The sequence below is a fragment of the Arachis stenosperma genome, chromosome 6 (genome assembly GCF_014773155.1).
Source record: "Arachis stenosperma cultivar V10309 chromosome 6, arast.V10309.gnm1.PFL2, whole genome shotgun sequence".
NCBI lineage: Eukaryota > Viridiplantae > Streptophyta > Magnoliopsida > Fabales > Fabaceae > Arachis > Arachis stenosperma.
In genome coordinates this window covers 58,413,146-58,485,234 of record NC_080382.1, presented here as the reverse complement: position 1 = coordinate 58,485,234, position 72,089 = coordinate 58,413,146, and the positions used below count along the sequence as shown (strand labels likewise).

The following is a 72,089-nucleotide window of genomic DNA, read 5'->3' as shown; positions in this document are numbered from 1 at the left end:
GCTCACCTTCTTATGTTTGCAATCACAATGTCTCTGTCTCTTGTGCCTTGATTGTTATCTTTTATTTTGCTTGCTTAAAACACATGTGCTACTAACATTTCATTGTGTAAGACATTTATGATCCATCTTAGCCCCATAGCCATTATTCTAATTATTGCTTGAGGATGAGCAAGCATTCTGGGTTGGTATGGGAAGGAGAAGAATGGGAGGAAAATGACAACAATAGAGAAGATGAATTGCAAGGTTGTAAAGTTCCTTTTCCTCTCATTTATTTCCAGCACTTTAAATTGCATGATTGTCTTTATATTTTCTGTATGCATGTGTGGTATGACTAAGCATAGCTTGAATTTGATTTACAACATGGTGCTGTACCATTATGACTACTAACTTGAGTTTTGTGAGTTCAAAAGCAGTAAAGCATCATGATCATACACAAACAAGGAATTAAAGAAGAATTTTGCATGTGCATACAACTATTGGAGAGCTAGTATGTTTGATTGTTGCTCAATTGCATTGGATTTTATTTAATTGAAGTTTTTCATCTAGTACTTTTGTGAAATCTTTTGAAATCATGAAAACCTTGAAGAAGAAAATACAATTAAAGCAAGAAAAGAAAAAGGGAAAGAATGAGAAAGCTGAAGGCTCTGAGTACCAATGGCAATTTATTTGTTAAGTGCTTGTGGTGTTTATGTATCAAGCCAAATGCTTGAAAACAAAACACTTAGAAGTCAAGGCTAGGCTCAAGTGCAAAAGCACTCCCTCAAAGCTCAAGGCTCTGAGCATCAATGATTAGAGAGTCAAGAAAAGAAAATGAGCTTAATGAAGTCCTCTAATTAAATGCTTGTGGTGCTTATGTATCAAGTGGTAATACTTGAAAACAAAGCATTTAAAAGTCGTAGCTTTGTTATCAACTCATAGGGCAAAGCACCCAAAAGGAGAAGCTAAATAAAAAAAAATCAATCAAAAGCTTGTTTCAAGGAAGAATTATAAGAAAAAGATTTCATGAAATGAGCTAGATAGAAGCATCAACCATTTACATTTCTTTTGTGATTGAAGCATGCATAGAAAACTAGCTAACCATGAACATTGAGTTGCTATTCTTCTTACCTTGGATTGTCAATCTTTATTGCATGATTCTTTTCTTGCTTGGGGACAAGCAAGGTTTAAGTTTGGTGTTGTGATGACATGTCATCATATACCTATTTTTCTATGCTTTTTCATACAAGAAATTGATGATTTGTGCTTAAATATTGAATGCTTTTGTACTTAAATGATATATTTTCTTGATATTTTAATTTTATAAATGTTGTAGGAAATAAGAAGAAAAAGAAGCAAAGAAGCACAAAAAAAGAGAAAAAAAGAGCTTTGGGACACACTTTGAAGTTGGAGCACACTTTGGAGCCTTAGGCCACGCTTTTAAAAGCGTGGCCCATGACCAAATCAAAGAAGAAAGCAACCAGCACGCACACTGCCCTGCGCTTGCCAAGAGCAGGGCAATATCGTGATGCAAAGTGAGGTTGGAAGCAAATTTTCACTAAGTTAAAATCTGGGCGTTCACAGCATGACCATGCCTACTTCAAAGGGCTATAACTTAAGCTACAAACGTCCGATTGATGTGCTTCCAGTTGCGTTGGAAAGCTGACATTCAGAGCTTTCCAACGATATATAGCAATCTGTATTTGGCATACAATTGAGGCATGAGTGAAAGGCATCTTTAAGGGCCAAAAATAAGCGAAAATAAACCAAAGTGCTTCCACCAAGGTTCGAAGTTGGAGCCTCACTCAAAAGCAAAGTAGCGCTCATTTTTCTGCTCTGCCCTCTTGGAGAGCAGGGCAATGTCGTGCTCTCTTCATGGAAAATCAAGGAAAAATTGCTCCTCAAGTGCTTTCACCAAGGTTCGAACACAAGACCTTCAAGGAAGTAAAGGCAAGGAGCTTAGGCGCGCACACAACCTGGCACGGCCAGCACCAAGCACGCACGGGCAGCACTTGGTGCACCATGGCAACTCTGCCCTGCCCTCCACAAGGGCAGGGCAGCATCCTGACGCATCACACACACCAAGCACGCACGCAATGAAGCCGCATGCACCATTTCCTGCTCTGCCCTCCACAAGGGCAGGGCAGCCTCCTGGGAGCAAATAATCATGGGCCAAAAGTTCAATTTCATATAAATTCAATTCCTCACCAAATTGAATCAAGGCCATCCAAGACCCATTCTCCCTCAAATCCAAAGCAAGCAAAAGCCCACTCAACATGACTCAAAGGCACACAGAGAAGCTAGATTAGGATTTTCATTTTTGTGAATTTGTTTTTAATTTCAATTTCATTTTATTTTCATTTTGTAAAAGAAGCCTATATAAAGGGCATCATTCTCATTTCAGAGGGGAGGTTGGCTCTAATAGGAGCTCGATTAAAAAAAGGGCAAGCTCCACTAGGGAGTATTAGGATTAGAGAGCTCTCTCCTTTAATTTTCATTTCTGTCTTGAATCTTGGATTGAGATTTGAAGGAATTCTGTTTCATTCTTGATCTAAGATTGCTCTTTGTTGATTTTCTGCATAATTCAGTGAATTGAGTTTTGGATCCAAGTTTTTCTCTACGGCTTTCATCTTTCTTTCTTCTTCAATCTGCTTTCTACTTTGATAAAGGAAGGAATTGAGATCTAGACTTGTTTTCTAGTCTCTTTGATTCCCTGAGATCTTCAATTTTATTTTGCAATTGAGTTGAGTTCTTGGCTGCTCTTCTGTTGTTACTGTTCCATTGGCTTTCAATTTACTTTCAAGCAATTTAATTCTTCTGCACTTGTTCTTCATTTTACATTTCTGTTCATGATCCCAATTTACTTTCCTGCAAGTTAAGCTTTCTGCAAGAGTTTCTGAGTTTTGATCTATTGCTCTCTTTAATTTCTAGCACCCAACCCCCCTTTACTTTTCATGCAATTTACTTTTCTTGCAATTTAAGTTTCAGCTATTTTACTTTCTTGTTATTTAAGTTTTATGCAATTTTACTTTCTGCAACTTTAAATTTCCTGTCATTTATAATTCTGTTGGCTACATTTCATCCAATATCCCTTCAATGTTAGCTTAACTAAACTAATCACCCACTAAAGTTGCTTGATCCATCAATTCCTGTGGGATCGACCTCACTCTTGTGAGTTATTACTACTTGATGCGACCCGGTATACTTGCCGGTTAGATTTGTGTGTTGGAAATTTGTTTTTCCACAAAAACACCATCAAGTTTTTGCATCCTCTAGCCACAGGCTTGAGGTCCAGTCTTCTTAGTTGAACTGGCTTGCCTTTGGAGTCTCTTTTCCATTGAGCTCCTTCCACGCATATGTCCATAAGGACTTGGTCCAACCTTTGATTAAAGTTGACCCTTATAGTGTAGGGGCGTACATCTTCTTGCATCATGGGCAAGTGGAACGCCAACCTCACATTCTCCGGACTAAAATCTAAGTATTTCCCCCGAACCATTGTGAGATAATTCTTTGGACTCGGGTTCATACTTTGATCATGGTTCTTAGTGATCCATGCATTGGCATAGAATTCTTGAACCATTAAGATTCCGACTTGTTGCATGGGGTTGGTTAGGACTTCCCAACCTCTTCTTCGGATCTCATGTCGGATCTCCGGATACTCATTTTTCTTGAGCTTGAAAGGGACCTTCGGGATCACCTTCTTCTTTGCTACAACATCATAGAAGTGGTCTTGATGGCTTTTGGAGATGAATCTTTCCATCTCCCATGACTTGGAGGTTGAAGCTTTTATCTTCCCTTTTCCTTTTCTAGAGGATTCTCCGGCCTTAGGTGCCATTGATGGTAATGAAAAACAAAAAAGATTATGCTTTGACCACACCAAACTTAAAATATTGCTCGCCCTTGAGCAAGAGAAGAAAGAAAAGGAGAGGAAGAAGAAGAAATATGGAGGAGAGGGAGAGATGGTGTTTCGGCCAAGGTGTAGAAGAGGGGGTTTGTGTTGTGTGAAAATGAAGTAGAAGGGAAGGGTATATATACGGAGGGGAGAGGGTGTAGTTTCGGTCATTTAGGGTGGGATTGGGTGGAAAAGTGTTTTTGAATTTTGAAGGTAGGTGGGGTTTATGGGGAAGAGTGGATGGATGTGAGTGGTGAAGGGGGTAATTGGGAAGAGAGATTGAAGTTGTTGGGAAGTGTGATATGGGGAAGAGTGTTATAGGATTAAGAGGTAAGGTGGGAATATGTTAGGTGGGGATCCTGTGGGGTCCATGGTGGACGAAATTGTGATCAAAGAGTTCCAGGCACTATTAGAGAAGCTCACAACTCCGTTCAACTAACCAGCAAGTGTACTAGGTCGTCCAAGTAATACCTTACGTGAGTAAGGGTCGATCCCACAGAGATTGTTGGTATGAAGCAAGCTATGGTTACCTTGTAAATCTCAGTTAGGCAGATTAAATTGGTTTATGGATTTCGAAAATTAATAATAAAAAGAAAATAAAAGGGATAGAAATACTTATGTAAATCAAGAGTGGGAATTTCAGATAGGCGTATGGAGATGCTGTGCTCCTCTTGAAACTCTACTTCACTATTCGCTCTTCCAATCCTTCTTACTCCTTTCCATGGCAAGCTGTATGTAGGGCATCACTATCATCAATGGCTACTTTTAATCCTCTCGGGAAAATGGTCCAAATGCTCTGTCACAGTACGGCTAATCATCTGTCGGTTCTCAATCAGGTTGGAATAGAATCCATTGATTCTTTTGCGTCTGTCACTAACGCCCAGCCTTCAGGAGTTTGAAGCTCGTCACAGTCATTCAATACCGGAATCCTACTCGGAATACCACAGACAAGGTTAGACTTTCCGGATTCCCAGGATCCTACTCGGAATACCACAGACAAGGTTAGACTTTCCGGATCCCCATGAATGCCGCCATCTATCTAGCTTATACCACGAAGATTCTGTTGGGGAATCTAAGAGATATGCGCCCGGCCTAAGGTAGAATGGAAGTGGTTGTCAATCACGCGCGTTCATAGGTGAAAATGATGATGAGTGTCACGGATCATCACATTCATCAAAGTGTTGTGCAACATATATCTTGGAACAAGAATAAAAGAGAATTGAATAGAAAGTAATAGTAATTGTATTGAAACTTGAGGTACAGCAGAGCTCCACACCCTTAATCTATGGTGTGCATAAACTCCACTGTTGAAAATACATAAGTGAAAGGTTCAGGCATGGCCGAATGGCCAGCCCCCCTGAATGTGATCAATAGCCTCTTAAGATGGAGAATAAAACAAAACTGAGACCAAAGATGTCTAATACAATAGTAACTTATCCTATTTATACTAGACTAGCTACTAGGGTTTACATGAGTAAGTAATTGATGAATAAATCCACTTCCGGGGCCCACTTGGTGTATGTTTGGGCTGAGCTTGATCTATCCACGAGCTGAGGCTTTTCTTGGAGTTGAACTCCAAGTTATGACGTGTTTTGGGCGTTCAACTCCGGATCATGACGTTTTTCTAGCCTTTAACTCCAGACAGCAGCATGTACTTGGCGTTCAATGCCAAGTTACGTCGTCAATTTCCGAATAAAGTATGAACTATTATATATTGCTGGAAAGCTCTGGATGTCTACTTTCCAACGCCGTTGATAGCGTGCCATTTGGAGTTCTGTAGCTCCTGAAAATTCATTTCGAGTGCAGGGAGGTCAGATTCCAACAGCATCAGCAGTCCTTTTGTCAGCCTTTTTCAGAGTTTTGCTCAAGTCCCTCAATTTCAGCCAGAAATTACCTGAAATCACAGAAAAACACAAAAACTCATAGTAAAGTCCAGAAATGTGAATTTAACATAAAAACTAATGAAAACATCCCTAGAAGTAGCTTGAACTTACTAAAAACTACCTAAAAACAATGCCAAAAAGCGTATAAATTATCCGCTCATCACAACACCAAACATAAATTGTTGCTTGTCCCCAAGCAACTGAAAATCAATTAGGATGAAAAGAAGAGAATATACTATAAATTCCAAAATATCAATGAATATTAATTATAATTAGATGAGCGGGACTTGTAGCTTTTTGCTTCTGAACAGTTTTGGCATCTCACTTTTTCCTTTGAAGTTCAGAATGATTGGCTTCTCTAGGAACTTAGAATTTTGGATAGTGTTATTGATTCTCCTAGTTAAGCATGTTGATTCTTGAACACAGCTACTTTTATGAGTCTTGGCCGTGGCCCTAAGCATTTTGTTTTCTAGTATTACCACCGGATACATAAATGCCACAGACACATAACTGGGTGAACCTTTTCAGATTGTGACTCAGCTTTGCTAGAGTCCCCAGTTAGTGGTGTCCAGAGCTCTTAAGCACACTCTTTTTGTTTTGGATCATGACTTTAACCACTCAGTCTCAAGCTTTTCACTTGGACCTGCATGACACAAGCACATGGTTAGGGACAGCTTGATTTAGCCGCTTAGGCCTGGATTTTATTTCCTTGGGCCCTCCTATCCATTGATGCTCAAAGCCTTGGATCCTTTTTACCCTTGCCTTTTGGTTTTAAGGGCTACTGGCTTTTCTGCTTGCTTTTTCTTTTTCTTTCTATATTTTTTTTTCGCCACTTTTTTTTTTCGCAAGCTTCTTCTTGTTCACTGCTTTTTCTTGCTTCAAGAATCAATTTCATGATTTTTCAGATTGTCAATAACATTTCTCCTTGTTCATCATTCTTTCAAGAGCCAACAATTTTAACATTCATAACAACAAGATCAAAAGACATATGCACTGTTCAAGCATTCATTCAGAAAACAAAAAGTATTGTCACCACATCAATATAATTAAACTAAATTCAAGGATAAATTCGAAATTCATGTACTTCTTGTTCTTTTGAATTAAAACATTTTTCATTTAAGAGAGGTGAAGAATTAATGGAATTTATTCATAGCTTTAAGGCATAGTTACTACATACTAGTGATCATGAAATAAAGACACAAAACATAGATAAACACAACATTAAAAACCGAAAACAGAAAGAAATAAAGAACAAGGAATGAATCCACCTTTAGTGGCGTCTTCTTCTTGAAGGACCAATGATGTTCTTAAGCTCTTCTATGTCCCTTCCTTGCCTTTGTTGCTCCTCCCTCATTGCTCTTTGATCTTCTCTTATTTCTTGGAGAATGATGGAGTGCTCATGATGTTCCACCCTTAATTGTTCAACATTGTGGCTCAAATCTTCTAAGGAAGTGTTGAGTTGCTCCCAATAGTTGTTGGGAGGAAAGTGCATCCCTTGAGGCATCTCAGGGATTTCTTGATGATGAGCTTCCTCACGCACCTCTTGAGAACCGTGAAGGGCTTCTCTTGCTTGCTCCATCCTCTTCTTGGTGATGGGCTTATCCTCTTCAATGAGGATGTCTCCTTCTATGATGACTCCAGCTGAGTAACATAGATGGCAAATAAGGTGAGGAAAAGCTAGCCGTGGCATATTGGAGGGCTTGTCGGCTATTTTGTAGATTTCATTGGAGATGACCTCATAAACTTCTACTTCCTCTCCAATCATGATGCCATGAATAATGATGGCCCGATCCACAGTAACTTCAGATCGGTTGCTAGTAGGAATGATGGAGCGTTGAATGAACTCCAACCATCCTCTTGCCACAGGCTTGAGGTCCAGTCTTCTTAGTTAGACTGGCTTACCTTTGGAGTCTCTCTTCCATTGAGCTCCTTCCACACATATGTCCATAAGGACTTGGTCCAACCTTTGATTAAAGTTGACCCTTCTAGTGTAGGGGCGTTCATCTTCTTGCATCATGGGCAAGTGAAACGCCAACCTCACATTTTCCGGACTAAAATCTAAGTATTTCCCCCGAACCATTGTGAGATAATTCTTTGGACTCGGGTTCATACTTTGATCATGGTTCCTAGTGATCCATGCATTGGCATAGAACTCTTGAACCATTAAGATTTCGACTTGTTGCATGGGGTTGGTTAGGACTTCCCAACCTCTTCTTCGGATTTCATGTCAGATTTCCGGATACTCATTCTTTTTGAGCTTGAAAGGGACCTCGGGGATCACCTTCTTCTTTGCCACAACATCATAGAAGTGGTCTTGATGGCTCTTAGAGATGAATCTTTCCATCTCCCATGACTCGGAGGTGGAAGCTTTTGTCTTCCCTTTTCCTTTTCTAGAGGATACTCCGGCCTTAGGTGCCATTGATGGTAATGGAAAAACAAAAAAAAGCTTATGCTTTTACCACACCAAACTTAAAATATTGCTCGTCCTCGAGCAATATAAGAAAGAAGAGAAGAAGAAGAAGAAGAGAATATGGTAGAGGGGGAGAGATAAAGGTTCGGCCAAGTGAAGAAGAAGGGGTTGTGTTGTGTGAAAATGAAGTAGAATGAAAGGGTATTTATAGGGAGAGTGGGTAGTGTGGATTCAACCATTTAGGGTGGGAATGGGTGGGAAAATGTTTTTGAATTTTTGAAGGTAGGTGGGGTTTATGGGGAAGAGTGGATGGATGTGAGTGGTGAATGGGTTGATTGGGAAGAGGAATTGAGGTGATTGGTGAAAGTTGTTGGGAAGTGTGACATGGGGAAGAGTAATCACAAAAACTAGGATTAGGAGGTAAGGTGGGAATATGGTAGGTGGGGATCCTGTGGGGTCCACAGATTCTGAGGTGATCCTGTGGGGTCCACAGGTCCTGTGGTGTCAAGGAATTCCATCCTTGCACCAAATAGGCATATAAAATGCCTTGGCACACCATTCTGGCGTTTAAACGCCCATTGGTGCACATTCTGGGCGTTCAACGCCCATGTAAAGCATGTTTCTGGCGTACAGCGCCAGCTTTTCTTCTCTGGGCACATTCCTGGCGTTCAGCGCCAGAATGTTGCTTCTTTCTGGCGTTCAGCGCCAGAATGGTGCTCTGTTCTGGCATTGTACGCCGGCCAGATGCATCTTACTGGCGTTGAACGCCAGCCTGTGCATCCTCCAGGGTGTGATTTTTTTCTTCTGTTGTTTTTAAAATTTTTATGATTTTTTCGTGACTCCTCATGATCATGTACCTAATAAAACATAAAATAACAATAAAATATAATAAAATAAAAATTAGATAAAATTGGGTTGCCTCCCAACAAGCGCTTCTTTAATGTCAATAGCTTGACAGTGGCTCTCATGGAGCCACAAGGTGATCAGGTCAATGTTGTATAGTTGCCAACACCAAACTTAGAGTTTGGATATGGGATCTTAACACCAAACTTAGAGTTTGACTGTGGGGGCTCTTCTTGACTCTGAACTGAGAGAAGCTCTTCATGCTTACTCTCTTTTGTCACAGAGGGATGGCCATGTGCCTTAAACACAAGGTAGTCCCCATTCAATTGAAGGACTAATTCACCCTTGTTGACATCTATCACAGCTCCTGCTGTGGCTAGGAAAGGTCTTCCAAGGATGATGCAATCATCCTCTTCCTTCCTAGTGTCTAAGATTATGAAATCAGCAGGGATGTAAAGGCCTTCAACCTTTACTAACACGTCCTCTACTATTCCATAAGCTTGTCTCAATGACTTGTCTGCCAATTGTAATGAGAACAAGGCAGGTTGTACCTCAATGATCCCCAGCTTCTCCATTACAGAGAGTGGCATAAGATTTATCCCTGACCCCAGATCACATAGAGCCTTTTCAAAGGTCATGGTGCCTATGGTACAAGGTATTAGGAACTTGCCAGGATCTTGTTTCTTTTGAGGTAGAGTTTTCTGAATCCAAGTATCTAGTTCACTAATGAGCAAGGGAGGTTCACTTTCCCAAGTCTCATTACCAAACAACTTGGCATTCAGCTTCATGATAGCTCCTAAGTATTGAGCAATTTGCTCTCCAGTCACATCTTCATCCTCTTCAGAGGAAGAATAGTCTTCAGAGCTCATGAATGGCAGAAGGAGATTTAATGGAATCTCTATGGTCTCTATATGAGCCTCAGATTCCTTTGGATCCTAAATAGGAAACTCCTTCTTGCTTGAGGGACGTCCCAGGAGGTCTTCCTCACTAGGATTTTCGTCCTCTTCCTCCCTTGTGCATTCGGCCACATTGATCACATCAATGGCCTTGCACTCTCCTTTTGGATTCTCTTCTGTATTACTTGGGAGAATACTGGGAGGAGTTTCAATGACTTTCTTACTCAACTGGCCCACTTGTGCCTCCAAATTTCTAATGGAGGATCTTGTTTCATTCATGAAACTGAAAGTGGCCTTTGACAGATCAGAGACTATATTGGCTAAATTAGAAGTGTTTTGTTCAGAATTCTCTGTCTGTTGCTGAGAAGATGATGGATATGGCTTACTATTACTCAGCCTATTGCGTCCACCATTGTTAAAGCCTTGTTGAGGCTTTTGTTGATCCTTCCATGAGAAATTTGGATGATTTCTCCATGATGAGTTATAGGTGTTACCATAAGGTTCACCCATGTAATTAACCTCTGCCATGGCAGGGTTCTCAGGATCATAAGCTTCTTCAGAAGCTGCCTCTTTAGTACTGTTGGATGCATGTTGCCATCCACTCAGATTTTGAGAGATCATGTTGACCTGTTGAGTCAACACTTTATTCTGAGCCAATATGGCATTCAGAGCATCAATTTCAAGAACACCTTTCTTCTGAGGTATCCCATTATTCACAGAATTCCTCTTAGAAGTGTACATGAATTGGTTGTTTGCAACCATGTCAATGAGTTCTTGAGCCTCTTCAGGCATTTTCTTCAGGTGAATAGATCCACCTGCAGAATGGTCCAATGACATTTTCGAAAATTCAGAGAGACCATAATAGAATATATCTAATATGGTCCATTCTGAAAACATGTCAGATGGACATCTTTTGGTCAGCTGCTTGTATCTTTCCCAAGCTTCATAGAGGGATTCACCATCTTTTTTGTTTGAAGGTTTGAACATCCACTCTCAGCTTGCTCAGCTTTTGAGGAGGAAATAATTTATCCAGGAAGGCAGTGACCAGCTTATCCCAGGAGTCCAGGCTATCCTTGGGTTGTGAATCCAACCATATTCTAGCTCTGTCTCTTACAGCAAAAGGGAAAAGCATGAGTCTGTAGACTTCAGGATCAACTCCATTCGTCTTTACAGTCTCACAGATCTGCAAGAACTCAGTTAAAAACTGATAAGGATCTTCAGATGGAAGTCCATAAAACTTGCAGTTTTGTTGCATTAAAGCAACTAGCTGAGGTTTCAGCTCAAAGTTGTTGGCTCCAATGGTAGGAATGGAGATGCTTCTTCCATCAAACTTGGACGTTGGCTTTGTGAAGTCACCAAGCATTCTCCTTGCATTATTATCATTTTCGGCTGCCATCTCCTTCTCTTGTTCGAAAATTTCTGAAAGGTTGTTTCTGGATTGTTGTAATTTAGTTTCTCTTAATTTTCTCTTCAGAGTCCTTTCAGGTTCTGGATCAATTTCAACAAGAGTGCCTTTTTCCCTGTTCCTGCTCATATGAAAGAGAAGAAAAAAAGAAAAGAAAGAGGAATCCTCTATGTCACAGTATAGAGATTCCTTTATGTTAGTAGAAGAAGAAAGGGGAGAAGAATGTAGAAGAGGGGATTCGGATAATTAGATGGAGAGAGGTGAAGAGAAGTGTTAGTAATTAAATAATTAAATAGAAGAAGAAAAGAGAAGGGAAATTTCGAAAATAATTTTGAAAAAGAGGTTAGTAATTTTCGAAAAATTCAAGATAAAATATAATTGAAATTAAAATTTAAAACAATTAATTAATTAAAAAGAATTTCTGAAAAAGAGAGAGGTATTTTCGAAAATTGAAGAGGAAAAAGTAGTTAGGTGGTTTTGAAAAAGATAAGAAACAAACAAAAAGTTAGTTAGTTGATTGAAAAAGATTTTAAAATCAAATTTGAAAAAGAAAAGAAGATAAGAAGTTAGATAAGATATTTTGAAATCAAATTTTGAAAAAGATAAAATTTTGAGAAGGATAAGATAAAAAGATAAGATAAAAATTTTAATAAAAGATATTTGAAAAAGATTTAATTTTTAAAATGACTTGACTAACAAGAAACTACAAGATAAGATTTTAGAACTTAAAGATTGAACCTTTCTTAACAAGAAAGTAACAAACTTCAAATTTTTGAACCAATCACATTAATTGTTAGCTAATTTTCGAAAATTAGATGTAAAGATAAGAAAAAGATTTTGAAAATATTTTGAAAAAGATTTTTGAAATTTTCGAAAAATAGAAAAAATGAAAAAGATATGATTTTTGAAAAAGATTTTAAAAAGATAAGATTTTTAAAATTTGAAATTTTGACTTGACTTGTAAGAAATAACTAATTTTAAAAATTTTTGACCAAGTCAACCCAAAATTTCGAAAATTTGGAGGGAAATAAGGAAAAGATATTTTTTTGATTTTTGAATTTTTAATTATGAGAGAGAAAAACAACAAAAATACTCAATGCATGAAATTTTTTAGATCAAAACAATGAATGCATGCAAGAATGCTATGGATGTCAAGATGAACACCAAGAACACTTTGAAGATCATGATGAACATCAAGAACATATTTTTGAAAAATTTTTAATGCAAAGAAAACATGCAAGACACCAAACTTAGAAATCTTTAATGCATGGAAAATATGAATACAAAGATGCACATGAAAAACAAGAAAAGACACAAAACAAGAAAATATCAAGATCAAACAAAAAGACTTACCAAGAACAACTTGAAGATCATGAAGAACACTATGAATGCATGAAATTTTTGAAAAAAAAAAGCAAGAAAAATTTTTAAAGCATGCAATTGACACCAAACTTAAAAATTGACTCAAGACTCAAACAAGAACACAAAATATTTTTGGTCTTTATGATTTTATGATTTTTTTTTGTATTTTTATTAAATTTTTTTTTTCGAAAATATTTTTGGAAAAATGAAAAAGAAAAGAAAAATTTTGAAAAAGATTTTTGAAAAGAAAATTACCTAATCTGAGCAACAAGATGAACCGTCAGTTGTCCATACTCGAACAATCCCCGGCAACGGCGCCAAAAACTTGGTGGACGAAATTGTGATCAAAGAGTTCCAGGCACTATTAGAGAAGCTCACAACTCCGTTCAACTAACCAGCAAGTGTACTGGGTCGTCCAAATAATACCTTACGTGAGTAAGGGTCGATCCCACAGAGATTGTTGGTATGAAGCAAGCTATGGTTACCTTCTAAATCTCAGTTAGGCAGATTAAATTGGTTTATGGATTTCGAAAATTAATAATAAAAAGAAAATAAAAGGGATAGAAATACTTATGTAAATCAAGAGTGGGAATTTCAGATAGGCGTATGGAGATGCTGTGCTCCTCTTGAAACTCTACTTCACTATTCGCTCTTCCAATCCTTCTTACTCCTTTCCATGGCAAGCTGTATGTAGGGCATCACTATCATCAGTGGCTACTTTTAATCCTCTCGGGAAAATGGTCCTATGCGCTGTCACTGCACGGCTAATCGTCTGGAGGCATCACCCTTGGTTGATAGTTACATCCCATCCTCTCAGTGAAAATGGTCCAAATGCTCTGTCACAGCACGGCTAATCATCTGTCGGTTCTCAATCAGGTTGGAATAGAATCCATTGATTCTTTTGCGTCTGTCACTAACGCCCAGCCTTCAGGAGTTTGAAGCTCGTCACAGTCATTCAATACCGGAATCCTACTCGGAATACCACAGACAAGGTTAGACTTTCCGGATTCTGGAGGTAGGTTGTCGAACCATTTAATGGCTGTCTTGGTGAGAGTTGTTGGAAAGGCTTTGCAGCGAACTGCATCTGAGGCATCAGTGAGGTACATTATACTTCTGAAGTTGTTGAGATGATGGTTGGGGTCCGAGGTGCCGTCATATAGAGTCATATCCGAAAGCTTGAAATCTTTTGGAATTTTGGTCTTCATAATTTCTCTAGTGAATGGATCTTGATCTTTCTGAGAGCTATCCTCTGTGGATGGTCGAGTAGCTTTAGTTTTGAGATCAGCTTCGAGTTTTATAAGCTTATCTTCTAATTCTCGGCGCCGCCTTATCTCCCGGCGTAGATCTTCTTCTTTTTCACGTCGATGTTGGGCTTCTTTCTCAAGTTGCTCCAATCGATTTTGAAGTGCCTCTATGACTCCTGGATTTGATGAATTTTTGTCTCCGTTGGTTTCTGGAGTATCTTTGAGTATCGTGTCCGCATTTTTATGCGGCGTTCTGTCTTCCAAACCTGAATCGTGGTCGTTGTCATGGTCATCCGCCATGTTAATGGGATGACTTCCAGGTTCCCTGGCAACGGCGCCAATGTTCCGAGGGTTATCTGAAACTGTAGGTCGATCTCGGACGAGATCTTCTGTGCTGGCTAATTTTGAAAGGGCGTCCGCTCGGGCATTTTGCTCATGAGGTATGTGGTAGATCCTATATTCCCCGAGTTGTCCGAGCTGTTCTTTGGTTTTATCCAAATATTTTTTCATGGTCGGATCTTTGGCTTGGTAGCTTCCTGTTATTTGTGAGGTGATGACTTGTGAGTCACTATAGATGTTGAGTTTCCGAGCTCCAACCTCCCTAGCCAGCTTCAAACCTGCTAATAGTGCTTCGTATTCTGCCTGGTTGTTTGAGGCCGGGAATCCGAATTTAAGGGAGAGCTCAAGTTGAGTTCCTAGGTTACTTTCAATTATCACACCCGCACCGCTTCCTGTTTTATTCGAGGATCCGTCCACGTATATGTTCCATTCTATGGGGATTTCCGGGGTGTCTGTGAATTCTGCGATGAAGTCGGCCAGGTGTTGTGATTTGATGGCTGTCCGCGCCTCGTATTGGAGGTCGAACTCAGACAACTCGATTGCCCATTGTAGGATTCTTCCTACTAGATCTGTTTTCTGCAATATCCCTTTTATGGGTTGGTTGGTCCAAACTTTAATGGTATGCACTTGGAAATATGGGCGAAGCCGCCGGGATGTGAGGATCAGAGCGTAGGCAAACTTTTTTATTTTCTGGTAGTTCAGCTCAGATCCCTGTAGCACTTTGCTAATGAAGTAGACGGGTTTTTGCCCATGTTCGTCTTCTCTGACTAGTGCTGAGGCTATTGCCCGGCTCTCTACTGCGAGATATAGTATGAGCGGTTCTCCTTCTCGTGGCCGAGATAGGATAGGTGGCCGTCCTAAGAACTCTTTGAAGTCTCGGAAGGCTTGCTCACATTCTGTCGTCCATTCGAACTGTTTTCCCTTTCTTAAAGTAGCATAGAAGGGAAGAGATCTTATCGCAGCTCCTGCTAAGAATCGGGATAGAGCGGCTAGCCTCCCGTTGAGTTGTTGTACTTCTTTGACACAAGTTGGGCTCTTCATGTTGAGTATGGCTTGACACTTGTCTAGATTTTCTTCAATCCCCCTTTGTGTCAGCATGAAGCCCAAGAATTTGCCCGCTTCTACTGCGAAGGTGCATTTTGCGGGATTGAGCCGCATGTCGTGTTCCCTGATAGTGTAAAACACTTGAGCCAGGTCGGATAATAATGTATTTTCGCTTTGTGTCTTTATCAACATGTCGTCTACATAAACTTCCATGGTTTTCTCGATGTGATCTGAGAAAACTTTATTCATTAGCCTTTGATAAGTAGCTCCTGCGTTCTTGAGACCGAAAGGCATCACGATGTAACAGTAGTTTGCTATCGGCGTTAGGAACGAGGTTTTTCTTGATCTGGCAGATACATGGGGATTTGGTTGTACCCTGAATACGCGTCCATGAACGAGAGATACTTATATCCTGATGAAGCATCTACTAGAGCGTCGATGCTTGGGAGTGGGTAAGGGTCTTTTGGGCAGGCTTTGTTGAGGTCGGTGTAGTCGGTGCACATTCGCCACTTCTCACCAAGACGACGTTTGCTAGCCATAGTGGGTATTTGACTTCCCTTATGAACCCGGCCTCTAGTAGCGCCTGTACATGTTCTTCTACAGCTTGAGCTCGTTCTGGTTCAAGTTTTCTTCGTCTTTGTTGTACCGGCCGGGATCCCGGGTAGACTGCCAATTTGTGGCTCATTAGTTCGGGATCAATGCCTGGCATGTCGGCAGCTTTCCATGTGAAGAGATCAACATTATTTCGTAGGAACCGTATTAGTGATTCCTTTGTGTCTCCTTTCAGGATCGTGCCAATATTAGTTGTTTTATCCGAGGTGTCTCCGATCTGGACTCTTTCTACTTCTCCTTCGGGTCGTGGTCGGAATTCTTCTCGCCTCTGAACTCCACTGAGCTCGATTGTGTGGAACTCTCCTCCTTCACCTCGGATGTTTAGGCTTTCGTTATAACAACGACGTGCTATCTTTTGATCTGCCTTTATTGTAGCTATCCCTTCCGCAGTTGGGAATTTCATACATAGATGTGGAGTTGAAACTATTGCGCCGAGTTGATTTAACGTTGTCCGACCTATTAAGGCATTGTAGGCTGAGCTTACGTTGACCACGATGTAGTCTATCTTGAGTGTTCTGGATTGGTTCTCCTTTTCGAAGGTTGTATACAGCGATACGTATCCCAGCGGTTGAACTGGGGCATCTCCTAGTCCGAACAGGCTGTTTGGGTACGCTCTTAGCTCTTTTTCTTCTAGACCGAGTTTGTCGAAGGCGGTTTTGAATAAGATGTCGGCAGAGCTTCCCTGGTCAATTAGTGTACGGTGAAGGTTGGCGTTTGCCAGTATGATCGTAATGACCATGGGGTCGTCATGTCCCGAGATGATTCCGGATGCGTCTTCCTTGGTAAACGTGATTGCTGGGATGTCTGGGGCTTCCTTTTTTCCTTCGACGTGGTACACCTCTTTGAGGTGTCGCTTGCGAGATGATTTGGAGATTCCTCCTCCAGCAAATCGCCGTGTATTATGTGAACGTGTCTTTTCGGTGTGCGAGGTGATCGTTCAGATCGTCCAACATCCTCATCCCTTCTTCTTTAACTTGGTTCGTCATCCCGATTAGCCAAAAACCGATCTAGTTTTCCTTCTCTTACTAGTTTTTCTATGACATTTTTCAAGTCGAAGCATTCATTGGTGGAATGCCCTCGAAGTCGGTGATATTCACAGTATTCATTCCGATTTCCTCCTCCTCTTTTGCCTTTAAGTGGCCGAGCTGGAGGGATTTTCTCTGTATGACAGACTTCTTTGTAAACATCTACCAAGGATACCCTAAGAGCAATCCTCCTTTTTCTTGGATTCTTTATCTCGGTAGGCAAAACCGAACATTGAGGCTTCACCAAGTCGAGAATTTTCCTCCATGTTGATGTATTTCTGTGCCCGTTCTTGTACTTCATCTAAGGATGTCGGCTATCTCTTTGATATAGATTGGCTAAATGGTCCTTCTCGTAGGCCATTTATGAGGCCCATAATGGCAGCTTCTGTTGGAAGACTTTGTATGTCCATGCATGTTTTGTTGAATCTTTCCATGTAATTGCGAAGGCTCTCCCGATCTCCTTGCTTGATCCTTAGTAGGCTAGGTGCGTGTTTGGCTTTGTCCTTTTGTATGGAGAATCGGGCCAGGAACTTCTTGGCCAAGTCGTCGAAACTCGAGATGGATTTTGGAGGTAGGTTGTCGAACCATTTAATGGCTGTCTTGGTGAGAATTTTTGGAAAGGCTTTGCAGTAAACTGCATCTGAGGCATCAGTGAGGTACATTCTACTTCTGAAGTTGCTAAGATGATGGTTGGGGTCCGAGGTACCGTCATATAGAGTCATATCCGGAAGCTTGAAATCTTTTGGAATTTTGGTTTTCATAATTTCTCTGGTGAATGGATCTTGATCTTTCTGAGAGCTATCCTCTGTGGATGGTCGAGTAGCTTTAGTTTTGAGATCAGCTTCGAGTTTTATAAGCTTATCTTCTAATTCTCGGCGCCGCCTTATCTCCCGGCGTAGATCTTCTTCTTTTTCACGTCGATGTTGGGCTTCTTTCTCAAGTTGCTCCAATCGATTTTGAAGTGCCTCTATGACTCCTGGATTTGATGAATTTTTGTCTCCGTTGATTTCTGGAGTATCTTTGAGTATCGTGTCCGCGTTTTTATGCGGCGTTCTGTCTTCCAAACCTGAATCGTGGTCGTTGTCATGGTCATCCGCCATGTTAATGGGATGACTTCCAGGTTCCCCGGCAACGGCGCCAATGTTCCGAGGGTTATCTGAAACTGTAGGTCGATCTCGGACGAGATCTTCTGTGTTGGTCAGAGCCGACGTGTCTGGCACGTGTATAGCGGCCGGAGCTGGTGTGTCCGACTTGCTGGACTTGGTGGTGGTGATGATCCTTCGTCCCCGGAGGGTGGGGGGTACCTGCAAGAGACTCCGATGCTTAAGTTAGCAAGGGTATTAAGCAGGTATTGAGTAGAATCAGAGTATGAGTTATACCTGGGTGCTCCAGTGTATTTATAATGGTGAGATGTGGCCTCCTGTGGATAAGATAAGTTAGTTATCTTTATCTTATCTTTATCTTATCTCTTAATGAGGTCATCTTTAAGGGAACTGCCTTTATCTCTACGGGCTTGGGCTGCCCTTGGATTTGGGACGTGTTCCTCTATTTGGGCCCTTTGTTTGGGCTTTCCTGTGACTTGTCCGAGCTCTTTGAGAAGAGGTCGGGTTGTCCTGACCTGAAGAGGTCGGTCGCTTTGTCTGTAGAACATCCCGGATCGGACAGCTCGATCCAGGGTATGAATAGATAAGATTTTTAAAAATTTAAAATTTGACTTGACTTGTAAGAAACAACTAATTTTTAAAATTTTTGACTAAGTCAACTCAAATTTTCGAAAATTAGGAGATAAAAATGGAAAAGATATTTTTTTGATTTTTGAATTTTTTTATGATGAGAGAGAAAAACACCAAAGTGACCCAAAACATGAAAATTTTGGATCAAAACACAAGATGCATGCAAGAACACTATGAATGTCAAGATGAACGCCAAGAACACTTTGAAGATCATGATGAACATCAAGAACATATTTTTGAAAAATTTTTGATGCAAAGAAAACATCCAAGACACCAAACTTAGAAATCTTTAATGCATGGACTCTAACAAACGAAAAATGCATATTGAAAACAACAAACAACACAAAACAAGAAAATATTAAGATCAAACAAGAAGTCTTACCAAGAAAAACTTGAAGATCATGAAGAACACTATGAATGCATGAAATTTTCGAAAAATTAATGCATAGATTTTAGAAACATGCAATTGACACCAAACTTAAAAATTGACTCAAAACTCAAACAAGAAACACAAAATATTTTTTTGGTTTTTATGATTTTATGATTTTTTTGTATTTTTAATATTATTTTCGAAAATATTTTTGGAAAAAAAATGAAAAAGAAAAGAAAATTTTGAAAAAGATTTTTGAAAAATTTTTGAAAAGAAAATTACCTAATCTAAGCAACAAGATGAACCGTCAGTTGTCCATACTCGAACAATCCCCGGCAACGGCGCCAAAAACTTGGTGGACGAAATTGTGATCCTCAAAGTTGGTCTCTTTGTATTTGTATGAAATTTAAATATTGGCTCTATCAAAAATACCCCAAAGAGATCATGGTATGATGAATTGGGATCTTAATAATCCCTGGTAATGGCACGTGTGATCACAACTCCGTTCAACTTAACCAGCAAGTGTACTGGGTCATCCAAGTAATACCTTACGTGAGTAAGGGTCGATCCCACAGAGATTGTTGGTATGAAGCAAGCTATGGTCACCTTGTAAATCTCAGTTAGGCAGATTAAATAGTTTATGATAAGTTCGAAAATAAATAATAAACAGAAAATAAAATAGTAAATAGTTACTCATATAATTCCATGGTGGGAATTTCAGATAGGCATATGGAGATGTTGTGCTCCTCTCGAATCTCTACTTTCTTATTATATTCATCCAATCCTTCTTACTCCTTTCCATGGCAAGCTGTATGTAGGGCATCACCGTTGTCAATGGCTACATCCCATCCTCTCAGTGAAAATGGTCCTATGCTCTGTCACAGCACGGCTAATCATCTGTCGGTTCTCAATCAGGTTGGAATAGAATCCCTTGATTCTTTTGCGTCTGTCACTAACGCCCAGCCTTAAGGAGTTTGAAGCTTGTCACAGTCATTCAATCCCAGAATCCTACTCAGAATACCACAGACAAGGTTAGACTTTCCGGATTCCCATGAATGCCGCCATCTATCTAGCTTATACCACGAAGATTCTGTTGGGGAATCTAAGAGATATGTGCCCGGCCTAAAGTAGAACGGAAGTGGTTGTCAGTCACGCGCCTTTATAGGTGAGAATGATGATGAGTGTCACGGATCATCACATTCATCAAGTTGAAGTGCAACGTATATCTTGGAATAAGAATAAAAGAGAATTGAATAGAAAATAATAGTAATTGTATTGAAACTTGAGGTACAGCAGAGCTCCACACGCTTAATCTATGGTGTGTAGAAACTCTACCGTTGAAAATACATAAGTGAAAGGTTCAGGCATGGCCGAATGGCCAGCCCCCAAAACGTGATCAATAGCCTCCTAAGATGAAGAATAAAACAAAACTGAGACCAAAGATGAAATGTGGTCCAAAGACGACTAATACACTAATAGAAAGTCTTATTTATACTAAACTAGCTACTAGGGTTTACAGAGGTAAGTAATTGATGCATAAATTCACTTCCGGGGCCCACTTGGTGTGTGTTTGGGCTGAGCTTGATCTATCCACGAGCTGAGGCTTCCTTTGGAGTTGAATGCCGAGTTATAGTGTGTTTCTGGCGTTCAACTCCGGGTCGTGACGTGTTTCTGGCGTTTGACTCCAGACAGCAGCATGTACTTGGCGTTGAGCGCCACTTTACATCTTCAATTCCCGAATAAAGTATGGACTATTATATATTGCTGGAAAGCTCTGGATGTCTACTCCAACGACGTTGAGAGCGCGCCATTTGGAGTTCTATAGCTCCAGAAAATCCATTTTGAGTGCAAGGAGATCAGATTCCAACAGCATCAGCAGTCCTTTTGTCAGCCTTTTTCAGAGTTTTGCTCAAGTCCCTCAATTTTGGCCAGAAATTACTTGAAATTACAGAAAAACACACAAACTCATAGTAAATTCCAGAAATGTGAATTTATCATAAAAACTAATGAAAACATCCCTAAAAGTAGCTTGAGCTTACTAAACACTACCTAAAAACAATGCCAAAAAGCGTATAAATTATCCGCTCATCACCCCAGCACTATTTACTGACTATGCAACAAAGCTGGGGTGGTGTTTGAAGATGAGGACCCTGTGTGGATAAAATAAGGCATTCCAATAACTGTTCGACGGATGCATGCTGCCACATCTCCCTTGCCTCAACGGAAGCAAAGGAAGAGGCCAGCCCCTCCAGTAGTAGAAGGACAAGTCTTAGAGGGGAAAGCACCAGCCACTTTGGATATGCACCAACTATAGGAAGCCATTGATGGCCTATCCAGACAATATTTGGAAAGCCAAGGAGCACAGAAAGAGCTTCAACTGCAGATGATGGGGCAACAAGAGGAATCACTCTCAAGATGGATGACTCAACAAGGGGAGTGACAAAAGCAAATGATGGAGCAGCAAATGAGTCAAGGACAATAATGGAGTGAAACCTTCCACAGGATAGAACAAAGGCAAAATGAACAACAAGAATCCATCCAGAAGCTAATCAACATCCAAGCACATCAAGGTGCACACATACATGAGATGCATCGAAAACAAATAGAACAAGCAGAACTATTGGACGAGCAAAGGGAATTCGCAGAAGGAGTTTACATGAGCGAGACTGGGCATCATATAAATACTCAAGCCAGGCTCGGATACTTAGTAGGACAGCTGCCTATATTGCATCTGGGAATCGCAAGGTATGAAGAAGTGAAGGATGAATTAGCATGAGAAGAAAGACAAAGGGTGGAGGAGAGTTATGAATCAGTGAGGAAGGCACTTGAGGATTGGAAGCAAGCAAGACTGGCACGGATACGAGGAAATGCAAGAGGACAAAAAGAAGACAAACAAGGAGGGGAGCATGGGCATCCACATGAGTAAAAGGTGGTGGAGTTCCTTCTTTGGTCCATCTTTTTCTATGCTTTAAATAAGGAAGATCTTGTATGAAATAGAACATGCTTCCATGATAGTTTGAACTTTTTTTTTAAATCTGTCTTTTAAACTTTTCGTTGATTAGGTCTATGTTTGCTAGTCTGAATGTCACTGCATCTTTTCCTTACTTAATTGTATGCTAGTCCTTTTTAATCAAATGAAAAGAGAATGAGTGTTTTATAAAGGACCAGAGTGGAGTTCATATTATGGAGTAAGTTCCTAAGTTTGTGGTGTAATCATAAGTTAGCTAAGTTGGTTCACCAACAAGGTGGGAAGACAACTATTTGTCCTGAATCCTATGCTTTGAACACACCCCATGAGACTAACTAAATAACAAGATCGTAATAAAAAAAGGGAAAGAAAAAGGAAAGTGAAGAATAAAAGAAAAATAGCAAGAAAAGAGGCTAGGCACCAAGGGGTTGAGTCTTGAGGGATGTGTCTGTGGTGTTTTTGTACCAAGGATCTGCTTGGATTACTAAGCTCTCAGGGGTGCTTTATCACCTGGTAACCTGGGTTAACTAACCCGGGATTATCAGCTGAAAGTCCACTATCAAGAGCAATCTTTGCTACAGAACATTTAGTAGCCCAAATAGGTGCTGGACACCAAGACCTCAAGGAAAGAAAATAAACAAACCATGTACCTATGGTGTGTATGTATGGGGGAGAGACTTGAGAAAGTAAGCTTGAACCTTGAACCAACTAGTTCGGGAGTGTTGGCTGAAAGCTTATTCTAAAGAGTTGCCCCCTTACAGAGCACTTAGCCTAAGAACACAAATAAGCCCTGAAATGACAATAAAAGGATCAATGAATAAAAGTCTCATGGGATGCAATCAAGTGAGTATTCTAGGACATGATAAAGGTCTGGAAGCCAGTGCAGGAATGAACCTAAGTTGCTATGCATGAAACCACCATAAAACCAGGGACATGACTTCCACAAGAATGACTCATTTCTCTTGGCATTCCATTCATCATTCTCTTGTTCCAGTACTTGCTTAGGGACAAGCAAGCTTTAAGTTTGGTGTTGTGATGCCTGGGCATCTTGGCCAGTTACACTGACCTTTTCTTTACTGTTTTTAGGGTAGTTTCGTGCAGTTTCTTAGAAAATAAGCTAGTTTTCGGTAGATATTCACTTACATCTTGTTTCAAGCATACATTGTGCACTTTACATGATTTCATGAGAATTTTGCATGAATTATATGACAAATTAGATGATGCATGTCTCATGACTTGGATTAGAACTTTGATGCACTTTGCTGCTTGATTTCAGGACAAAGGAAGCAAAGAAGAACCACGTTAGCATTTACGTTAGTTCAACTAACGTGACCTCTAACGTGGAATGGGAGCTAGCTTGCAAAGTTAGTGAGAAAGGTAATCGCCAATAATGCCCTCGAAGCCATCATAGCCCACGTTAAGAGTCACGTTAACTAAGTTAACGTGAACTCTAACGTGGAAGAAGACAATAAGGCCAACGTTAGTGACACTCTCCTTTGTCACTAACGTTGGACCAAGCTCATAATTGGCCACGTTAGTTGCCACGTTAACTTAGTTAACGTGGACCCTAACGTTAAAGGAGCAAAAGAGAAGGCAACATTAGTGACATTCACCTTTGTCACTAACGTTGGCCAAGCCTCCATGAGCCACGTTAACTCCCACGTTAACTTAGTTAACGTGGAAGCTAACATGGAGAGAGCAATTGATCGCCAACGTTAGTGACACTTACCTTTGTCACTAACGTTGGGGTGAACCACCAAGAGCCACCATGAGCAACGTTAACTCCCACGTTAACTTTGTTAACGTGGAAGCTAACGTGGATAAAGAGATAATGAGCCAACGTTGGTGACACTCACCTTTGTCACTAACGTTGGAGATGGCTAGCATTACTACGTTAGAAGCCACGTTAACCTAGTTAACGTGGATTCTAACGTGGGAAGTAGGGGCACATTGGAACGTTAGTAACAAAGGTAAGTGTCACTAACGTTCTTGAAGGATTGGCATTGCTACGTTAGAAGCCACGTTAACCTAGTTAACGTGGACTCTAACGTAAGGAGAAGGGGTGACTCACCACGTTATTGGGAAAGGTAAGTCCCAATAACGTATGCGAAGGACTAAGAGGCAACGTTAGTGGTCACGTTAGTGCCACTAACGTTGAAGTCAACGTGATCATATTTGGGTTAGGAATGTTAGTGAAAAAGGTGATTGTCACTAACGTTCTCAAACCCACACTTTCACTTAACGTTGACACCACTAACGTCCTGAGCCAAAGTCCCTCCCTACTTCACATTTTCTCTCTGCAAGCAAAGCTAAGCCCAATAAAGAGGATAACTGCTTCAAACTCAAGATCCAGAGGCCCACACCCAAGATTTGAAGAGCCAATTAGAAGATCAAAAGAGTAGTATATATAGGAGTAGCTTTGAATTAGATAGGGGTTGGAAAACTTTAGAGAGCCTTGGGCATAGAACTACTCTCTATATTTTACTTTCTCTGCAACTTCTAGTTTTACTTTCATGATGTATTCTCCATCTTTGTTTTCATTCTCCAGAGCTATGAACAACTAAACCCCTTTCATTGGGTTAGGGAGCTCTGCTGCAATTTGATGGATCAATATTAGTTTTCATTATTCTTCTTCTATCTTTTCTCTTGATTTTACTAGAAAGCTTTCAATCTTCATCCAATTGGATAGTTATCTTGAAAAAGAAGCTATTCATACTTGGATCTCTTCGGAACCTTGCAAGAGGAATGAAGAGATCATGCTAGAAATGCTTTCTCATGCTGGACCAAATTGGGTTTGGATGGATATGTGACTATAATCCTACCAATACTTGATTTGGGAATGCATGTGGTATAATCAGTGACCATACTTCATCTCTTCTCATGAGCAATTGACCAAGAAATTGGCTATTGATCAAGATTTGAGAGATTGGATTACCAAGGAATTAGAATTCAATCACTTAAGATTGCCAAGGAGATCAATGAATGCATTGATTGAGGAAGAGATGAAAATGAATTTGATCCGGAGAATGCAACATCTCCTAAGCCCAATGAACTCCCCATTTCTAATCTTACCCATTCTCTTTAATTTCTGCCATTTACTTTTATGAGCATTTCCCCCATTCCCATTTAAGATTCTGCAATTTACTTTCTGCCATTTACATTCAGCTCTTTATTTCTAGCATTTATCTTTTTTGCTATTTAATTTTTTGCAATTTAATGTTCTGTAAATCTCAAATCAAATTCTGGTTCACTCAACTAGAACATTCCTCTAATTAAAGTTGCTTGATCAATCAATCTCTATGGGATTCGACCTCACTTTATAGTGAGTTTTTACTTGACGACAATTCGGTACACTTGCCGAAGGAAATTTGTCACGAGACGAATTTTCCGTGCATCAAGAGGTCGGGCGAATTGAACATCCACCTCACACCGAAGAGGTCGGGCGAGTTGAACGTCCACCTCACACAGAAGAGGTCGGACGAGTTGAATGTCCACCTCACACTGAAGAGGTCGGACGAGTTGAACGTCCACCTCACACCGAAGTGGTCGGACGAGTTGAACGTCCACCTCACACCCCTAAGAGACATGTTCATATGATAAATGGAGGATTTGCAGGAGGAGGGATCTCTAAATCATCTCGCAAAAGACACCTCAAAGGAGTATATTAAGGAAGGGAGAGAGGTTTGAAAAGGACAATGGAGTGTGAACAAGCCTTCCAAGATTTCAAAAATTCTTTGGGCAACCACCCATTCATACCAGACCACAGGAAAGTGAAGAATTCATATTATTCCTCGCAGTGGGAAGTCGGGCAATAGCCTCAGCACTAGTCAGAGAAGACGAAAATGGGCAACAACCTGTCTACTTCATCAGTAAAACTCTGCAAGGGGCCGAACTAAACTATCAAAAGATAGAAAAATTTCGCCTACGCCCTCATACTCACCTCTCGATGACTCCACCCATACCTTCAAGCTCACACATCAGGGTTCAGACCAACCAGCCCATAAAAGGCATCCTACAAAAACAGACTTAGCTGGAAGAATCCTACAGTGGACAGTCGAGTTATCCGAATTCGATCTTCGATATGAAGCTCGGACAACCATCAAATCATAGTATCTGACTGACTTCATTACAGAGTACACTGACACCCTGAGAACTCCCACAAAATGGAATCTCTACATGGACAACTCTTCAAACAAAACCGAGAGTGGTGCAGGTGTAATTATAGAAAACGATCAGGGAACCCAAATCAAGCTAAATAATCATGCTAAATACGAGGCACTACTGGCTGGTCTAAGGCTGGCTAAGAAGGTAGGAGCTTACCGTGTCCAGTGATTCACAAGTAATCACCTCACAAATAGAAGGGAGCAACCAAGCTAAGGATCCCACCATGAAAAAATACCTCGGGTAATTCGGGGGACCCTGGATAAAACTAGAGAACAGCTCGGGTAATTTGGGGGACCCTGGACAAAACCAGAAAACAGCTCAGGTAATTCGGGGGACCCTGGACAAAACCATAGAAAAGCTCAGACAATTCGGGGGACCCTGGACAAAACCAGAAAACAGCTCGGACAATTCAGGGGATATGAGGTCCGACATATACCTCCGGAACAGAGTTCCCGAGCTGATGCACTTTCAAAACTAGCTAGCACCAAACCAGTGGGCAATAATAGAAGCCTCATCCAAGAAACACTGCAAAATCCATCAACCTTGGAGGAAGAAAAGGTCCTAACCATATCAGGTCAGGGTTGTTCCCCCGGAGTCAAAGAAGGAAAACAAACCCTCTCCTCAGGGTCCGGAGACACCAACTCATAATTCTTCTCCTCATCTCTATCTCTATAAATTCTATGGAACCTCCTAAGTCGCACACAGTACTCAAGGTCAGCCACAGTAACACACATTAAAACTATGGAATCCAGCCAGTCAGACATGCCGTCTGAGATCTTAGTAGACATCTCAGCAATGTTTTTACGGGATGACATAGGTCAAATAGTCCTACAGTAAGAAAAAGAAAAATGGGGTTACTACCAAACAACTCGGGCAAATAAGGAAACAACTCGGATAATAACAGTAAAATATCAAGTGTCGGATACTGCATTAAAAGGGAAACCCCAAGACTCACACGAAAGTCCAGGGGCACCCTTTGGAGGCAACAACAGAGCAAAAACCCAAATACAAATTCAAAGCTTTACATCAAAAGCATGCTAACTTCAACATTGCCCCACCATAGGAGCTCATCAATGTAACATCACCTTGGCCATTCGCAAAGTGGGGACTCGACCTCCTCGGACCCTTTTCCCAAGGATCGGGACTAGTCAAGTTCCTCATTGTAGGGGTGGATTACTTCACAAAATGGATTAAGGCAGAGCCCCTAGCTAATGCCACCGCTCAAAGAAGTCAGAAATTCTTGTACAGAAACATTGTTACAAGGTTTGGGGTTCCTTACTCCATCACCACAAATAATGGCACTCAATTCACGGACATAGGTTTTAGGAAGTTGGTGGCTGACTTGAAAATAAAGCACCAATCCATATCCGTAGAACACCCACAAGCCAATGGACAAGCAAAAGCTGCCAACAAAGTCATACTAGATGGGTTAAAATGGAGACTATAGGACGCAGGAGCTTGTGCTGAAGAGCTCACAAGTCATACGGGCATATCGGACAACTCCACACTTCACCACGGGGGAATCACCCTTTCGATTAGCTTATGGAATGGAGGCAATGATCCCAGTAGAGATCGAAGAAGAATCCCCCAGAATGATCCTTGATGAGCAGATAATTTATATGCTTTTTGGCATTGTTTTTAGGAAGTTTTTAGTATGTATTAGTTACTTTTTTGTATATTTTTATTAGTTTTTATGCAAAAATCACATTTCTGGAATTTACTATGAGTTTGTGTGTTTTTCTGTGATTTCAGGTATTTTCTAGCTGAAATTGAAGGACCTGAGCAAAAGTCTGATTCAGAGGCTGAGAAAGGACTGCAGATGCTATTGGATTCTGACCCTTCTGCAATCGAAGTTGATTTTCTGGAGCTACAAAAGCCTAATTGGTGCGCTCTCAATTGCGTTGAAAAGTAGACATCTTGGGATTTCCATGCTTTGCCCGAGATTTGATGGCCCAGACTGGCGTCCAAACGCCCACCAGAGACCCTTTTCTGGCGTAAAATGATGGAACTGGCACTAGAACCGGAGTTAAACGGCCAAACTGGCACCCAAGCTGGCGTTTAACTCCAAGACTGGCCTATGCACGTGAAAGCTTCAAAGCTCAGCGCAAGCACACACCAAGTGGGCCCCAGAAGTAGATTTCTGCACTATCTGCACTTAATTACTTATTTTCTGTAAACTCTAGTAACTAGTTTAGTATATATAGCACTTTTTACTATTGTATTCGAGGCTGGCAACTTTTGAGAATTATCTTATGCCACTTGGGAGGCTGGCCATTCGGCCATGCCTAGACCTTCTTCTCTTATGTATTTTCTACGGTGGAGTTTCTACACCTCATAGATTAAGGTGAGGAGCTCTGCTGTTCTTCATGAACTAATGCAAGTATTATTGTTTCTCTTTCAATTCACGCCTTCTTCTTCTCCAAGATATACTTGGTGCACGAAAATTACACCCGCACTATGTAATTCCGTACAACTAACCAGCAAGTGCACTGGGTCATCCAAGTAATACCTTACGTGAGTAAGGGTCGATCCCACGGAGATTGTTGGCTTGAAGCAAGCTATGGTTATCTTATTATTCTTAGTCAGGATACCAATAGGGTTCTTTAGTTTCAATTGAAAAAAGTGAAAGAGCATGAAATGAGTAATTGTTACGCAATAATGGAAAAGGTATTGGAGTTTTGGAGATGCTTTATCTTCTGAATCTCTACTTTCCTACTGTCATCTTCTTCACGCACGCAAGGTTCCTTCTATGGCAAGCTGTGTGTTGGTGGATCACCGTTGTCAATGGCTACCATCTGTCCTCTCAGTAAAAATGGTCCAAATGTGCTGTCACCGCACGGCTAATCATCTGTCGATTCTCGATCATGTCGAAATAGGATCCATTGATCCTTTTGTGTCTGTCACTACGGCCAACACTCGCGAGTTTGAAGCTTGTCACAGTCATCCAATCCATGAATCCTACTCGAAATACCACAGACAAGGTTTAGACTTTTCCGAATTCTCAAGGATGCTGCCAATGGGTTCTAGCTTATACCACGAAGACTCTGATTAAGGAATCCAAGAGATACTCATTCAATCTAATGTAGAACGGAGATGATTGTCAGGCACGCGTTCATAGGTTGAGAATGGTGATGAGTGTCACGGGTCATCACTTTCTTCATATTGAAGTGCGAATGAACATCTTAGATAGAAACAAGCGTGTTTGAATAGAAAACAGAAATAATTGCATTAATTCATCGAGACGCTGCAGAGCTCCTGATGAGCGGATAATTTATACGCTTTTTGGCATTGTTTTTAGGTAGTTTTTAGTAAGTTCAAGCTACTTTTAGGGATGTTTTCATTAGTTTTTATGTTAAATTCACATTTCTGGACTTTACTATGAGTTTGTGTGTTTTTCTGTGATTTCAGGTAATTTCTGGCTGAAATTGAGGGACTTGAGCAAAACTCTGAAAAAAGGCTGACAAAAGGACTGCTGATGCTGTTGGAATCTGACCTCCCTGCACTCGAAATGGATTTTCTGGAGCTACAAAACTCCAAATGGCGTGCTCTCAACGGCGTTGGAAAGTAGACATCTAGAGCTTTCCAGCAATATATAATAGTTCATACTTTATTCGGAAATTGACGACGTAACTTGGCGTTGAACGCCAAGTACATGCTGCTGTCTGGAGTTAAACGCCAGAAAAACGTCATGATCCGGAGTTGAACGCCCAAAACACATCATAACTTGGAGTTCAACTCCAAGAGAAGCCTCAGCTTGTGGATAGATCAAGCTCAGCCCAAACATACACCAAGTGGGCCCCGGAAGTGGATTTATGCATCAATTTACTTACTCATGTAAACCCTAGTAGCTAGTCTAGTATAAATAGGATAAGTTACTATTGTATTAGACATCTTTGGTCTCAGTTTTGTTTTATTCTTCATCTTAGGAGACTATTGATCACGTTTTGGGGGGCTGGCCATTCGGCCATGCCTGAACCTTTTACTTATGTATTTTCAACAGTGGAGTTTCTGCACACCATAGATTAAGGGTGTGGAGCTCTGCTGTACCTCAAGTTTCAATACAATCACTATTACTTTCTATTCAATTTTCTTTTATTCTTATTCCAAGATATACGTTGCACAACACCTTGATGAATGAGATGATCTGTGACACTCATCATCATTCTCACCTATGAACGCGCGTGATTGACAACCACTTCCGTTCTACTCTAGGCCGGGTGCATATCTTTTAGATTCCCCAACAGAATCTTCGTGGTATAAGCTAGATAGATGGTGGCATTCATGGGGATCCGGAAAGTCTAACATTGTCTGTGGTATTCCGAGTAGGATCCTGGGAATCCGGAAAGTCTAACCTTGTCTGTGGTATTCCGAGTAGGATTCCGATATTGAATGACTGTGACGAGCTTCAAACTCCTAAAGGCTGGGCGTTAGTGACAGACGCAAAAGAATCAATGGATTCTACTCCAACCTGATTGAGAACCGACAAATGATTAGCCGTGCTGTGACAGAGCATTTGGACCATTTTCACTGAGAGGATGGGATGTAGCTATCAACCAAGGGTGATGCCTCCAGACGATTAGCCGTGCAGTGACAGCGCATAGGACCATTTTCCCGAGAGGATTAAAAGTAGCCATTGATGATAGTGATGCCCTACATACAGCTTGCCATGGAAAGGAGTAAGAAGGATTGGAAGAGCGAATAGTGAAGTAGAGTTTCAAGAGGAGCACAGCATCTCCATACACCTATCTGAAATTCCCACTCTTGATTTACATAAGTATTTCTATCCCTTTTACTTTCTTTTTATTATTGATTTTCGAAAACCAAAACTATTTAATCTGCCTAACTGAGATTTACAAGGTGACCATAGCTTGCTTCATACCAACAATCTCTGTGGGATCGACCCTTACTCGCGTAAGGTTTATTACTTGGACGACCCAGTACACTTGCTGGTTAGTTGAACGGAGTTGTGAATTCAAATAAAGCCAATTATTAAATTTTATACAAGTACAAAGAACATGTGATCACAATTTCGTCCACCAGCTCCTCACCCCCAACAATGGAGTTTAGAGACTCATGCCGTCAACAAGTACAAAGTTCAGATCTAAAACATCATGAGATACATAATAAGTCTCTAAAAGTTGTTTAAATACTAAACTAGTAACCTAGGTTTACAGAAAATGAGTAAACTAAGATAGATAGTGCAGAAATCCACTTCTGGGGCCCACTTGGTGTGTGCTGGGGGTGAGACTTGAGCTTCTCATGTGCCTGGGCTGTTTTCGGAGTTAAACGTCTGGTTGTAACCTGTTCTGGCCTTTAACTCCAATGTGCAACCTGTTTCTGGCGTTCAACGCCAGAATGCAACATGGAACTGGTGTTAAACGCCATTTTACATCGTTTACCTTCGAGCAAAGCATGGACTATTATATATTGTTAGAAAGCCCTGAATGTCTACTTTCCAACTTAATTGAGAGCGTGCCAATTGGACTCTTGTAGCTCCAACAAATCCATTCCGAGTGCACAGAGGTCAGAATCTAACAGCAACAGCAGTCCTTTTTCAGCCTGAATCATATTTTTGCTCAGCTCCCTCAATTTCAGCCAAAAAATACCTGAAATCACAGAAAAACACACAAACTCATAGTAAAGTCTAGAAATATGAATTTTGCCTAAAAACTAATAAAAATATACTAAAAACTAACTAAAACATACTAAAATCTACATGAAATTACGCGTATAAAATATTCGCTCATCAATACTCTCGTACTTAATTCAGTTAAGTTAGAATGAATGGGGTGACCCGTGACAATCACCTACTATATTCATTACTCGCTTAGCCAAGATCCGTGTGCCTAACAACCACAAGCGGTCTACATGATGTTCAATATAGTCATTGGACGACAGCTGGAGTATAATCTCTTGGGTCTCTGATCCGCGGACAGAGTCCGTGAGGTTAGAACCTTCGTGGTATAGGCTAGAAACAATTGGAAGCATTCCTGAGACCCGGAAAGTCTAAACCTTGTCTGTGGTATTTCGTCTAGGATATGGGACGGGATGACTGTGACGAGCTTCAAACTCACGACTGTTGGGCGCAGTGACAGTGTGCAAAAGGATAGAGAGATCCTATTCCGACACAAGTGGGAACCGACAGATGATTAGCCATGCGGTAGTTATGCCTGGTATTTTTCATCTGAGACAAGAAATCCGACAGTTGATTAGCCGTACAAAAACCATAGCCGGACCATTTTCACTGAGAGGATCATACAGCTTGCCATGGAAGGGAGGACACATGATTGGATGAAGACAATGAAAGCAGATGTTCAGAAGCAACAAAGCATCTCCAAACACTTATCTGAAATTTCCACCAATGAATTACATAAGTATCTCTATGTTATTTTTGATTTTATTTACCTTTTAATTATCAATACCTCATAACCATTTGAATCCGCCTGACTAAGATTTACAAGATGACCATAGCTTGCTTCAAGCCGGCAATCTCCGTGGGATCGACCCTTACTCGCGTAAGGTATTACTTGTACGACCCAGTGCACTTGCTGGTTAGTTGTGCGGAGTTGTGAAAAGCGTGATCACAATTTCGTGCACCAAGTTTTTGGCGCCGTTGCCGGGGATTGTTCAAGTTTGGACAACTGACGGTTCATCTTATTGCTTAGATTGGGTAATTTTATTTTATGTTTAAGTTTTTAATTTTTATTTTCGAAAAATAAAAAAAAAATTAATAAAATCATAAAAACCAAAAAAAAATTTTTGTTTCTTGTTTGAGTCTTATGTCAAATTTTAAGTTTGGTGTCTTGCATCTCTTTCTTTGCTCAAAAATTTTCAAAAATATGTTCTTGATGTTCATCATGATCTTCAAAGTGTTCTTAATGTTCATCTTGACATTCAAAGTGTTCTTGCATGCATTATTGGTTTGATCTTAAATTCTTATGCTTTGAGTCATTTTGTATTTTTCTCTCTCCTCATCAAAAATTCAAAAAAGTCAAAAATATATATCTTTTCAAGTAAATAATATAGAGAAATGAAGGATCAGAACATAAAGCAGAGGAATCACAGAGGAAAAGAGCTCACTGGCGTTAAAACGCTAGTAAAGAGGCCATTTGGGCGTTAAACGCCAGAAAGGCTATCATTCTAGGCGTTTAACGCCAGTAAAGCTATCATTCTGGGCGTTAAACGCTAGAAAGGGCAGCATTTTGGGTGTTTAGAAAAACGGCCAGCAAAGAAAAATTCCTGGCGTTTAACGGCAACCAGGGTATATAACTGGGTATGAAACGCCCAAATAGGGAGCCAAGCGAGCGTTAAACGCCAGAATGGATAGCATTCTGGGCGTTTAACGCCAGGATGACACAAGAGAGGTAATTTCTTTTCCAATTCAAATTCTTTCAAATTTTCATGTTTTAATTCACAACTTTTTGCATCAAACATATTTTAAACGTTCATCTTTTTCATCTTTTAATGTTTTCAAAAAATTTTAAAACTAATTTTTCAAAATTTTTTTTCTTAATTTTATGTTATATTTTAAAAAATCCTTGTTAACAATTAATGTTTTGATTAAAAAAATTGCAAGTTTGTTACTTTCTTGTTAAGAATGGATTAATCTTTAAATTCTAGAATCACATCTTTTAGTTTCTTGTTAGTCAAGTCATCAATTTTAAAAATCAAATCTTTCTAATTTCTTTTTCAATCATATCTTTTCAAATCATATCCTTTTCAATCAAATCTTTTTCAATCATATCCTGTTTTAAAATTTTAATTTCAAAATCTCTTTCTAACTTCTTACCCCTTCTTTTCAAATTTATTTTCAAATCTTTTCCAACTAACTACTTGATTTGTTTGTTTTAATTTTAAAAAAGTTTTCTTTTTCAAAACCACCTAACCACTTTTTCACTTTTCATTTTCGAATACTCTCTCTCATCTCTTTCTATTTTTTTTTTGCTAACACTTCTCTTCTACTTATAATTCGAACCCTCTCTCTCCCTCTGTGTTCAAATTTTTCTTATTCTCTTTCTACCTCATTCCTCTATTCTTCTTTTCTTCTGACACATCAAGGAATCTCTATACTGTAACATAGAAGATTCCACTACTCCCTTTATTCTCTTCTTTTTTATATGAGCAGAAACAGGGATAAAAACATTCTTGTTGAAGCTGATCCTGAACCTGAAAGGACTCTGAAGAAGAAGTTAAGAGAAGCTAAAGCACAACACTCTAGAGAGGACCTTACAGAGAATTTCAAAAAAGAAGCAGACACGGCAGCCGAACCCAACAACAATGCTAGAGATGCAAGGAAGATGCTTGGTGACTATGCTGCACCAACTTCCAACTTCTGTGGAAGAAGCATCTCAATCCCTGCCATTAGAGCAAACAACTTTGAGCTTAAGCCTCAAATAGTTTCTCTAATGTAGCAGAATTGCAAGTTTCATGCACTTTCATTGGAAGATCTTCATCAGTTCTTAGCTGAATTCTTACAGATCTGTGATACTATTAACACCAATGGGGTTGATCCCGAGGTCTACAGACTTATGCTTTTCCCTTTTGCTGTAAAAGACAGATCTAGGACATGGTTGGACTCACAACCTAGAGAAAGCTTGAACTCTTGGGACAAGTTGGTCAATGCTTTCTTGACCAAATTCTTTCCACCTCAAAAGCTGAGCAAGCTTAGAGTGGACGTCCAAACCTTCAGACAGAAGAAAGGTGAATCTCTCTATGAAGCCTGGGAAAGATACAAACAATTAACCAAAAGGTGTCCTTCTGACATGCTTTCAGAATGGAGCATCATATGTATATTCTATAATGATCTGTCTGAATTGTCCAAGATGTCATTGGACCATTCTGCTGGTGGATTCCTTCATCTGAAAACCCCTGCAGAAGCCCAGGAACTCATTGAGATGGTTGCAAATAACCAGTTCATGTACACTTCTGAAAGAAATCATGTGAATAATGGGATGACTCAAAAGAAAGGAGTTCATGAGATTGATACTCTGAATGCCATATTGGCTTAGAATAAAATATTGACTCAGCAAGTCAATATGATTTCTCAGAATCTGACTGGATTGCAAGCTGCATCCGGCAGTACTAAAGAAGCCTCTGATAAACCACTATTTTATGGTTTATCTTATGCTCAATTGAGTGGTTTTTATCAACTCTTTACTTACTTATTCATACAATTCGCATGTTTTACATTTTCCTTCCTGATTTTGTGCTATGATTGAAAACATGCTTCTTTGATCTTATATTTGCTTATTATTAATCCTCTCTTATGACCATTAGATGCCTTGATATGTGTGTTAAGTGTTTTCAGATATTATAGGGCAGGAATGGCTTGGAGGATGGAAAGGAAGCATGCAAAAGTGGAAGGAATACAAGAAGTTGAAAAAGTTGTTAAGCGGTCCAGCCTGACCTCTTCGCACTCAAACGGCTATAACTTTAGCTACAGAGGTCCAAATGACACGGTTCTAATTGCGTTGGAAAGCTAACGTCCGGGGATTCGATTTGATATATAATTTGTCATAGCAGCCCCGAAGTTAGGCAATGCGAACGCGTGAATGATGCGCCCGCATCGCATCTGCGAACTGCAATCCACGCGGACGCGTGGATGACGCCTCCGCGTCACTTGGCCGCGACCTGTACAGACCAGAAAGTGCTGGAAGTGACTTCTGGGCTGTTTATGACCTAGTTTTCGGCCCAGAGAACACATATTAGAGGCTATAAAGTGGGGGAATGCATCCATTCATAATCATGCTCTCATAATTCATAATTTTAGTTGTAGATGTAGTTTTTAGAGAGAGGTTTTCTCCTCTCTCTTAGGATTAGGATTAGAATTAGGATTTTATCTTCTTCAATCACAGGTTCAATATTCCTTTTATATATTTTCCCAATTTAGTTTATGAACTCTTTATGTTTGGATTGATTTTCTTAATTAATGTTATTTGAGGTATTTCAGTTTATGATTGTTTTTATATGAATGCTATTGATTTAATTTAGATATTTTCCCTTTTGGCTTTGGTTAAATAATTGGTGACTCTTGAGTTATCAAACTCATTGTTGATTGAAAATTGGAATTCTTCAAGAATTAATTTGAGATCCAATAACTCCAACTTTTCCCAAGGATAGATTGGGACTTTAGGATTCGAATTAATTCATCCACTTAACTTACCTTCATAGTTAGAGGTTAACAAAGTGGGAGAAAAATCCAATTCTCATCACAATTGATAAGGATAACTAAGATAGGACTTCCAGTTCTTATACCTTGCCAAGAGATTTTATTATTGTTAATTTATTTTACTTGTCATTTAAATATACCTGTGCCCATTGCCCAAACTTCAAAACCCCCAATTTACAAACTCATAACCAATAATAAGAACATACCTCCCTGCAATTCCTTGAGAAGACGACCCGAGGTTTAAATACTTCAATTATCAATTTATTTAGGGGTTTGTTATTTGTGACAACCGAAACGTTTGTAAGAAAGGTTGATTGGTTGGTTTAGTAACTATACTTACAACGAGAGTTTACTATAACCTCTAAACCATCAATCTTCAGTTCTCTCATCAAAATGGCGCCGTTGCCGGGGAATTGCAAACGTGTGCCTTATTATTAGTTATTGTAAATATTTTTCAAAAAAAAATCATATCTTTTTCAAAATCCTATCTTATCTTTTTCAAAATCTTATCTTTTCCAAAATATTTTCTTTTTGTTAGTTTTTGTTTCTATTTTTTTTCTACTACTATGAATTCTCACCCCTCTGGCTTCAAGTTTGATTCCAATGTTATTGTTAGGAATAGACACTATAATAAGAACAGGAATATGCATCAAGGTCAAAGCAATCAAAGATGGACGAAGCCAAGAGGATCTGATCAACCCTTTAGGCAACAACACCTTCCAAGATATCCTAGACGAAGACCATTCTATAATGCATACAAAAATGATAGATATCCTCAACATGACTTTTGACCACCATACTCACAAGTCCCTTCCCACCATTCACCTCCATATGACCCTAACCCATATCCACCATATCAACCACCTTATGAGCCAAATGAACCATACACAGAACCATCACCTCAATATACACCATCTCCTTATCAGTATTAAGATGAACCACCTTCCTACCATGAACCCTTTCTCCCAACGAATGAACCCTCCTATCCACCCCAAACCTCCATGGAGAAAGCATTTGCTGATTTAAACTCTACTATACAAGCTCTCGTCAACCAAATCGGACCACCAAATACCTTCAATATTCAACCCTCAAGCTCCAATGCACTTCCATCTCAACCACATAATGATCCACCCATCCCATCACCACCATCCATGGAAGAGCACCCACATCCATCAATCCAAGGGCAACATGGTCCCAATGATGCTATTGACATGGAACAAGAGAGAATGGATCATCATCGCGAATCCATACATCATAAGGAGCTAGAGGAGGCACTAAAGGTGAAGGTAGAAGAGACCCTTGAAGATGAAGGAGCAATTGAAGGGAGTTGTCATGAAAAGGTAATCATCAAGGAGGAACAAGAGTCAAGGGGTCATTTCAAGGAAACAGTAGATCAATTTCATGCAACGCTTCATCAATTGGAGCAAGCAATAAATCAATTACCTTCCAGACGTTCGGACACTCAAGGAACCCCCATGGCTTCATGTGGACAATCTAATGAAGAACGTAGCATGAAGGAGATACTAGAAACTCCAGTGGACAGTGAGGAGCATGAATTTGTACTGGAACAAACGGACGAAGCCGGAATTATTGAAGAGGAAGAAATGGTTGAAGACTTAGGAGATGCAGAACCTCCATGGGAAATTCAAGTCATAAAGCCTCCTTCCAAGGTATTTGAAATTGATGCTGATGAGGGTGTACAACCTCCAAGGCATATCATAGTTAAAGACTTGGAAGAGGTTGATCAAGATATGGAAATTAAAGAAGAAGAAGCACAACCTCCCATGCCCTTGGTAATTAACGAAGAAGAGTTTGAATTAGAAGAAAGCTACCAAGAGGAAGAGGTTGAAATCAAAGAAGTTTGCAAAGAGGTGGAAGTTGTCAAAGAGCACAAAGGAGTGGAGCTTGAAATCACCTTGCCAAAGTTATAAGAGACCCCTCACCCTAAGTTGCCATCATCCTTCACAACATTCAAGTAGGTAAAATTCATATCCCTTAGCTTTCTAATCCCACTTGAATATGGGCTACTGGAGACGCATGGTCAACTTAGAGCTCTCTGTGGCATTAAGAGTAAGAAGAAGATGGTCAGTGATAAGATTTATCTTGCAAGGTTTAACATGGTTGTGTGCTCAACATTTAAACGCAAAGGTTGGTGTAGAGCTCAACTGAATGGGTCTAGGAAGTTGTTTGGCTGCTTCAGTGAGAATAAAGACTGTTTGCCACCTGGATGGAACAATATTGCTCAACAAGAAGACGGGTGCAAAAGCAAGATTTGGGACCCCGGAATTCAATCTATAAATGAACACTCTTGGGGCCTTGTCACTTGCTTTAACTTGCTTGAAGGCTCTCTACGCCTTGTTTGGGACCCCGGAGGTTACTGGAAGTACAAACATTGGTGGGGATTCCTGGCTCAATACAAGCATAAACCACCATAACAGGGAGCTCACCAAAGGTCCAACTTAAGGACTTTAACTAAAAGTGCTAGGTGGGCGACAACCCACCATGGTATGATCGTTCTTTTTCAATTTTATTTCGTGTTGTTTATTTTTTTATTTTATTTTATTTTCATTGAACCTGGAAGTTTTCATAGCATCTACATTAACACTGCATATTGCATACTGCATAATTGCATAATAAAAAAAGGGAAAACACGCACGCGACGCGGCAGCGTCGCTGACGCGTCCACGTCACTATTGCGTTGGGAAGAAAAGAATTGAACAGAGAGTCACACGAGAGCGTGGATGGAGGCGCGCCATTAGCATAATTTGACCCCACGCAACCGCGTCATGTGGAACTTTGGCCTCCCACACGACCGCGTCACCCACGCGACCGTGTGCCACGAGAATCGACGTCAAAAAGGTGCATGGCCGAAAGTTGTGCTGGAATTGGACTGGACTCGTGCTAGAAGCCCAAGCCCTCCCACACAAACGCATGCCCCACGCGGCCGCGTCGTCTTTCAAAAATGGCCATCCACGCGATCGCGTCATCCACGTGACCGCGTCACCCAGATTTTTGGCAAAATGCAATTCAAACAGAGAGTTGAGCGAATGCGAGGCTGCACTCGCGCCACTAGCACAAATCAAGTGACGCGATTGCGTAACCCACGCGTCCGCGTCGCCTGACCTTATTGCGCATTACGCGGCCGCGTCACCCACGCGACCGCGTCACCAGCGTCGCACACCTTAACCTAATATGCCAAAATATTTTATCTTTTCTTCCCCAATCCTAATTTTTCCTCCCTCCTTTCTTACTTACTTCTTCTTCCCTTTTTTCCCTTCTCATTCTTCTTATCTTTCATTTTCTTTTACTTAATTGCATACTTTCATTCATTGCATTATTTTCATTGGTGTTGGAATTTTATTTGGGTCATTGTCTTTTTCTATATTTTTGTGGATTATTTGACAATTATATATTACTTTTTAAAGGGTTGCTTGCATGTTCAATTTTATACTTTCAAACAGCTTATTTATCATGCATGCTATGTGTTTGTAAAAACGCCCGTATGGCATTGTGCACTATTTTTAAGATTTCTTTTAATCTACTACTATAAATGCTTGCTTTTCACAAAACCCTTTTTATATTTTATTAATTAAATATAATTGTTATTACAAATATGTTGTTAGTTTGAGAGACTTGGTATCTAACTTGGACATTGAATGCTTGATCTATGCTACTCATGCCTTTGCCAGCACGCCAATAAACACCTTGCATTCACTTGTTATCATATGCACTAGCTATTTTCCATTGATGACTTTTCACATGTACTCATGAGCGTGTGTTAACGTCATTCTTCTTTATTATGCATTGATTACCACCTTTCCCGCTCTCTTCCTTGCTCTATCCCTTAGCTCTAAAAGTTACTTTCTTTTTCCCTTTTCAGAATGGCCACCAAGAAGGTTAAAGAGAAAGCTACTCCCAAATCACCGGCAAGGAAAGGAACAAAAAGAGCCCCAGTTGAAGCAACCTGTCCACTTGTATATCTTAGCATGCACCGAGGACGATGCAATCTTTAAGTGTGGGGAGGTCGATACCGATCTCCATGGGTTAGCTATTTTCTTCTTTTCAACACCATTGTTTTATTTTCTTTGTTTGTTCATTATTGCATTTGCATGTTTAATTGCATGTTTGTTTGATTTTATGCATTTAGCTACTGCTTGGTTAAAATAATAAGTTTCTTTTTAAGATCCTATTTTTGAAAAATTTCACTAATTTAAATTGAAAATTTTTGTGTTAAATTTGTTTGAAGTTGTATTTGGAACATGGTTTTTGAGCCAAAAAACACACAACCTGTGAGATTTTGAGCTTATTTACATGGTTACATTATTTAACCATAAATTTTTATTCTTGTATATTTTTTTCTCTATAACTATAATCTTTGCTTTGTTCCATTCTATATGTCCAATATTTAATATATTTACATGCTTGCATATGATTGAGGCCATTGTTTGATTCTAGCTCACTTATCCCAAAATTAGCCTACCTTTTACATCACCTTTGTTAGCCCCCTTGAGTCTTTAATTCCCTTTTATTTTATAAACCATAACACTAGCCTTAAGCAGAAAAACAAATTTAAAATCCCAAGTTGAATCCTTGGTTAGCTTAAGATAAAAATTGTGTAATTGTTTAAGTGTGGGAAACCTATTGGGAACATGGATGATAAAAACAAAGGGTGGGTAAAAGTAGGACTATCAAGATGTTTATTGATGAACATGGATAAAAACCTATTGGGAACATGCAAGATGTTTATTGGCATGCCGGCAAGGGCATGAGTAGCATAGATCAAGCATCACTTCGTAACAAACTATCACGTTTGTATTGGCAATTAAATGCAATTAATAAAATAGTAAAGCGAATTTGTAAAAAGCATGCATTGAATAGTAGAATAGGATAATGTAGAAATGTGCATAATGCCACATGGGCTCTTTCACAAACACATAGCATGCATGGTAAATAATCCAATGAAAATAATAAATTGAACATGCAAGCAACCCCTTTAAAAATATAATTGCCAAACAATTATGAAACAATCCACAATGACCAAATAAGTTTCCAACACCAATATAAAGGAAAAAGAAAGAAAAAGAAAACATATGCAAAGAAAGTAAAAAGAAAGAGAAAGGAAGAAGAAAACATAAATAAAGAAGAAGAATAGATAAGTAAAGAAGGAAGAAGAAAACAAAAACCTTGATAATGGTGGTGAGAGAGAAAAATAGTAGAAGGTGAGAATTAGGGAAGAAGGAAGAAGGGGGAAGAAAGAAATAAGAAGGGAAAAGAAAAAGTAGGATTGGGGGAAGAGAAAGATAAGATATTTGGCAAATTAGGATAAATTGTGCGGCACAAGTGACGCGGACGCGTGGGTGATGCGTTCGCGCGAAGGCGCATTAAGTTAATTGACGCGGAAGCGTCGGTCACGCGGACGCGTGACACATGTTATGCTACTGGCGCGAGGGCAGACTCGCGCTTGCACAACTTTCTGTTCGAATTTTTATTTTTGCCAAATTTTGGCCGACGCGAACGCGTGGGTCAGGCGCTCGCGTGAGTGGTCAGTAAAGGGATATGACGCGGACGCGCAAGCCATGCGTCTGCGTGGAAAGAATTTGTGCGTTCATCACTGATCCAGCACCACTCTAGCACAACTTTCGGTCGTGCACCCACGTTACGTTGAATTTCAGGGCACGCGGCCGTGTCAGTGACGCGGACGCGTGGGAGGCCAGTTTTCGCACTTGACGCGGACGCGTCAATGACGCGGTCGCATGGGATGATTTGTGCCAAAGGCATGCCTCCAGCCACGCTCTCGCGTGACTCTCTGTTCAATTCCCCTTTTTTCAAAACGCATTAGGGACGCGGACGCGTCAGTGACACTGTCGCGTCGCGTGCGTACTTTTTCTTTTTTTCTTTTTTTTTTTTTATTTTTTTTAGCATGTAAATGCAGATGCATGAAATGTACTAAGAAAGAGAAAAGTTATTGAATGTGAAAATAAAAACAAAGAAAGGAACGATCATACCATGGTGGGTTGTCTCCCACCTAGCACTTTGCTTTAACGTCCGTAAGTTGGACGCTCCACTAGCTCAGTCTTTGGCTATGTGGTGATCTTCCAAGAGGAAGATCTCAAGCTCTTTGTTTTTCTGCATCTTCTTGCCATGGTACAGCTTTAAGCGATGTCCATTAACCTTGATAAGTTCGGAGCTGGAAGGGTGACTAAGGTGATAAACTCCGTACGGTTCGGCTTTCTCTACTCTGTATGGACCTTCCCATCTTGATCTCAACTTGCCTGGCATGAGTCTCAGTCGAGATTTGTAAAGGAGGACTAAATCGCCAGGTTGGAATTCTTTCCTCTTGATGTGCTGATCATGTATAGCCTTCATCTTCTCCTTGTATAGTCTTGAGTTCTCATAAGCTTCTAGGCGAAGGCTTTCCAGTTCTAGTAGTTGTAACTTCCGTTCAGCTCCGGCTCTCTCGGTACCCATGTTGCACTCCTTTACTGCCCAAAAAGCTTTGTGCTCTATTTCAACCGGAAGATGACAAGCTTTTCCATAAACCAAGCGGAAAGGGCTCATCCCAATGGGTGTCTTATACGCTGTTCTCTATGTCCAGAGTGCATCCTGTAGCCTGGTGCTCCAGTCTTTTCTATGAGGTTTGACTATCTTCTGCAAGATACGCTTTATCTCTATGTTTGACACCTTGGCTTGCCCATTAGTCTGAGGATGGTAGGCAGTCGCAACTTTATGAATGATCCCATGCTTCTTTAGCAATCTTGTTAGTCTCCTGTTACAAAAATGGGTACCTTGATCGCTCACGATTGCTCGTGGTGATCCAAAGCGACAAATAATGTGGTTTCTCACAAGGGCAGCCTTTAGAAGCAACAAGTTGGGAAACCAATGGAACGCTTCGCGTTTTCTTATCTTCTTACTGCCCTAGGAGTAGCACAAAAAGAGGGATTAGCATTATTGACCCAATGATAAACCACTAAAACTTTCCTCGTTGGGGCTCCGCGCACTGGGAAAACGCTCTAGCGACGGGAAAGCGGCCTCTAGTTACAAAGCTCCAATAAGGTATCGAGAGGGCTATCCTTGTGAGGGTTCGGGGCAGGTGCGAAGCAATTAACCCCTATTAGTAAAGTAAACTTCTTCCTATTTAGGGGGTTGAGGCGAGAAATGGCTTGATGAACTGTTCTGTTCGCCACGCCATGTACTTGATTGGATGCCCGGCCCCATTCACTTGCTTATCGTAGAGGCTGTAAGTACACAGTGCCCCACAACTATGAATAGTATAGTGATAGTGGGGTTGAAACACAAGAGTGCTCACCCTTTCTTTCATTTCTAGTAGGCCACTTTTTCCGGAACGCAGTCCGGGATAACCGAGGAAACAATGGTGTTAGCATCATCAGTACAGGTAGGAATTGCTTCCACCCATTTAGAAACATAATCTACAGCTAACAGTATATAGAGGTGGCCATTAGAATTTGGAAATGGACCCATGAAGTCAATGCCCCAAACATCAAAAATTTCACAGAAAAGCATAATTTGTTGAGGCATTTCATCCCTCTGGGATATATTACCAAACTTTTGGCATGGGAGACAAGATTTACAAAATTCAGCAGCGTCTTTAAAAAGGGTGGGCCACCAGAATCCACAGTCTATGATTTTTCTAGCTGTTCTTTGAGGGCCAAAATGTCCTCCACTCTCAGATGAGTGATAGGCCTCTAAAATGGACTAGAATTCTGAATGAGGCACACACCTTCTAATTACCTGGTCAGTGCCACATCTCCACAAATATGGGTCATCACATATATAATATTTAGACTCGCTTTTCAGCTTGTCTCTTTGGTGCTTAATAAAGTGTGGAGGAAAAGTACGGCTAACTAGATAATTAGCTACAGGTGCATACCAAGGGATTACCTCAGATACTGCTTGTAGGTTATCAAAAGGAAAATTATCAGCTATAGGAGTGGAGTCATCCTTAATGTGTTCAAGGCAACTTAAGTGGTCTGCCACTAGATTCTGAGTACCACTCCTATCCTTTATTTCTAAATCAAATTCTTGTAGCAACAGTATCCAACGTATAAGCCTTGGTTTGGATTCATTTTTAGCTAATAAATACTTTAGAGCTGCGTGGTCTGAATACACTACTACCTTAGTACCATGTAAATAGGCTCGGAATTTATCCAGAGCAAAAATAATAGCAAGAAGCTCTTTTTCAGTAGTAGCGTAGTTAGACTGAGCGGCGTCTAAAGTTTTAGACGCATAAGCAATAACAAAAGGGGTCCTTACCTTCACGCTGAGCCAGTGCTGCTCCAACTGCATGGTTGGAAGCATCGCACATGATTTCGAATGGCTGGCTCTAGTCTGGTCATCTCACAATTAGAGCTTGAGTCAGGGCGGTTTTCAGCTTATCAAACGCTTGTTTGCAATCCTCACTGAACTCGAACTCAATATCCTTCTGCAGTAACTTGGATAGGGGAAGTGCTACCTTACTAAAGTCCTTAATGAATCTTTGGTAAAAACCTGCATGTCCAAGGAATGAACGGACTTCCCTCACAGAAGAGGGGTAAGGTAAACTAGAAATAACATCCACCTTTGCTGGATCTACAGAAATACCAGTATTAGATACAACATGTCCTAGTACGATTCCTTATTTAACCATAAAATGACATTTTTCAAAATTCAATACAAGGTTTGTACTGACACATCTATCTAATACTCTAGATAAACTATCCAAGTAAAGGTTAAAAGAATCACCATAAATGCTAAAATCATCCATAAAAACTTCCATACAGTCCTCAATAAGATCAGAGAGAAGACTCATCATGCACCTTTGGAAAGTAGCTGGTGCATTGCACAAGCCAAAGGGCATTCTCTTGTAAGCATAGGTCCCAAAAGGACAGGTAAAAGTAGTCTTTTCTTGATCCTCAGGAGCTATATGAATCTGGAAATATCCAGTATAACCATCTAAAAAGCAATAATGTGATTTACCTGACAGGCAATCCAACATTTGATCAATGAATGGAAGAGGATAGTGATCCTTACGAGTAGCTTGGTTGAGACGCCTGTAATCAATGCAGACCCTCTAGGCGTTCTGAACTCTAGTAGCTATGAGCTCTCCATGCTCATTCTTTACTGTAGTGACTCCCGACTTCTTGGCACCACTTGTACTGGGCTCACCTATTCACTGTCTGAAATGGGGTAGATAATATCTGCCTCTAGTAGTCTGGTCACTTCCTTCTTGACAACCTCTAAGATAGTGGGGTTTAGTCTTCTCTGGGGTTGACGAACGGGTCTTGCTCCTTCTTCTAAAAAGATTCTGTGCTCACAGACTTGAGGATTGATGCCTACTATGTCTGTTAAACTCCACCCAATTGCTTTCTTGTGCTTCCTCAGCACATTAAGTAATTGCTCTTCCTGTTCAGGAGTGAGGTCCTGTGTAATGATAACTGGAAACTTCTATTTGTCCTCGAGGTAAGCATATTTGAGGTGTGGAGGGAGAGGTTTCAATGCTGACTTCTGTTCATGGTCAGACTCTGAATTATCTGGAGCTGGTGGTAGTGGTAGAGTACTTTCATTGTCCTCTTGGAATGTCCCCACACTTGGACCTTGTCCTATGTACTTCTCTTCAAACTCCTCTAGGTGAACTTCAGCTACGGTTTCATTTATGATGTCATACCGGAGGATAGAGTGATCTTTTGGAGGGTACTTCATAACTCCATTCAGATTGAAGCTTACTACTCGGCCGTCTATTTCAAAAGAGTATGTTCCTGAAAAAGCATCTAATTTGAACTTCGAGGTCTTCAAGAAAGGTCTTCCGACTAGGATTGATGATGGCTTCTCTGAGTCATGTTGGGGCATCTCCAAGATGTAAAAATCAATGGGGAAAGTGAGACCTTTAATTCCCAGTAATACATCTTTAGCAACTCCAGCCACTGTAATAATACTTTTATCTGCTAACACAAAACGAGCTGCCGACCTTTTTAAGGGAGGGAGCCTTAAAACATCATATACAGATAAAGGCATTATACTAACACATGCTCCTAAATCACACATGCAGTCAAAAAATATCACACCTCCAATTGTACAGTTAACCATGCATGGACCTGGATCACTACATTTTTCAGGTATATTTCCCATTAAAGCAGATATAGAACTTCCTAAAGGAATGGTTTCTAATTCATTAATTTTGTCTTTACATATGCACAAATCTTTTAGAAACTTTGCATATTTAGGTACCTGTTAAATGACATCAAAAAGGGGAACAGTTACCTCAACCTTTTTGAAAATTTCTACCATTTTGGGATCAGGTTCCAACTACTTCCTAGGCTTCCTTGCAAGTTGTAGAAATGGGATAGGAATGGCGTCCTCTATGGGGTCTGCGCCGTTTGGTGCTTCTTTCTGTGATTTGGCGTCTTCATCTTCAGCCATGTCCTGGAAGCTCTTTTCTTCTTCAACATCTTCTATTTCCACTACCTCTTCAGCTGAGGCGTGTTCAGGTGGATTTGGCTCTTCCTGATTCCTCTCTTGCAGTGTGGTTCCGGACCTTAGGGTGATGGCATTAATACCACCCTTTGGGTTGGGTAATGGTTGAGAGGGGAGTCCACCAGAGCTTGAGGAGTGGTTGTTAGAGTTGTTCATTGATCCAATCTGTAAGACAAGGGCTTGCAGAGTAGAATTCAAACCATTCAAAGTAGAAGTAAGGTTGTTTTCCATGGCCTGTTGTCTCCGATCAGTAGATTGTATAACTCATCATTAGGAGATGAAAAGGGATAAGTGATCTGAGAGGTCTGCTGAGATGCTTGAGGCTGTCTTAAATAAGGTGCTCTATAGGCCTGATTCTGATTCTGCTGCCTGAAGTTGTTATTGTTATTCTACCTCTGATTTTCATTGTTATCTCTGCCTCCTCTGTTATAATTGTCCCTCCAACCCTAGTTAGAATTGTCTCTCCAGCCTTGGTTAGAGTTATCCTGCCATCCTTGGTTATAGTTGCCACCTTGATTGTACCCTTGATTGGGGCGGTCATGAAAGTTATGAGTGGCTGCTACAGTGTTGTCTTCTGGTTGGAGTTGCGAACACTCATCGGTATAGTGATTGTAATCTGCACAGATTCTGCATACTCTTTGTGGAACCAACTGCTGGCTGTGTTGTGGTGGAGAAGGCTGAACTTGCTGAGGCTGTTGTTGATTCAGTTGCATCTGCTTCAGCAAGTTAGTCATTTCACATAAGCTCTGAGCTATAGTAGCAGTCTCTTTACTAGTGGATACCTCTGCAACAGCTCTTGACCGACTTTGTCTCTGCCTGTGATTCCTAGTAGAGTCAGCTAAGTCCCTGATCAATTGCCATGCTTCTTCCGTAGTCTTGTACGTTTTCATAGAACCATTGCTAACACCTTCCAGTGTGGTCCTATCTTGAGATTTCAAACCTTGTGTAAAGTAACCGAACAACACTATCTTGTCAATCATATGATGAGGGCATGCGTCTCAAAGATTATTGAAGCGTTCCAAGTATTCATAGAGTGTCTCAAATTCATCCTGAACGATGATAGACATGTCCTTCCTCAGCTTATTGGCAACTTTAGCTGGAAAGAATTTATCCAGAAACTCTCTCCTAAGTGTATCCCAGTTGGAAACAATTGCTCCAGGTTGAGTGTAGTACCACTCTCTTGCTTTTCCCCCCCAGAGAAAACGGGAAGGCTTTCAACAGAATGGAGATTTCATCAGTGCCATTACGCTTAACAGTAGAACAAGCAGTCTGGAAATCCCTAAGATGCTTGATAGGCTCTTGAGCAGGTAAGCCATGAAACTTGGGCATCAAGTTGAGTAGTGAAGACTTTATTTCAAAATTTACAGCTACTGCTGGGTGGTGTGCCTGGAATGGTTGGAGCGTAAAATCAGGGGCTCCTTCCTCCTGGATAGTGACTCTTCTGGGTGTTGCCATGTCATCTGCACGTAAATGAACTGGATCAGTAGAGAGGGAGCTTGTTTCTTCCTTAGATGACGGTTCAGGTTCGTCCTCAAAGAGGATTCGCCGACGCCGAGCTTGCCTTATACGTGAAAGAGTTCTTTCAATCTCAGGGTCAAATACTGGCAAGCTTGGATCAGGAAGTGAACGCGTCATTTAACAAAAGAAACGTACAGCTCATAGTGACAGAATGAAAAGAAAAAATTACAATAAAAATAAATACCAATCAATAAATTAGCACACTGTTGCAACTCCCTGGCAATGGCGCCAAAAATTGACGTGGCAGAAATTGGCGGGTTAAGAAATTATTAATAGAGATGCGTTGCAAGTACAGTCTTTAACCAACCGAAAATCCGCTTATCAATTTAGAAGGGTTGTCACAAAATTTAAATTAAAATACTGGGAGTATGAGTCCCAGGTCGTCTCCCAACGAGTTACAGAGAGATGTGCTATTTTATCAATCAGATGTTTTCAAAAATGGTTGAGTTGAATAACAGGAAACTAAAATAGAAAATTTAATTAATTCTAAATAAAAGCCTTGACTGGGAGTAGATTAGTTGGAAGCCCTATTCTTGTTGAAGTACTCTCAAGATTAAATTGATAATTGAAGATTGCTCTGTTTAGTTACCCCTTACTAGGTAAGGGAGAGTCAAACAAGTTGGATTGCTATTTCTATTCACAAGTCCCAATCCGCTCATTGTAAAGGATTTGTGTCAGTGATTAGAGGGCATTCCAACAATGAGCTCAATTACAATTTCTCCTTTAAGTACCCTAACTCAAGGGTTCCTTTCAATCAACTCCCCATCAAGTAAGGGACTACTCACTCATTGTGAACGTAGAACTCATAACATAAGAAAGGGAATTAAAAAGAGGCATGATAAATAATAATGAAAAGGATTAATTGAAAATAAAAATAATCTATATTAATAACTTGCAAAAATAAGCCAAAGTCAACTCTAGAGGGATTAAAAATATGGAAGAATAAACATAAAAAGTAAATAGCAAAATAAGATGACTAGTACCGGAGGTAGACTCTTCTCAAAAGTTAAAGCCAAAATCTTCCCAAAAATCCTAATTATGAATGTTAAGTGATTGAAAAACCTCGGAGAGGAGTAAATCCAGATCTAAAACTAAAATTATGCAGAATGAATTGATGTTTTTGTTTCTGCATGTTTCCTGACTCTAATCTGTAATTTCGGGCCAAAAACTGGGTTGAAATCCGTCCCAGAAACTCTGTCAACGACTTCTGATATTCTGCAGATCGCGCACGTCACGCGGACACGTCATTCACGCGGATGCGTCATTCGGCGTTTTGCTTTCCATGTGGGCGCGTCGTCCATGCCTCCGCGTCGCTTTTGCTTTTCCAATCCGTGCGTCCGCATCACTCATGCGGGCGCGTCACTACGAATTCCTCTCTTCCGCGCAGTCGCGTCGCTGACGCGTACGCGTCACTTCTCGCTGGTCATCTCCTCAATTTCTTGTATTCCTTCCATTTTTGCAAGCTTCCTTCCCAATCTCTCACTCATTCATGCCCTATAAAGCCTAAAACACTTGACACACAGATCACGGCATCGAATGGAATAAAGGGAGATTAAAATACATACTTAAAGGTCTCCAGGAAGTAAGCTTTCAATCATGTAATAATTTTAGGAAGGAAATATAAATGCATGCTAATTATATGAATAAGTGGGTAAAGACCATGATAAAACCACACAATTAAACACATTGTAAACCATAAAATAGTGGTTTATCACTAACATCCGAAGATTTGCAACGATATATATTTTGCCATAACTGCTTGGCTGTTGGGTGACGCGCACGCGTGGATCACACGTACGTGTGACCTGGCGAAAGCTCAATCCACGCGTACGCGTGGACGACACGTATGCGTGACATGCGCACATGCTGGATGAATTAGAAATTGTTGGGGGCAATTTTTGGGCTGTTTTTGACCCAGTTTTCGGCCCAGAAAACACAGATTAGAGGCTACAAAGTGGGAAAATCCATTGATTCATTCATATACAACATTTTAATTCACAATTTTGGGTTTTAGATGTAGATTCTAGAGAGAGAGATTCTCTCCTCTTTCTAGGATTTAGAATTCCCAGTTTTATGATGTTGAGTTGGATATTATAGAGTCATTACATCCGTTGAAGTCTTTATCATTCTAGTTTGTTTTCTATTTTCTTACTCTTTTATATCCTTAATCCTTGTTCAGAGATACAATTGGAAAGCTTTTATGATTTATTAATGCAAGGAATACTTTTCCATTTAATTTTATTATTTATTTAATTGCTTCCAATTTTATTCCAATTATCATGTCTCTTTTCTACTCCTTTTTCATAACAAGGAAGATGGTATTCATGTTGAAATTCTAGCTCTCAACTTGACTTGGGAGTTGATTAATAGGAGACTCTTGAGTTGGAAGACTCAAGAACCTATTGGTAATTGGAAGTTGTTGACTGGCCTTCTGATCACTAACGCTAGTCCTTCCCAAGGGAGAGGATTAGGACTCATGACAGACGTTGGTTTATGTACTTGACTTTCCCTTATTCGGTAAGGGTTAACTAAGTAATAACAACAACCTTTACTATTAATCATGGGAAATCCACCAAGGATAGAACTTCTGATTAATCTTCTCATAGTCAAGGCTTTTTATTGTTATTAATTTATTTCTTTGCAATTTTCTCTTCTTATTTCTCAATCTAAAACCCCAATTTACACAACTCATAACCAATAATAAGAACACCTCTCTGCAATTCCTTGAAAGACGACCTGAGGTTTAAATACTTCGGTTATCAATTTTACTAGGGGTTTGTTACTTGTGACAACCAAACTTTTGCACGAAAGGATTCTTTGTGGGTTTAGAAGCTATACTTTCAACAAGAATATATTTGTGAATTCTAGACCATACAAAAGTCACAGTTAAAACCAATGGTGTGCATGCTGACATTTACAAGTTGTTGCTATTTCCATTTTCCCTGAGAGACAAAGCTGCTCAATGGTTGGAGGCATTTCCAAGAGAAAGCATCAACAATTGGAAAGATCTAGTGAACAAGTTCTTAGTAAGTTCTATCCTCCCCAAAGGATCATCAAACTCAAAACAAAGGTCCAAACATTCACTCAAATGGATGGAGAGTCATTTCATGATGCATGGGAGAGATACAAAGCTTTATTTAGGAAGTGTCCACCAGAGATGTTCAATGAATGGGATAAACTTTAAAATTTCTATGAAGGACTGACATTGACAGCTCAAGAGGCACTTGACTACTCAGCAGGAGGTTCATTATAACTCGCCAACCAGCTCAAAGGAAGGGTGTATTGGAGCTGGAAGGTGTGGATACCATTTTAGCTCAAAACAAGGTGATGCACCAACAGATTCAACAATAGATGGAGATGATGGCTAAGAGGATTGATGGTCTTCAAGTTGCAACAGTGAACACTCCTAATCAACCTACATGGGGCAAAATGAGGAAAACTATGAAGAGTAGCAGCAAGAACAACTCCAGTATGTGCACAATCAAGGTTCCAGCCAAAATGAATTCCATGGAGACACCTACAACTCATCTTGGAGGAACCACCCAAATTTGAGGTGGGGAGATAACTGGTGCACGAAATTGTGATCATCAATGGCGCCATCAACATGGTACGCTCAATTGCAATCTCAACTCTTTATCACAACTTCATACAACTAACCAGCAAGTGCACTGGGTCGTCTAAGTAATAAACCTTACGCGAGTAAGGGTCGCTCCCACGGAGATTGTTGGTATGAAGCAAGCTATGGTCATCTTGTAAATCTCAGTCAGGCGGATTCAAATGGTTATGGAGGATTAATAATTAAAAGATGAATAAAACATAAAATAAAGATAGAGATACTTATGTAATTCATTGGTGAGAATTTCAGATAAGCGTATGGAGATGCTTTGTCCCTTCCGTCTCTCTGCTTTCCTACTGTCTTCATCCAATCCTTCTTACTCCTTTCCATGGCAAGCTGTATATTGGGCATCACCGTTGTCAATGGCTACAGTCCCGTCCTCTCAGTGAAAATGTTCAACGCGCTCTGTCACAGCACGACTATTCATCTGTCGGTTCTCGATCATGTCGGAATAGAATCCAGTGATTCTTTTGCGTCTGTCACTAACGCCCCACAATCGCGAGTTTGAAGCTCGTCACAGTCATTCAATCCCTGAATCCTGATCAGAATACCACAGAAAAGGTTTAGACCTTTTGGATTCTCAAGAATGGCCGCCAATGGATTCTAGCTTATACCACGAAGATTCTGATTAAGGAATCCAAGAGATATCCACTCAATCTAAGGTAGAACGGAGGTGGTTGTCAGGCACACGTTCATGGGTGAGAATGATGATGAGTGTCACGGATCATCACATTCATCAACTTGAGGAACAAGTGATATCTTAGAACAAGAATAAGCTGAATTGAATAGAAGAACAATAGTAATTGCATTAATACTCGAGGTACAGCAGAGCTCCACACCTTAATCTATGGTGTGTAGAAACTCTACCGTTGAAAATACATAAGAACAAGGTATAGGCATGGCCGAATGGCCAGCCTACCAAAGAGGGTTCAATCATAAAAACATGATCAAAAGATGATCCGAAGATTGAAAGATCCCCCCAAAATACAATAGCAAAAGGTCCTATTTATAGAGAACTAGTAGCCTAGGGTTTACAGAAATGAGTAAATGACGTAAAAATCCACTTCCAGGCCCACTTGGTGTGTGCTTGGGCTGAGCATTGTAGCTTCCATGTGTAGAGACTTTTCTTGGAGTTAAACGCCAGCTTTTGTGCCAGTTTGGGCGTTTAACTCCCACTTTTGTGCCAGTTCCGGCGTTTAACGCCGAGAATTCTGAAGCTAACTTGGAATGCCTGTTTGGGCCATCAAATCTCTGGCAAAGTATGGACTATTATATATTGCTGGAAAGCCCTGGATGTCAACTTTCTAACGCAATTAAGAGCGCGCCAATTGGGCTTTTATAGCTCCAAAAAATCCACTTCGAGTGCAGGGAGGTCAGAATCCAATAGCATCTGCAGCCCTTTTCAGCCTCTGAATCAGATTTTTGCTCAGGTCCCTCAATTTCAGCCAGAAAATACCTTAAATCACAGAACTGGGTGAACCTCAGTATTACTACCGGATACATCCATGCCACAGACACATAACTGGGTGAACCTTTTCAGATTGTGACTCAGCTTTGCTAGAGTCCCCAATTAGAGGTGTCCAGGGTTCTTAAGCACACTCTTTTTGCTTTGGATCACGACTTTAACCGCTCAGTCTCAAGTTTTCACTTGACACCTTCACGCCACAAGCACATGGTTAGGGACAGCTTGATTTAGCCGCTTAGGCCAGGATGTTATTCCTGTAGGCCCTCCTATCCACTGATGCTTAAAGCCATGGATCCTTTTTATTATCCTTGCCTTTTGGTTGAAAGGGCTATTGGCTTTTTCTGCTTGCTCTTTGCTCTTTTTTTTTTTTGAATTCACTGTTTTTTCTTGCTTCAAGAATCATTTTTATGATTTTTCAGATCCTCAGTAACATGTCTCCTTTTTCATTATTCTTTCAAGAGCCAACAATTTTAACATTCATGAACAACAAATTCAAAAGACATATGCACTGTTCAAGCATACATTCAGAAATCAAAAGTATTGCCACCACATCAAAATAATTAATCTGATATAAAATTTGAAATTCATGCAATTCTTCTCTTTTTCAATTAAGAACATTTTTCATTTAAGAAAGGTGATGGATTCATAGGACATTCATAACTTTAAGGAATAGACACTAAGACACTAATGATCATAAGACACAAACATAGATAAACATAAGCATGAAAATTCGAAAAACAGAAAAATAAAGAACAAGGAGATTAAAGAACGGGTCCACCTTAGTGATGGCGGCTTGTTCTTCCTCTTGAAGATCTTATGGAGTGCTTGAGCTCCTCAATGTCTCTTCCTTGCCTTTGTTGCTCCTCTCTCATGATTCTTTGATCTTCTCTAATTTCATGGAGGAGGATGGAATGTTCTTGGTGCTCCACCCTTAGTTGTCCCATGTTGGAACTCAATTCTCCTAGGGAGGTGTTGATTTGCTCCCAATAGTTTTGTGGAGGAAAGTGCATCCCTTGAGGCATCTCAGGGATTTCATGATGAGTAATTTCCTCATGTCCATGAGTGGGATCTCTTGTTTGCTCCATCCTCTTCTTAGTGATGGGCTTGTCCTCATCAATGAGGATGTCTCCCTCTATGTTAATTCCAACTAAATTACAGAGGTGACAAATGAGATGAGGGAAGGCTAACCTTGCCAAGGTAGAGGACTTATCCACCACCTTATAAAGTTCTTGGGATATAACCTTATGAACTTCTACTTCCTCTCCAATCATGATGCTATGAATCATGATAGCCCGGTCTATAGTAGCTTCGGACTGGTTGCTAGTGGGAATGATTGAGCGTTGGATAAACTCCAACCATCCCCTAGCCACGGGCTTGAGGTCATGCCTTCTCAGTTGAACCGGCTTCCCTCTTGAATCTCTCTTCCATTGAGCGCCCTCTTCACAAATTTCTATGAGGACTTGGTCCAACCTTTGATCAAAGTTGACCCTTCTAGTGTAGGGGTGTTCATCTCCTTGCATTATGGGCAAGTTGAATGCCCACCTTACATTTTCTGGACTAAAATCTAAGCATTTCCCCCGAACCATTGTAAGCCAATTCTTTGGGTCCGGGTTCACACTTTGATCATGGTTCTTGGTGATCCATGCATTGGCATCGAACTCTTGAACCATTAAGATTCCGACTTGTTGAATGGGGTTGGTAAGAACTTCCCAACCTCTTCTTCGGATCTCATGTTGGATCTTCAGATATTCACTCTTTTTGAGTTTGAAAGGGACATCGGGGATCACCTTCTTCATGGCCACAACTTCATAGAAGTGGTCTTGATGCACCCTTGAGATGAATCCCTCCATCTCCCATAACTCGTAGGTGGAAGCTTTTGCCTTCCCTTTCCTCTTTCTAGAGGTTTCTCCGGCCTTAGGTGCCATAAATGGTTATGGAAAAACAAAAAGCAACGTTTTTACCACACCAAACTTAGAAGGTTTGCTCGTCCTCGAGCAAAAGAAGAAAGAAAGGAGTAGAAGAAGAAGAAAATGGAGGAGATAGAGGGGGCTTTGTGGTTCGGCCAAGGGGGAGAAGTAGTGTTTAGGTTGTGTGAAAATGAAGGAGTGAAGAAGGGTTTATATAGGGGTGGAAAGAGGGGTAGGGTTCCGTCATTATGGGTAGGATAGGTGGGGTTTTATGAAGGATGGATGTGAGTGGTGAAGAGAATGGTGGGATTTGATAGGTGAGGGGTTTTTTTTTTGGGAAAAGGTATTGAGGTGATTGGTGAATGGGTGAAGAAGAGAGAGAGTGGTGGGGTAGGTGGGGATCCTGTGGGGTCCACAGATCCTGAGGTGTCAAGGATAGCTCATCCCTGCACCAAGTGGCGTGCAAAACGACCTTTCTGCCAATCCTGATGTTAAACGTCGGGCTGCTGCCCTTTTCTGGCATTAAACGCCAGTCTGGTGCCCCCTTTCTGGCGTTAAACGCCAGTCTGGTGCCCCTTTCTGGCGTTAAACGCCCAGAATGGTACCAGACTGGGCATTAAACGCCCATTTGCTGCCCTTATTGGCGTTTAAACGCCTGCAAGCTTTTCCTCCAGGGTGTGCTATTTTTCTTTCTATTTTTCATTCTGTTTTTGCTTTTTCAATTGTTTTTGTGACTTCACATGATCATCAACCTATAGAAAACATAAAATAACAATGCAAAATAGATAAATATAACATTGGGTTGCCTCCCAAGAAGCACTTCTTTAATGTCAGTAGCTTGACAGTGGGCCCTCATGGAGCCTCACAGATGTTCAGAGTAATGTTGGAACCTCCCAACACCAAACTTAGAGTTTGAATGTGGGGGTTCAACACCAAACTTAGAATTTGGTTGTGGCCTCCCAACACCAAACTTAGAGTTTGACTGTGGGGGCTCTGTTTGACTCTGTTTTGAGAGAAGCTTTTCATGCTTCCTCTCCATGGTTATAGAGGGATATCCTTGAGCCTTAAACACAAAGGATTCTTCATTCACTTGAATGATCAATTATCCTCTGTCAACATTAATCACAGCTTTTGCTGTGGCTAGGAAGGGTCTGCCAATGATGATGAATTCATCCATGCACTTCCCAGTCTCTAGGACTATGAAATTAGCAGGGATGTAATGGTCTTCAATCTTTACCAAAACATCCTCTACAAGTTCATAAGCTTGTTTTCTTGAATTGTCTTCCATCTCTAATGAGATTCTTGCAGCTTGTACCTCAAAGATCCCTAGCTTCTCCATTACAGAGAGAGGCATGAGGTTTATGCTTGACCCTAGGTCACACAGAGCCTTCTCGAAGGTCATGGTGCCTAATGTACAAGGTCTTGAGAACTTCCCAGGGTCCTGTCTCTTTTGAGGTAATCTTTGCCTAGTCAAGTCATCCAGTTCTTTGGTGAGCAAAGGGGGTTCGTCCTCCCATGTCTCATTACCAAATAACTTGTCATTTAGCTTCATGATTGCTCCAAGGTACGTAGCAACTTACTCTTCAGTGACATCTTCATCCTCTTCAGAGGAAGAATACTCATCAGAGCTCATGAATGGTAGAAGTAAATCCAATGGAATCTCTATGGTCTCAGTGTGAGCCTCAGATTCCCATGGTTCCTCATTAGGAAACTTATTGGAGGCCAGTGGACGTCCATTGAGGTCTTCCTCAGTGGCGATCACTGCCTCTTCCTCCTCTCCAAATTCGGCCATGTTGATGGCCTTACACTCTCCTTTTGGATTCTCTTCTGTATTGCTTGGAAGAGTACTAGGAGGGAGTTCAGTAACTTCTTACTCAGCTGACCCACTTATGCCTCCTAGTTTCTAATGGAGGATCTTGTTTTACTCATGAAACTTTGAGTGGTTTTGATTAGATCAGAGACCATGGTTGCTAAGTTAGAGTGGCTCTGCTTAGAATTCTCTGTCTGTTGCTGAGAAGATGATGGAAAAGGCTTGCCATTGCTAAACCTGTTTCTTCCACCATTATTATTGTTGAAACCTTGTTAAGGTCTCTGTTGATCCTTCCATGAGAGATTTGGATGATTTCTTCATGAAGGATTATAGGTGTTTCCATAGGGTTCTCCCATGTAATTCACCTCTTCCATTGATGGGTTCTCAAGAACATAAGCTTCTTCTTCAAATGAAGCGTCTTTAGTACTGCCTGGTGCAGCTTGCATTCCAGACAGACTTTGAGAAATCATGTTGACTTGCTGAGTTAATATTTTGTTCTGAGCCAATATGGCATTCAGAGTATCAATCTCAAAAACTCATTTCTTCTGATTCGTCCTATTGTTCACAGGATTCCTTTCAGAAGTGTACATGAATTGGTTATTTGCAACCATTTCAATGAGTTCTTGAGCTTCTGCAGGCGTCTTCTTCAGATGAAGAGATCCTCCAGCAGAGCTGTCCAATGACATCTTAGACAGTTCAGATAGACCATCATAGAAGATACCTATGATGCTCCATTCAGAAAGCATGTCAGAAGGACACTTTCTGATCAATTGTTTGTATCTTTCCCAAGCTTCATAGAGGGATTCACCTTCCTTCTGTCTGAAGGTTTGGACTTCCACTCTAAGCTTACTCAATTTTTGAGGTGGAAAGAACTTTGCCAAGAAGGCATTGACTAGCTTTTCCCAAGAGTTCAGGCTTTCTTTAGGTTGTGAGTCCAACCATATCCTAGCTCTATCTCTTACAGCAAAAGGGAATAGCATAAGTCTGTAGACCTCAGGGTCAACCTGATTGGTCTTGACAGTGTCACAGATTTGCAAGAATTCAGCTAAAAACTGATGAGGATCTTCCAATGGAAGTCCATGGAACTTGCAATTCTGTTGCATTAGAGAAACTAATTAAGGCTTAAGCTCAAAGTTGTTTGCTCCAATGGCAGGGATAGAGATGCTTCTCCCATAAAAGTCGGGAGTAGGTGCAGTAAAGTCACACAGCACCTTCCTTGCATTGTTGGCATTGTTGTTGTTTTCGGCTGCCATGTCTTCTTCTTGTTTGAAGATTTCTGTTAGGTCCTCTACAGAGAGTAGTGCTTTAGCTTCTCTTAGCTTTTGCTTCAAGGTCCTTTCAGGTTCAGGGTCAGCCTCAACAAGAATGCTTTTGTCATTGCTCCTGCTCATATGAGAGAGAAGAGAACAAGAAAATATGAAATCCTCTATGTCATAGTATAGAGATTCCTTGAGATGTCAGAGGAAAAGAAGAATAGAAGGAGGAGGTAGAATAAGAAGAATTCGAACTTATCAAGAGAGATAGAGTTCGAATTGTTGATAGTGGACGAGTGTTAGTCCTTAAATAGAAGGATGTGAGAAGAGGGGAAGAATTTTCGAAAATAAATTAAAAGATTTTGAAGAAATTTTGAAAAATTGAAGAATGATTTTCGAAAATTAAAGTTGGGAAAGAAATAAAGTGATTTTTGAAAAAGATTTTGAAATTAGAAATCAAAAAGATTGAAAATTATTTGGAAAAAGATGTGATTAAGAAGATATGATTGAAGAGTTATGGTTTTAAAAAGATATGATTGAAAAGATATGATTGAGAAACAATTTAAAAAGATTTGATTTTTAAAATTAATGACTTGGCTAACAAGAAATTTAAAGGATATGATTCAAACATTAAACCTTTCTTAATAGAAAAGGCAACATACTTGAAATGTTGAATCAAATCATTAATTGTAGGCAAGTATTTTTGAGAATGGAGAGAAATTGATTTTGAAAATATATGATTGAAAAGATGTGGTTTGAAAATGATTTGATTTTGAAAAATTATGAAAACTTAAAAAAAATTTGAATTAAAAACAAAATCTTCCCTCTTGTATCATCCTAGCATTAAACGCCCAGAATGGTATCCATTCTGGCATTTAACGCCCAAAATGCTACCCTTTTGGGCGTTAAACGCCAGCCAGGGTAAATGCCAGTTTTCCTTCTTCACTGGGCGTTTTGAACTCCCAGCTTTTTCTGTATAATTCCTCTGCTGCATGTTCTGAATCTTCAATTCTCTGTATTATTGACTTGAAAAGACACAAATTAAAAAAAATTGAATTTTTAATGATGAGGAATAATCAAAATGCAACTAAGATCAAATAAACAATGCATGCAAGACACCAAACTTAGAAGTTTGTATACTATTGACACTAACAAATTGAGAATGCGTATGAGAAACAACAAAACACTCAAGACAATAGAATTTAAAGATCAGAGCAAGGAAATCATCAAGAACAACTTGAAGATCAATGAAGAACATAATGCATGTAATTTTCGAAAATTAGAAGAATAAAGACATGCAATTGACACCAAACTTAAAATTAGACACTAGACTCAAACAAGAAACATAAAAATATTTTTGATTTTAAGATTTTATAAAATTTTTTGTGCTTTTTCGAAAATTATATGGAAAAGAAAATAAAGAGATTCAAAATTCTTAATAAGAATTTCCAGGAATCATGCAATGTTAGTCTAAAGCTTCAGTCTAAAAAGATTAGACATGGCTAGCTAAGCTTCAGCAGGATATTACATTCAGCAGCTAAATTGATGAGGATCAATCAGCCTTTGTGATGATGAAAATATCATCTGAAACTCTAGAATTCATTCTTAAGAACTCTGAAGAAAAAAATAAAATAAAATTACCTAATCTAAGCAACAAGATGAACCGTCAGTTGTCCAAACTCGAACAATCCCCGGCAACAGCGCCAAAAACTTGGTGCACGAAATTGTGATCATCAATGGCACCATCAACATGGTACGCTCAATTGCAATCTCAACTCTTTATCACAACTTCACACAACTAACCAGCAAGTGCATTGGATCGTCCAAGATATAAACCTTACACGAGTAAGGGTCGCTCCCACGGAGATTGTTGATATGAAGCAAGCTATGGTCATCTTGTAAATCTCAGTCAGGCAGATTCAAATGGTTATGGAGGATTAATAATTAAAAGATGAATAAAACATAAAATAAAGATAGAGATACTTATGTAATTCATTGGTGAGAATTTCAGATAAGCGTATGGAGATGCTTTGTCCCTTCTGTCTCTCTGCTTTCTACTGTCTTCATCCAATCCTTCTTACTCCTTTCCATGGCAAGCTGTATGTTGGGCATCACCATTGTCAATGGCTACAGTCCCGTCCTTTCAGTGAAAATATTCAACGCGCTCTGTCATAGCACGGCTATTCATCTGTCGGTTCTCGATCATGTCGGAATAGAATCCAGTGATTCTTTTGCATCTGTCACTAACGCCCCATAATCGCGAGTTTGAAGCTCGTCACAGTCATTCAATCCCTGAATCCTACTCAGAATACCACAGACAAGGTTTAGATCTTTCGGACTCTCAAGAATGGCCGCTAATGGATTCTAGCTTATACCACGAAGATTCTGATTAAGGAATCCAAGAGATATCCACTCAATCTAAGGTAGAATGGAGGTGGTTGTCAGGCACACGTTCATGGGTGAGAATGATGATGAGTGTCACGGATCATCACATTTATCAAGTTGAGGAACAAGTGATATCTTAGAACAAGAATAAGCTGAATTGAATAGAAGAACAATAGTAATTGCATTAATACTCAAGGTACAGCAGAGCTCCACACCTTAATCTATGGTGTGTAGAAACTCTACCGTTGAAAATACATAAGAACAAGGTCTAGGAATGGCCGAATGGCCAGCCTCCCAAAGAGGGTTCAATCATACAAACATGATCAAAAGATGATCCGAAGATTGAAAGATCCCCCCAAAATACAATAGTAAAAGGTCCTATTTATAGAGAACTAGTATCCTAGGGTTTACAGAAATGAGTAAATGACGTAAAAATCCACTTCCGGGCCCACTTGGTGTGTGCTTGGGCTGAGCATTGAAGCTTCCATGTGTAGAGACTTTTCTTGGAGTTAAATGCCAGCTTTTGTGCCAGTTTGGGCGTTTAACTCCCACTTTTGTGCCAGTTCCGGCGTTTAACGCCGGGAATTCTGAAGCTGACTTGGAACGCCTGTTTGGGCCATCAAATCTCGGACAAAGTGTGGACTATTATATATTGCTGGAAAGCCCTGGATGTCTACTTTCCAACGCAATTAAGAGCGCGCCAATTGGGCTTCTGTAACTCAAGAAAATCCACTTCGAGTGCAGGGAGGTCAGAATCCAACAGCATCTGCAGCCCTTTTCAGCCTCTGAATCAGATTTTTGCTCAGATCCCTCAATTTCAGCTAGAAAATACCTGAAATCACAGAAAAATACACAAACTCATAGTAAAGTACAGAAAAATGAATTTTAAATAAAAACTAATAAAAATATAATAAAAACTAACTAAAACATACTAAAAGCATACTAAAAACAATGCCAAAAAGCGTATAAATTATCCGCTCATCAATAACCAAAACCAACAATACTGGCAAAGAAACTCAAACCAAAACAATTCTAGAAACACAAACCATCAAAGCCAACAAAATACTAACCAAAACCAATACAGAAAACCACAAAATAACCAATCCTAACCCAACTACTATCTACCCAACAATTCATCCACTAACCAAAATAACTATCATCCAGCATCCACACCTTACAATCAACCACAACCACCCCTAGAAGCTCAAAGGATCTCCAACTTAGAGATAATGATGGAGAAGATGATGAAACAGCAAGAGTTAACTAGTAAGAACCATGAAGCTTCAATGAGGAATCTAGAAAGGCAGATTTGCCAACTATCTAAGCAAACAGTGGCAGAAAGAGCAACTAATGCACTTCCAAGTGACACCATTCTAAATCCCAAAGAAGAATGCAGAGCAATCCAATTAAAGAGTGGAAGAACCTTGGTGAATGACAACGAAACCAACAGGAAGCCATCTGAGAATGGTGAGGCCATCAGCAAGGAAGAAGTAACACTTGAGGAGAAGGACAAAGAAAAGCTCAAGGAGAAAGAGGAAGAGCTCAAAGCTTCAAAAAAGGGAAAGTAAATCATAGAGGAGCAACCACAAGAACAGAGGAAGATGGTGAAGCCTTGCACTCCTTCCCTTCCATATCCTCAAAGGTTCAACAAGGAGCTCAAATATCAACAGTTCCCAAAGTTCTTAGAAGTGTTTAAGAAGCTGGAGATTAATATTCCATTTGCTGAAGCATTAGAGCAAATGCCCTTATATGAAAAGTTTTTAAAAGAACTCATCAACAAGAAGAGAAGCTGGCATGAGAAGAAAACTATCATCTTGACACAAGAATGCAGTGCATTGATTTAAGAAGGCCTCCTACCAAAGCTCAAAGACCCTGGGAGTTTCTTCTTGCCTTATACCATTGGTCACATATCCATTGATAAGGCACTGTGTGATTTAGGGTCCATTATCAACTTGATGCCTTTATCTTTGATGAAAAGGCTATTTTTAGAAGAAGTAAAGCCCACACAGATGTCATTGGAGCTAGTGGATAAATCACTGGTAATTCCCAAAGGTGTGGTTGAAAATCTCTTGGTCAAAGTAGGAAAATTCATATTTCCAGTAGATTTTGTAATCATGGACTTAGGAGAAGAGGGGAATGACTCTATTATATTGGGAAGACCTTTCCTGGCCATAACAAGGGCCATCATTGATGTGGAACAAGGAGAGATGACCTTGAGGGTAAATAATGAGAATATCACCTTAAACATTTTCCAGGAAGTACAACATACTGTTGAAGAGAAAAGCTACATGTGGATTGAAGAAGAAGATTTACAGTGGCAAGAAAAACCCAATGAAGCATTTATCAGATCACCTCCAAAGCAAGAGACAAACAATGAAGAAGAGAAAAAGGGGAAGGAAAATACAAGGAATGAGAAAAAAAGGCAGGAGGAGAGTGAAGGGTTAATCACTAGAAAGACAGATCATAACATATAACCCACAGTCAAGACAGAAGAGCCACCAAAGAAAGGGAAGAAGAGTAAGAAGAGGATTCCAAAATGGTGGAGAAACAAGAAGATACCAACTAAAGGATTCTCAATAGGGGACAGAGTAAGATTGATCTACCAGCAGTTGGAGACAGATCCTCAAACTAATGATTACTACACCATCAATAAGATACTCTCACTAGAGCATATGGAGATTGAGCATCAACGAACAGGAAGAAGGCTTACAGTGAGAGGGGACAAACTGAGGCACCACAATCATCAACCACTCTAACCAAGGACCAATGTCAAGCTAGACAATAAAAGAGCGCTTCATGGGAGGCAGCCCGTGCCTTAATATTTTTGCTTTTGTTTTAATTTTAATAATTGATGGTTCTTCTAGCATAAAGCTGAGCTCTCATGAGTAGATTTGATAACTGCACACATTTTTTGAAGCATATGTTTGACTTCTAAGTTTGGTGTGCCTAAAGGCACTTTTAAAACAGCTTTTCAAGCATGATTGACCATAGAACCATTCTGAGATGTATACTTGTTCATTTTGTTTAAGTTTATAGCCAAACATTAAGTTTAGTGTCCACATATTCATCGAATCTCAAAAAAATATATCATTCTTGCTCAAAGGCTCAAATTCATGAAACAGATAAACCATAAATTGCATCATTTTATGAATTTAAGGTAGTAAGGTAGAAAATAAAATGTTCCTTGCAATGAATATACCAATTATGACTGATACTCATTGAGTTTTATATGGATTGCTTAGCAGAGAACAAGTTTGGTGTTCACCAAATTTCTGTTCAATGACTAAGAAGCATAGTTGGTTATTCATAAATAAGGAACAAATAGAATTTTTTTTCTTTATTACCATTCACTCAACAACGATCACCATGTTGAATTTGAAGTTTAAGCTTACTATTACCTTGATTCACATGGATAGGAATAAAGAAGATTGAGAAGGAGATAAAGGAAGGGATGTATGCACGGTTGTCACAAGGAGTCACATGTGCCTAGGGAATGGTGCTCTTTTGAAAAAAATCTGCATGGAATCAGCACCTTGGAGGCTGAACCACATGTGCCCAATGAGGGGGCAATCCTTGTCTTCAGCTATCCCTACATGCAAACCGTCCATTTCATGGATCTTCAACAATAATTTGCTCAATCTCCACCCTTCCTTGCAACTTAGCTGAGCCCTCCAACCTCTTGTTTTGTTTCAAGAAGTCACATCTCTTCTATAAATTGGCAGCAACACTCCTTAAGCCACATACCTCTACTCCATTCATACATTCTTCCCAAACACGTTACAGCCATCCTTTCTTACCCAAAGATATCACACAGCACCTTACTTCCCATTCCTTTCATAACAAAACCGTGCCTAAGCTCATCCTTTCTTCTTCTTTCTTTCTTAATTCATGGCTTCATCAAGTTCTAAGAGAAGGAAAGGAAAAAAGCCATCTATAGTTGAACCACCAACCTATGATACCAAGAGATTTAAGTCTCAATTTCATGAATCAATATATCACAGGTTGATGGAATCAAAGAAAGTCATTCCAGAGATGGGGTTTAGATTGAAAGATGGGGAATATCCCATAATGAGAAGTATAACTACAGAGAGGAGATGAGAACTTTTGTGTGAGCCCCTCACAGACATCAGTGCAATTATGATAAGGGAGTTCTATGCAAATGCTGTGAGAACAAGCAAAGACAACCCTCCTTATAAGAGCTATGTTAGGGGGTTGAGGTAGATTTCAGCCCATCATCCATCATGAGAGTCCTGCAGATGAGAGTGATAACCTATGGAGAACCCAGCTTTGATAAAAGACTGGAAGGTGAGAATGACCCTGATGAGATATTAAATGGGTTATGCTTTGAAGGTAAGGACTGTGAGAGGGACTCAGAGGGAGCCCCAAGCCACTTGAAGAGAATGGATCTCATACTTGAAGCCAGGGGTTGGTATGAAATAGTGAGAAGATCCATCTTTCCTACTGCAAATACATCTGAAGTCACAATCAAGAGAGCGATTCTGACATATTGCATCCTGAGGGGAGGAGAAATCAACATCCCACAGATCATAGTAGATAGCATTCAAGAGATGGCTGAGGATACTAACAAATAAAGTAGGCTTGGTCATCCAAGCACTATTCTAAGGTTGTGCAAATGAGCAAGGGTACTCTTTGAGGATGAAGATACAGAGAAGGTAAGAGGAAGCAAAGGGATTACCAAGCAAAGAATGGATGGTGTTGCTGACACCCGAGAAGAGAGAAGAGATCAAGGAAGGAGAAGGAGACCACAAGTGGAGGGAGAGCAAGCTTCTCGTGCAATGGACTTGAGCCAAATACAAAGAGCCATTGAAGAAATGTCTCAACACTATGTGAGAGCATAGAAGCAACAACAGGAGCACTACTTTAGGCAACAAGAGCAATACTTGAAAGTCCAAGAGTAACAAGAGCATTGGCAGCAGCAAATGATGGAAAAGCAAGAAAGCTTCCAACTCAAGATGTTGGAACAACAAAGAGAGTTTCAAGCAAGAATCTTGGAGGGGCAAAGGGAATAATACACAAAGTTTCAAGAATCATTTAATAGATTATCCCTATGCCAAGCCAAGAATGGGGAGTACACTCAAAATCTCTATCAATGGAAGAATATATATCATACTATTGGAGAGCATAGAAACTTGGACAGAATGGAGTATGATATAGAAACTCAAGCAAAGTTAGACTATGTAGTCCATAGCATGCCAGCATTGAACCAACAGATCAAGCCATTTGAGCAATGCCAAGAGTTGGTAGACCATCAGAGAGCAAAAGCCAACAAAAATATAGCACACATGCAACAAGGATTGGAGGAGGCTGGACTCTCGAGTCAAGTAGACCACATTTGGGATCGTAGGTGCCCTGTTGAAGAACCCCAAGAAGTACACAAGAAGAGGAAGAAGAAAGGAGAATCCAGCAAAGGGCAAGAGCATAACAACTAGAGGTAGTGGAGTTCCTTTCATGTTTTTAGTTAAATAAGGATGATGCATATCTGAAACATGATATGCCTCCAAATATTGTATGTTCTGCACATTCATGTTTTAGTAGGTTTCTTATTAGGATATGCATAAATGCTTGTCTTCATTTTCACATGCTTACATTCATGTTTTGTCTCCCTTTTTGCATCAATAAGAGAAAATGTTTGAAATAGAAAGTGATTGTCCAATGTTGTAGGAATTAGAATGAAGTTTAGTAGTGGTAATTGCTTGATTTGATGATAAGCTCAATAATAAAAGCTGCATAATAGAATGTTCTATGTAGTGTGAACTTAGTTGCTGCTATGAAACCTTTTATTAACGAACATCCCTGCAAAATGAAGAAAAGTGAAAAAGAAAAGAAAAGAAAAGCCAAGAATTGGCAAAGAAACAAACAATAAGGCTAGACACCAATAGCTTGAACCTTAGGACATATGCCTGTAGTGCTTCTTGTACTAGGATATGCTTGGACAATTAGGTTCTGAGGAGTCTTCTAAAACTTGGTAACTTGGATTAGTTAATCTAGATTGCCAACCGAAAGTCCATTATCAAGAGCAACCTAGCTACAAAGTACTTAGTGATCCAAAGAGATGCTGGGCATCAATGTTCCTAAGAAGAATTGTGAGCCAAGTATCTGTAGTGAAGTGTGGAGCAAAATTAAGCCAAAAGGGCTGCTGCAACACTTGACACCAAGCTATCATTGAGAAATAAGCTTTCTAAGCAAAAGAGAAAAAGAAAAAGCTAATAGGGATCAATAGAAGAACAAGGTAATATAGCAATAACTCTAGTGAATCCTAAACTGGACATTACTTAGCTATCAGCAAAGAATAAGTGAGCTGCATCTTGTCTGCATAAAACCCCATAGTCTTAATTCAATTACCTGCTTAATAAGGACATGTATGCTTCTTTATTTCATTTCATTTCTTCTCATGTTTAGTGCTTGCTTAGGGACAAGCAAGATTTAAGTTTGGTGTTGTGATGACAAGTCATCTTATGCTAGCTTTTCAAGCATTTTTCATTTGTTTCATTACGTTTTATGCACTTTCTTGCACAATAAGTAAGTGATTTGGAGTGGATTTTCATGATTATGATAAATCAATCAACCATCATTTATTTTACACAAAATCATAGGGTTTAGGCTAGAATTAATTGATTTTATGAATGATGCAGAAACCTTGTGAATTTGGTGATACTTTGACATAGTTGTTTGGTTGCTTGTAGGTGAAGAAATAAGAAAGAAAGGAAAGAAACAGGAAAGCATTGCATTACAAAGCATGGCAATCATTAAGGCAATGCTAAGCAAGGCAACAAAGGATGGAGCGCTCAACCAGGTAAGCACCAAGGGAGCGCTCACTAAGCTAACTCAGCGTTCAAAGAGTGAACGCTAGTGACCAAGGCAAGGAAGCAAGGTTCACAAGGGCCAGCGCTCAACCAATAAGCCAAGTTCACTCAAGTGAACTTCATGTTCACAAAAGTGAACATTTTCGTGCTCTTGGCCAAGGAGAGCAAGGCACGCCCAATGAAACCAAGGAAGGGTAGTGCTAAAAAATTATAGCGCAGCATTCAATTGAGTGAACAATCTCGTGACTCAAGGCTTGGAAACAAAGGAGCAAGGCCTAGCGTTCAAGGTTTTGAACGTAGCGCTCGAAAGAGGGAGCGCCCAAGAGGGGAAATGGCACACCAAAGCGCTAGCCAAGGAGGTAGCGTTCAAAGAAGTGAACACTACGTTCACTCTTGCTACCTTTCTCATGATACTGGCCAAGGAAATTAAGGAGGTGTAGTGCTCACACCAAGGTTCGAAGAGGGAACCAAGGTAGCGCGCAACAAAATAACTAAGCGCTCAACAACATAGCGCTCAATTAAGGAAGCATAGCGCTCACCAAAGGGAGCGCTAGGAGCACCAAAATGTTGCAACGCAGCGCCCAAGGGAGCGCTAGACACGCATTAAGACACCAAGGCGCATGCCATGACACGGATGAGGCGCCAAGGCTAGTGAACGCAACGTTCACTCATGCAACGGAGCGCTCCACTGGAGCATGCCCCACCCCATTTTTCAAACAAGTGCCTCCTGACCCATGCAATCAAATGCCATCTTGGATCCATTTCTTCACCAATTTGAAGAGCCCACTCCAAGTTTTGAAGACCAAAATGGAAATTATATAAATAGGAACTAGTTTGACTTGAGAAGGAATTTTAGCTCATTTTAGTTTTTCACTTTTAATTTTCATTTGTTTTGAATTTGGGAATTGGGATTAGATCTAGTTTGCTTTCTGTTTTCATTTTCTTTCTTCTGAAACTTCTACTTTCTATTTTGGGATTTTGAATTGAGATTTAAGAACTCTAGTAAATTTCTTGATCTGAGAATCATCTTTGCTTTTTGTTTATATAGTTTTGAGAATTGAGGAATTGGATCTGAATTTCCTTTGTTGTTTACATTTTCATTTCTTCTGCAATTTCTTTCTGATTGGTCAAGAGAGTAATTGAGATCTAGATCTACTTTCTGATCTCCTTGCTCTCCTTCGATCTTCAATTTCTCTTTTAGAATTTCATAATTGAGCTAAGTTTCTTTTTCTGTTTGTTTCTTCAAGTAATTTTCCATTTCTGTTTGGTGATTGAGCTGAATCTCTTCATCTCACAGCTTTCTGATTTACTTTAGCTTGCATTTTCTTGTTCAATTCTGAATCCAGTATCCAAATCCTTTTATTCTACAAGAAATTTACATTTCTCAACAATTTAGATTCAGCAATTTACATTTCTTGCACTTTATGTTTTTAGAATTTACTTTTCTTGCAATTTAAGTTTCAGCTCTTTTACTTTCTTGCACTTTAAGTTTTTGCAATTTATCTCTTCTGCACTTTACTTTTCTCCCCAATTTACCTTCTGTACTTTTATTTACTTGCAATTTAGCTTCTGTTAATCAAAATCACTCAAATCATCAAATGTTTGCTTAACTAATTCATCACCTAACTAAAGTTGCTCAATCCATCAATCCTCGTGGGATCGACCTCACTCTTGTGAGTTATTACTACTTGATGTGACTTGGTACACTTGCCGGTGAGTTTGTGTGGAATAGTTTTTCCCTCATCAGACGCCCGATTCCTTTGATATCTTTGTTGTGGGCTTAATTTTCTTTCCTTTTCTCTTTTTTTAGGCTGGCCACCGAGAGAAAAAGGAAAAGCTTCTAAATGGGGTAACAAACAAGTCCTTCCGCACAATCTTTTGAAGGAGTTCATCAGTTGTAGCAACCCATCCACCTTGCTCTTCTTTGCATGCACCAAGAACGGTGAAATCTTTAAGTGTGGGGAGGTCAATGGTAACTACTTTCTTTTCCAACACTAATTCTTAATCGTCTTTGTTAGTTAGTCATTGCATTGCATGATAGGTTGCATGATAGTTAGAGTTTGTATATATTCCACTTTTTTTTTCTTGATAGGACTACTTGGTTAGAATGATGATTTCTTTTCCAAGAAAACTGTTTTAGGGCACCCTACCAATTTGAATAAAAATATATTTTTGTTGAACTTGCTTGAAGAAATTAATTTTGGAACATGGTTTTTGTGTTAAGAACACACAAGCATGTGAGTTTTGAGCTTAATTATGTGGTTACATCATATAACCACTTATTCCTATTCTTGTGTGCATTATTCTCTTTCTATGATTGTAATCTTTGATTTGTTTGATTTTTTATGCCCATTATTTTGTGTACGAATGCGTTCATATGAATGAGGCCGTTATTTCAATAGCTCACTTACCCAAATGGCCTTACCCTTTTATCTACCAATGTTAGCCAATTTTGAGCCTATTTAATCCATTTTGTTCTTAACTTTAGCACATCACTACCCCTAAGTGAAAAATAATAAATGTCCCTTAATTTAGATCTTTGATTAGCTTAGGATAGTGAGGGTGTGTATCATTTGGGTATGGAAAACTTGGGAATATTGGTTGAGGTAAAAGTGTAACTTGTATTTTTGTTTAAAATCATGGGATTGGGTACATATTCATGCACTAAATGTTCAAACCCTATACATTGATACTCTTGTGTATATTTTATCTTGAAAAAAAAAATAGAAAAAAGAAAAAGAAGAGAAAAATAAAAAGAAAAAAAATGGAAAAAAAAGAAACAAAAAAAGGAAGAAATAAAAAGAAGACAAAATGCCCCCAAACTAGAATAATAATAACAATGCATATGAATGTGAAACGAAAAGAATGCATGAGTATGTGAAAAATGGGAATCATGAGTAGCTAGGTGGTGTATTAGAATTGTATAGGCTGTTATGTGTGTTAGGTGAGAGCTTAGGTTAATCAAAGATTCAAATTTCAAGCTCACTTGACCATATGCATGTTTACCTTTACCCTAGCCCCATTACAACGTATAGATAAGTCCTCATGATAAATGTATGCATGCATTAAATAATTATTGATTGTTAGATGAACAATAAATCTTGGAAAGCATGATTAGAGGAGAATTGAGTGAATCAACCCTATACACTTGAGCGACTAGAGCGAATACACTTTCGGCGAGGGTTCAATGCTAAATTCCTTGTTCCTGGCTTTCATGAGCTTTCTTCTTGCAAGTCTATTTGAACTTCATTTTGACATTTGAATTGGTGGAGTTCATGAATCATCATACTATCTTAGCCTTACATGTTCATATGTGTTCTTGGAGGTTGATTTACTTTTAGCCAAGTAGGTAGAAGTATTTTGCATTTAGTTGAATACATGTAGATAGGTGCATATAGTTTATTTGCATTGAATAAGTGTTCATACACTATTCCTTGTCTATCTTGGTTTAGCATGAGGACATGCTTAGTTTAAGTGTGGGGAGGTTTGATAAACCCCAACTTTGTGGTTTATCTTGTGTTAAATTCAGGGGATTTTATAAACTTATCTCACATTTACTCAATTAAATAGCATGGTTTTATGAATTTCTCCTAATTTGTGCTTAAGAGTGAAAACATGCTTTTTAGGCCTTAAAATTGATAAATTTAATTTACTTTAATTCCATTCGATGCCTTGATATGTTTGTTAAGTGATCTCAGATTTAGAAGGCAAAGATTAGGTTGAAGAAATGAAGAAAAAGCATGAAAAAATGGAGAATTCAAGAAGAAATGGTATTTTGGCAATCTGCCAGCGACGCGTGTACGTGGCCCATGCGTGCACATGGGAAGGACTCGTCAAGGCGACGCGTACGCATGACCCATGTATACACGTGACAAGCGGCATGTGACCAACTTAAAGGCAATGTGCTGGGGGCGATTTCTGAGCGTAAGGAGGCCAAATCCAACTCATTTCTGATGCTTTTAAACCCAAAAATTGTAAGGGAATGGGGGAGAGTAGTCATAGTTTAGTTTGTTATCATGTTTTAAGTTAGAATTCTAAAGAAAGAAGGTCTCTCCTCTCTCTAGAATATAGGGTAGTTTAGGTCAAATTTTCTAAGATCCAACTTTTAATTCTTGTTTTTAGTTCAACTTTCCTAATATATTATTGTTCTATTGTCTTGATCCTCTTAGTTTTTCTTGTTAATTTCCTTATTTTGCCGTTCTTACTTTCATGAACCCTTGTTGGATTTTTATTTTCTATAATGCAATTTTATGTTCCATGTCTTTTCATGTTTATCTTAGTTGCTATTATTGATTTCTTATTTGTGTTTGTTATGAGTTTCATCAATTCTTGCAATTTGTGGGGTTTACTTTTATTGCATTCTCAGTGTTTGATAAAATGTTTTCACTAGTTATAGAGTAGTTTTTTACACTCTTGGCCTAGGATAAGGGAATAAAGTGACCTTGAGTCATTGGGTCTAACTGGATTGGTGATTTGGGTCCTTTGTTGGTCAATTTGATACCCATTGACA

The 72,089-nt window shown here is 39.8% G+C and overlaps 1 non-coding gene across 1 annotated transcript; it reads left to right on the top strand.

Annotated features, from left to right (window-relative positions):
* Window positions 1–57,857: 57,857 nt before the first annotated feature.
* Window positions 57,858–57,965, top strand: LOC130938017 (small nucleolar RNA R71). Its single transcript, XR_009069201.1, has one exon. It is a non-coding gene; the product is annotated as a small nucleolar RNA R71 (small nucleolar RNA).
* Window positions 57,966–72,089: the final 14,124 nt, after the last annotated feature.